Raw genomic sequence first — 72,089 nt, forward strand, 5'->3', positions numbered from 1 at the left:
AGCTCCAAACACACCAACCTTCTTGTTTTTAACGAGGTTAAATGCTGATATATCCTCACTTTGCCTCTTGATTTGGTGACATTTACCAGATTATTGAACCTATAACCAACACTTAAACATCACAGTTTGCATCGGTTTCTCTCACTCTCAGACTGTCTCTCTTCCTCTTTTTTTTGTCCCATCCCTCTCAGAATCAGAGTAGACTGACTGCAGTTGATTGAGACCTGGCTCCACAATGACATTGCGTCCATGACCTTGGTATAAGTCTAACATGTGTAAGGAAGCAGTAAATGGGCATCTTCATGCTTGTCTCTGTTGTTTGATTTTAGGTTAAGACTTTAAACACCTCTCTTACTTAAATGAAAACTACCGGTACATGTAAAAAAAAAAATGTAATCAAAGATTTCATCCTATTCTGTCTGTCTCTCACTCATCTGTGATCTTTTATTGTCTCATGGCTGGACGGCCGAAGGTCGGAGAGGTGGAGACTATGTTTTCTCCCCTGTCCGTCCATCCGTGTGCCCGTGTCTTAGAGCAGCTAATCTCCGGCACCGCCAATCGGTGTATACTTGTGAGGCAAAGGAAGAACCTCTGCCCCAAATGTTCACATCGGCCTGTTATAGCGCCACCAGAACACATTTTTTATATTACTCCTACAGATTTTGTCCAAACTTCACGCAAATTGGTACAGATTATTGCCATGTAATCAGGACTAAGACGTACCTGTCAGATTTCTCATATTCCATCCTGATTAACTATGATTGGCTTCCCCCCTGATTCCTTGGATCATGACGCAACATATAGACCCTGACCATTTGTGCCAAAAGACATTTTCTGCCATTTTGTGTTTTCTTCAAAACACACTTTGTGCAATACAATAGATTTGTACAATAGATTTGTCCAAAATTCTCACAAATCGGTACACATTAGCTCTGGGGTCATCTGACCAAGATGTGTAAGTCTGATTTTTTAGATCACATTCCAATTGGCTATGACTGCCTTCCAAACTTTGCGGGCCCTGGCGGAAACCTGTGCTGAGTGTGCTCTGAGGAGAACGCTTTTCTAGTTTAATTATGATGTATTATCCACATTCTGCACATCCTACATTTTGTTTTAACTCAATCTTGAGTTTGATTTGGTACCGAGTTTGGACCGAAGACTAAAAACAATATTAAGTAGAAAACAATCAGATTTTAAAACATGATCAAATCCACAGTTTAAATAATGGTAAATTTCAGTCACATGTTAATTCACTGCTTTAATTGCCATTTAAAAAAGGTGATGAAGCTTTACACCCAATAAGTGAAAAACACTTAGATCACAAAAGGTACTGTATAAATCATACAAGAACTGACTTCCAAAGTCAAGTGTTTAGACACCAAAATGAACATTCATCTAATTGATATACATAGTTACTGCATCACATACAAAGAACCAGCCTAATATATAGCACATTCAGCACAACTGTGAACAGCATCTTTCAGTTTTCAGGGGCATCATAGTGGCTCAGTAAATTAAGGCTTATAAAATGCAGTCGCATGGGTTCACATTTGGCTGATGACGTGCTTTCTTGTTACCCTCCCCTGATGTTTAATAAAGCTGAAATATGCCAGAAAAAAGCAACTCAAAAAAAATATTTACATCATTAATTAAAAAACAAAACAGTGACTGAATGAACAAATGTTTACTTAAAATAAAGAATCTGATACATTTCCAGGCACCATAGTCATTGTTTAAATACTATTGCCAAAAATCTAGATTGAAAAACAGAACTAAACGGAACAAAAACTGTAGTTATTGTCTTTTAGGGCAATTTTTTTAAATCTTGGACTTGTTGAGACTCAGGTTGTATCAGTTCTAGTTGGCATAGCTAATCCAGCCTTTCCCAAAACAACAATAGATACATTCATGTAAAGGGTATACAGTATAATTAATCATTGTGATGAGGTAAGGGCATATCCTGGCTCATGCTTTACCTATCTTAAAAGCTGCTCCCCCCAACAAGCCCCTCCTTTATAAAAAGCAAATGTTGTATAAAAAAGACGCATTTTGGTTAGAAGACTGTTAAAAAAATGTTGCAGGCAGCTGAAGTTTTTCAATAAAACGTATACAAAAAGATGTAAAAGTTGACTTACAATAAGTACCATAGTTAATCATGTACACTAATAAGCTATTGAGCATTACGAGACATGGTTTTGCTCAAACAATTGTAACAAGAGGAATGAATGCGGTATTTACAGCAACCAATCAGGACATGCGTTGACTTTTGTAAAAATAGAAATACCATTTTGCAAACACGTGAAGCATGCACCTTCAATTTTTTAAAAGATGTAGGATTAACCATTTTGACTTAGGAGGATGCAGAATAAGCCAGAGGTTAACTTTAAAATCTCTTAAAATCTGAACTTTGCGAACAGGTTGCAAAAGACAAGAGTTGAGGTGAAATAAGTGTTTTCTTACACTCTAGCATCATATCTAAAAAACTATGGTATACTGTACTAAACCGTTTGGAATACTAATGCTAAAACCATTCCATGATGATTCCGGATGGTGGAGCAACTCCTGACCATTTCAAACATCAGTGCTATGTCCTAGAGACCAGGGCATCTAAATCTGAGGTTTAGAAGATCAGAAGTAAAGCATCAAAGCTTACAAAACGGTACGACTGAAGTTATATCAATCAATAAATAACATTCAATAAATAACATTTTTTTGTCGTTGATTTTTTAAATTTGACTGTTAACAACACCAAGAATATATTTATATATATATACTACCCAGATGGTGACTAAAAGTGCAGAGTAACGATAAGCATGCTGTATATTTTAAAGACATTTGCATTGTACTGCAGCCAAAGTTCTACAGACAAAGCATGTGAATGTTTCAGTACAGTATGTATGCATTCTGTACGGTAAAAGTATAACTTGTGTACTATACAGTCGGTAGAAGTTTAAGCAAGCATATGTTAAGTCAGTGACAAAATACAAAATGGTGCTACACATAAAATACGGTACTTTCAAGACTGCTTCTTTGCTTAAATTTAACCTTGCAAGTACAAGTATAATATTATTTAGTTCCAACAGTAGAAGCAAGTGAATAGACATTAGTGTTACCATTACCAACCGTCTGTTAGTAACAGACTTTAAATTTCAGACCTCACATCTGTTTTAGTACACAAGGGTGCTTGGAAGAGACAACTGGCAAGTTGGCACATCATAGCTCTTGAGATAAATGCTTAAACCATTTTCTGAAAACAGTCTATTAAGTCTTAAAGGGAAAACTCAAGCAATGAAATAATGGTTACAAAATAGCAGTAAGTAGAATTAGGTTAAAATGTAGGTTACAAAACCAGTATAAAGCTTTACAGAAACGGTATAAAGCCTTAGCTTGAGTTTATGGAGGGAGCCAGCTTGAGTTATTTACATGCTACACAATTCTTCTATTTGTGAAACAGAATTGGTTTCGCCAAGCCAGCCAGGATCTTTGGTACATGTACTGAGATTATCTCTCCAATCATCTCTGGAAAGCTGACCTTTGTGGGGAGAGACTGGGCTTGTATGAAAAGGTCGAATGTAAACTGATGGAGTTTCCTTATGATCTGTAAAAGAAGAGAGACATGAATGTGACAATGGTAACTGCAAAAGTTTTATCTACTTCCAAGGGTGAGAAGTAGATGAAATGAGATGTGTCCTCAACAGGGCAATCTTATAACCCACCGGTTGAAGGGAGTCCATGAGCCGGGTGAGTTGGTAGAATCTCTGGGAGCAATTAGAATTCCTTCCGTAGTGAATGAGGCGATCAAGTTCGTTGATGTACGTGAGACGTAACTCGTCAAAGTACTTCTGACTCTTCAGTCCCTCGACTGGAACTGTTAAAAACAGAAATATTTGCTGACTAAAAGTGCATTCAATCAATCTTTCTGATTAATTGAATGACTTTGTTAATCCCCTGCAGGGTTTGGGTTTGGGTTTCTTCATAAACTGACAGATAAATCATTGCAAATATTTTGGAATGTGAAAATATGAGAAGGACCTTGCCAAATCAAATAGCTAATTAGCTAGCAGGAGAGTGACAAAGTTTAGTGTAACAGAGCCTGTCCTGTAGCCTACATTGACAATAGCAGCACAGAGCCTTAAAGGAGAATTCCGGACAAATTAAGTGTTATCTTTGATGTCTCGTTACTCACCTACCGATGTGAAAAGTAGCGTTCTTTTTTTTCATATATTCCCCTGTCGTCATTTTTTAAACCCCCTCCGTTGTCATAATGGGAGCGCGTGGCTAAGGGAAATTCGTCTATTATAACCGACGCAAAGTTGTTTTTTTCACTACTAGTATTCATAGTAGAGTCTCATGATAGTCAAACATGCGTTGAAACTATCTGCGAGGCTGCCGTCAATGGCGAACGATTTAACACTGGTTGCTTGTTTCTTCCAGAACCTGGCAACTCGTGTTGCCAGAATCTGGAAACAAGCAACCAGTGTTAAATCGTTCGCCATTGACGGCAGCCTCGCAGATAGTTTCAACGCATGTTTGACTATCATGAGACTCTACTATGAATACTAGTAGTGAAAAAAACAACTTTGCGTCGGTTATAATAGACGAATTTCCCTTAGCCACGCGCTCCCATTATGACAACGGAGGGGGTTTAAAAAATGACGACAGGGGAATATATGAAAAAAAAGAACGCTACTTTTCACATCGGTAGGTGAGTAACGAGACATCAAAGATAACACTTAATTTGTCCGGAATTCTCCTTTAATTAGTATCAATGGTAACAATATGGTTACTGTACATAGATCCTAACAATAGTGTGGGTACAACATGGATACTGTACAAATTCTGAAGTGTATCTTTTTTATTTTACCAGAATGGAGTGTGATACAACATTGTTTAACATACGATGAGATCGTTTCATTTGTGGGAAGGCCAGTACGAGACCAGGTCCAGAACATCTGACAGCCATTATGACTGGTGTAGGTAAGAGTACCAGAGACAAGGTCCTTCATGCAACATCAGAACGTTTGATGAAGTTGTACTGTACATCATCTGCAAATATGAAAGCTGCCTTAAACATTACATTTCTAAACAAAACATAGCAGATGCCAGACGAAAACAAGAATCAGAACAGCAGACCAGTATCTATGACAAAGCTTTTATTAATAAGCTCACTGAAGTCATTGACAGTTTTCTCTAGAGAAATGAAAGTGATGACACTAAACTCCTTGACTGAGAGTTATGACATACTGAAGACACCAGTCCATGCTTTTTTTCTCAATATATCTGCAGCTCTATGTAGTATTTGCCTCTCAGAGAGATCTTGACCTGAATGTGCAGCTTCTCTCATTGCATATCCCATGGGCACACTTTCAGAGCATACCACATCAGACTTTCCAGCTCTTTCTACAAATTGTAATGCTGTATGAGCTTTTCCTTCAGCTTCCAGGATCTGTATTTAGTGTGTTGGCCCATCTCATCTTCTTCCTCAGACTTCCGTGTCTTCAGTATGTTATCATAACTCTCAGTCAAGGAGTTTAGTGTCATCACTTTCATTTCTTTAGAGAAAACAGTCAATGACTTCAGTGCGCTTAATAAAAGCTTTTTCATAGATACTGGTCTGCTGTTCTGATTCTTGTTTCCGTCGTTTAGAGATCTAGTGTTTAAGGCAGCTTTTATGATATTTGGCATCATACGCAAAGATATCCGGGTACGAGAGCAGCCAATGATGTACAACTTCATCAACCTTTCTGATGTTGCATGAATGACCGTGTCTCTGGAAATCTTACCTGTACCAGTCATAATGGCTGTCAGATGTTCTGGTCTTGTACTGGCCTTCCCACAAATGAAACATTATCTTTGTATGTTAAACGATGTTGTATCAACCCTACTCAGTCTTCTTGATGAAACTGGTGCAGGTATGATCTCACTCTCAACATTTGTAACTTGTTGCTCATTGATGTTGGTCGTACTGTAGTAGCTGTACAAATGATACATGATACGATACCTTTATTTTGAAGCAAAGTATATCATCTGTATGGAGACAGGGTTTTATGAACATCATCATCTCTCTTTTTAAAAATGTTTATCACAGATGATACAAAGATTTGGATCCAATATTTGTACATTACTATTATAATAAAAAATAAAAAGTTACACTTCAGAATGTGTACAATATCCATGTTGTACGTACACTATTGTTAGGCTCTATGTACCATGTAACCATATTGTTACCAGTGATACTAATTAAAGGGATATTTCACTTAAAAAAGGAAATTGGGTCATTTTATCATCTACTCAGGCTTTTGTGAACACCCAAGACAGTTTTTAAGTTTCTCGATTCAGTAGATAATAGATATTTGATATTAATCTTATCAGACATGCCCCCTTCCTATACAAACTCAAACTCCATTTTAACCATGATAGATTCATCAAAAACACCCCTCCTTGGTTCTGGTGACCCATATCGCCCTCCTAATACGTGATGGGGCCGTCACTTTTTTCATTTATCTTATTTTTTTTTAATTGTATTAATATTTTACATTTTCCAAATTTTTAATAAATGAAAAAAGTTATTGAAAAAAACTGGTGTTCTTGATGAATCTATCATGGTTAAAATGGAGTTTGAAGTTACAATGGGTTTGTATAGGAAGGGGCGTGTCTGATCAAATAAATATAAAATATCTAAATACTGAATCAAGCAACTTAAAAACTGTCTCGGGGCTCACAAAAGCCTGAGTAGACGATTAAATGACCCAGATTCTTTTTTAAATATCCCTTTAAGGCTCTGTTCCATTCTGGTGAAACAGAGTCAGGGTGCTGCTATTGTCAAGCTAGTTAAGCTAAGTCACTCTGGCAAGGTCCTTCTCATGTTTTCACATTCCAAAATATTTGCAATGATTTACCTGTCAGTTTATGAAGAAACCCATGTAGGCAATAAGATGCAGATATTATAGTCTTTGATAGGGCAGGAGCCTATCTCCTGTTTCTGTAGCATGAGGCGGCTTGATGTACAAGTACATCCCCCAGCCATGATGTACAAGTACACCCCCTGGACATGACGCTAGTCTGTCACAGGGACTTACCCCCAATCCAACCCTTGATGCTGAGTGTCAAGCAGGGAGGCGTTGAGTCCCATTTTTAAAGTCTTTGGTATGACACGGCCAGGGAATTGAACCCTGACCTCCCAATCTCAGTGCGAACACTAACCACAAGGCCACTGAATGTGTACTTCTATTAAAGAAAATAGAAAAATACTCTATTTCATGACACTGCTGCATCAACAGCAACATTTCAACATATCCACATTCCTTACAATGTTACTAAACCTGGTCTCGATACATGAATGAAATCACAGTTGCAATAATTGATACGTTTGTATTGATAATACTCTTTGACACCTAGCACAGAGACACTTACTAATACTGAAGAGGAGCAAGGCCTTCATACAGAGGAACTCTTCCTGGGTGATCTGCAGGAGGACCAACTCCTGGGAGAAATGTCTCATCCGTATGCAGTGCTCATACATGCTGGAAATGTGCATGCGATGTCTGCAGAGGAAAGACGCGGAAAGGTCGAGGTGAGACACAATGTAATGAGAATGGGCAAATTAGAGAGGGTGAGGGAGCAATTGCTTATACAGTACATTGGACACCTATTTTGACATGAATGGATGTTAGAAAGTAGACAGGGGCAAGGGTCAGATCCAAGTGGTGACAATGGTGTCTTACTTTTTTCTCTAAGAACTTTAAACTAGCCAGGGCCTCAGATTCATGTGAATCAGCCAGGTCTGATTCACATTACAAAATTTCAGTCACTGATCCATTACACATTATAGGATTTTGACAATCATCCATATCTTCTCCGGTTCCAGGATATGGACTGCCCTGAAAAGTATTAATCATTTACCTGAATTCATTTTCATTTGGCTTTCATAAACTGCATAATACAGAAAAGTTGATACTACAGCATGCCAGAGAAAGCACAGGTCTGCTCTCTGCTAAAACGTCTTCCAGATGATCCTGTTTTAAACAGCCTCAAAGACTTCACCACAGACACCACTTCAAACTAATAATATTCAAGATCTGATCGACATATCATTTTCATTCACCTGCAACATTAGGACATTCAATTCTCAAAAACTAATCTTCCCCACAATAACACCAGTGACAATAGAACACCTGACCAGGAAAATCATTATGGTTCTGAGAAACCTGCTGCAAGTATTTGTAGTTTGTGAAATTTTCAAAAAGTATTTGCGTGTGTGTGTGTGTGTGTGTGTGTGTGTGTGTGTGTGTGTGTGTGTGTGTGTGTGTGTGTGTGTGTGTGTGTGTGTGTGTGTGTGTGTGTGTGTGTGTGTGTGTGTGTGTGTGTGTGTGTGTGTGTGAGAGAGAGAGAGAGAGAGAGTGTGTGAGTGAGTGAGTGAGTGAATAAGAATGGTGGAGAGAGGACAGCGAAAGAGAAATACAGGCAGAGACAAAGCGGCACAGTTGTTTTGCTGCATAATGTACATACATGACAGCCATGGCTCATAAGAATAGATAAAGCAGTGATTCTCAAACCTTTTAATTTCAAGGACCCCCAGTTTGGTATGCATTAGGCCACAGCCGCCCATAGCACTGAGAATGTAAAAATGGAACAATTTCCAGGAGGAGCAAGTGCATTTTCTGGAAAATGCACTCAATGTCCCTCACAATTTGTACACTCTCAAAGTCAGAGGCGTATGCTCATTGGGGCCAACGAGGCCATGGCCCGGTCTGTGTGAACCCTGCTTGCCCCTGTGTAGGGGCAAGATCCGCCAGAGGGAAAAAACAAAAAATCAACATAACAACATTAGCAGCCGCTCACCCTTTAAGTCGCCTTTGTTTTAAAATGGGGCTCATTTGCATTCGGCCGAATTGTTAATCATTCAGTGCCACTGGACGTCTAAAACGTCCGTTGTAATAAGCCCTGTGCCACTGGACGTTTTTCAGAACCCAAGATATGATGATTTGAAAATGTTCTGCTCCATTCACTTCTTGTTTAACTTCTTACTGAAAAAGGCTGTATCTCGGCTCCTAAGCACTTTATTTTTTACAATGAATTTTGGCTGTGGCACTGAATGGCACTTTTTTACAATGAATTTTGGCCAGTGGCACTGAATGAGTTAATGAGTGGCCATTAGAAAACCAATTTCGGCGTCAAACCGGTTCTCCATTGCACAGAGACGAGCACCTCTCCATTCAGAAATGTAATAGAAGAAGAACCGTCGTCCTGAAACACCCTGCCCCGCGTCTAAGCCGGCGGCCTCAGTCCGCGAAAAAAAATGGGGCAGTGTGTTTTGGGACGAGCGTTCCGTTTTCCACCCGGAATGGCTCGGTAATTCTCAATAGACTTATCAGCCGTTGTTGTGCGAAGATTCTGGCCCGGTCAACGTTAGAATTCAGCATACGCCACTGCTCAAAGTTACAAAAAATGGTATCTGTAATGGACCATTTTTTACTACAGTAACTATCAAAAATTAGCTGGGGCCCCCTGTAACACCCCAAGGACCCCTGGGGGTCCCCGGACCTCAGTTTAAGAGCCACTGATTTAGAACAGATAAGTGAATTTGGGATGTCACAGCTCCACATACTCATTGAAAACCAGATCCGGTGCGAAGTAAAGCATTCTGCCGTTGACATTCTTATAGGACCTCCATCCCAAGGCAAACACCATCACCCCCATCCATGCATGTTGAATGACTGTCATCTGGTCATCCACGTGGAGGTCTCTAAAACCTGACCACATCATTGAGAGACATAGAATGTTACTTAACATGAGCAATTACTGCACTTTTAATCCCAGTGGTCATGTTTTTAGAATAACAGAAACCATAAGAAATATACTGTATAAAAATATAAAAGATGGAAAGTTATTTTGTGACATAGGCAAGTCCTAATTCATAGGCTCTATGCATGACTGTAGTCCTGGATAATTCTACGTTACTTGATATCCTTTGACGGTTACATTTTAAACCGGCTACTGTGCCAAACAAGCGAAGATATGGGTAAGTGAACTGGAACCGGAAACCATACTTAATTTTCTTTGCACTTGAATGAAACTCAGCCTATCCTACATATAATTAAGGAAACCTCTGTGGACAGGATCTGTCTGTTCAGAATTGTGTGGGTCCCGCTGTGTGTGTGTGTGTGTGTGTGTGTGTGTGTGTTCGCTGTGGAGCGGGTGTGTGTGTTCACTGTGGGTCCACGACGCTGCAACGGGACATGCGCGCGTGTGTGTTCCATCCCTGATATACTGTCTGTGCACAGCGCATAACCCAAACTGCACATACTTTGGGTGCTCATATCCGCAGACGGGTATGCACTAGTCAGTTATAATTTTAAGTATATGGGCCTTATTCTCTAAGCTTGTTTACGTCCATATTTTGGACTTCTCGGCGCAGGACAAGCCTTGCCCAGCGCTTGCCCTCTGATTTCAGAGAGAAGCTACTGTCTTATCAGTGATATGTGCTTGAGTTAAGGAAGAAACACTCATACCCCCTGGATCAGATGGGCAAAGCTGATCAAACGCCTGTTTATTTCGACATGCCAGTACCTGTCACTAGGTGAAAAATCAGTCATTGTGAAGGCTACTGGTAACGAAAAGAGCAGGATTACTGTGATGTTGGCGTGCCTCGCCGATGCTACAAAACTCCCCCCGTACGTAATCTTAAGACGCAAGACAATAACTAAAGAGGCCATGCCACCTGGCATCATTGTGCGTGCCCAGGTAAAGGGCTGGATGGAGACAGAGCTTGTGGTGGACTGGCTCAAAGTTGTGTGGGGCCGACGGCGTGGGGGGCTCAGAAAGATTTTGTGATTGTCTTGTAATGTTTAAATGTAATTGTCAATTTTGTTTTCCGTTATGTATGTAATGTAATGTTGTAATAATGTGTGGGAAAAGGAAAAAAATCTATAAATATATTGTTGAAAAAAAAAGAATGCCTTATTCTTCATGCAAAATCAAATGCGCTGATCTACAAGTTGTCAAGTGGGTGCGTCCTGCCACGTTTCAGCTTGTGACTTTCAGACAAAAATGATACATTTGGGATCCGCACATATCAAGGCTGTACACTCCCTTTCGTGAATCGCACGTCAGATTGTGCTTAGAGAAAATACACACCCCCTTTAGTCACTTTATTTTCACACTATTTACAAACAGCTTAGTGAATGAGGCCCAATATCTTACCTGGTAAGCCTTTGGCCCACTTCACCACTTTGACCAGTTGTCTCTCTCCAAGTTCATTGAGACTGGTGAGCAGAACTGCAGCGGAGTCTGGTTGGCCATAGTCATGTCCTGCATTCACCACCTCAGGCTCAATGGACTCCAAGATGTTGAGGAACACCAGCTGGGATTGGAAGTGTAACCTAGAGTGAGGAGAGATACCCTGGACAGCCTCTGGAGAGTCCTGGCTTGGAGCATCTTCCTCAGCGTTTTTCAGTTGTCCTATCTTCTTTAATTTACGTGCTTTAAAGACGTGTAAAAGGAAGAACAAAGAAAAAGTAATTAATTTGGAAACAAATATAACCAAGTGGACTTGATTTAAATTAATGGGTCGTAAGGGTCTCTTCGCAAAACTGTGATGTAGCCTATGAAATTACCTCTTTACCACGTCATTGTTCATTGTCAACATTGGCCACATAATTCACATAAACCTCCCCAAATTGCTTAATTTTTTAGATATTGTTTGTTTACATTTTACAGCCGATCTACAAGCTCACAAAGCCTTGCATTGCGATGTGTCCTGAGCTTGTAGATCTACTATTTTCAATTAGGTATAACAGCCTGTGCTCTTTGGCGATTAGGCAACTCATTATTTAATAATGGACATAATGTAATAACGTAAATGTAATAAAATCATGAGCGCATAACGTAACAATGGATTTTTGCATAATGTAACAATGTGTTACATTAAGAACCTTACATAGCCGATAATAATGTAATAGCAGTTCATAATGTAATAACCGCTCATACTGTTGAGAAAATAGTTACATCGTAATAATCACTATCATATCAGTATCATGGTCAGTATCATGAGCAGCATCATATCAGTATAAAGTTCAGTATCATGTCAGCATTTATTTGTTTATTTGGAAATAAACCATTATCATTATCATTGATATCAATTATCAATAAACAAGTATCATGTCAGTATCATGTTAATTTCAGTATCAATTTAACTAGCGTCCATGGCTTAACGCAAAATAAATAAATAAATACATAATTCAAGGATTACTTGAATTAAAATAGCTGATATTCCGTGAATCATAATTCATGTAGTTGAATTTCTAAATCCTTTCAAGTAATCTGTCACTCATGTCTCATTCATTATGTATGTTCTTTTAAAGAAAATATTCATTATAGTTTGGTTATAGTGACCTGATAATACTTAATGAATACCCAGAAAAATATCTAATCGTATTCCATTAAGAGAAAGAACTCTTGAACAGATGAGACTTGTCTGGGACCGATAGAATGGTCCACTGTCATCATAGAACTTGCTGGTTAAAAACTGTTTTTTTTGAGTGACAAGGTAACTAGGTGTATGAATAGTTTTCTTCACCTATGCATTTTTTCTTTGCAATTAGAGCAGTTTCATTGAGTGCTTTAATCAAAATAAACACTATAACACTACAAGATTAAAAAAGTTTAATGACCACCTTTGGCAAATTCACCACAGATGATTCACTTAACATGCCCTCACAAGCTTAATTTGTTCTGCTCATTTAATTCTGACCTGAGTCTGACATGTGGCAGTCTACCAAATCTGACTGCAGTAATTATACCGTCAATGATATGCCAAATATCACAGTCTGTAATTAAGCCAGTTCTGCCAAATATTGCAGTCTGTACTAAGCCAGTCCTGTCTTATGGGAATGTGAGTGAAAGAGAAATGCAATACTGACAATGTACTGAGTGAATGAAAAAATACGGTACTTTGAGCTAAATCAGCTAAATCTTTATGTCTTTAAGTCTTACTTCAAACATAATAAATGAAAGTGTGTGTGTGTGCGTGCATGAGAGAGGGAAAGCTTTTCTCATTCCCTCTCGATTCCAAAAGAACGAGGAGAAAAGCTAGTTGAAGATTTAACAGCAGTATCATTTCCAATAAATAGCATTTACATTTATGATCCTACAACAAACATTTCAAATGGATTTTGTCATTACAAATTCCTCTCTAGGGTGATGAGAAATATTATCTTAAGTATCTGATCTTTGTATAGCACTTTGCAAATAGGTCAGGTTGAGCTAACCTCGACATTCCCACCCCCTTGAGTTGATGCCAGTGTAAATAGAGGAAGCCATCCAAACCATGGTTTCAAGTTTTCTGGTACACTCACAAATGTAGCTCAGTGAAGAAATTATTTATTAAAAATATGGTTAAAATGTTCAAATACTTTGGGAAATGAACTGTGGTAGAATTTCCGCAATGGTGAGTGTATGCTATTTCTCATTACTTAAGACATGCATCTTAGGATCTACTTTGACTAACACCAGAATTGATTTAGTTCTATGTCTCCTATGTTGGGCAAGTTATTATTTTAAATGGTTAACTCTCACTACAAGCATGATGTACTAGACAAAACAAATCTGTTAGCCAACATTTTCTGTCAACTGTGGACTAGCCAGGAGACTCCAGGAAGCAACCGCTGTCCCCAGTGTTGCAAGTTGTGAATTAAAGGTCGCACTGACACTGTATATTGTGCAACTCAGACTGTCTAATGTTTAGAATGACAACATATAAAGCAATCATAATGCAACTGCTGTCAGAATGTCTGGTTCACAACTGAAGAACTATAAAAGTGCGACCATCTGAGCACAGATCTCTGCCAGGCCTGGGCGCCTACCCAGGGCTGTGTCAGTTGTGGCCTGCAGCCGTCATGACACGAGAAAGCTGCAGGGAAAATAGAGTTTGTACGACAGATGGTTTTGCGCTTGTGTTGCACCCTATGGGCAGAAGTGAATGCAGTTTTGGAGATGTGCTCTATAGAGGTCCCTCAACATGCAATTCCAATTTGGGTATGATTGGATGATGCGCTCATGATCAGGCCATCAGGGGTCTAGGGTTCTATTACCAGAAACCATAGACAGTGTATGGGGAAGATTTTACCAACTATGTTTAAGGACCACATGGACAACATTATAACAGCAATTACATGCAATGACTGTAAACAATAATGCACAGCTAATGATGCAAACACAGTAGAACACTGACTACTAAAGTTCTCTCTCTCTCTCTCTCTTTCTTTTTTGTTCCCCGGGCTCATAACAGCATTGTTGTGAGCTGTCACTTGTATTTACAGTACATGCCCTGAAGAAGTGTTGAAACGCATAGGCACTAAGCCCATTTATCAAAGGCTTTTATTTTTGGGTTTATGGCCTTGACTATTGATCCTCTCTCCCTCTCTCTCTCTCGGACCAAAGTTATGACAATAAAGAGCAAGCAGTTGTGCTAGAGAAAACAAGCACTTCCCTTCCCTCGCAAACCGTATGTGCTGGAGTCTAGGCCACTAGGCTAAGCAGCTAGGCTAGCAGTAGGGTTGCCAACTCCCAGAGATTAAAATAAGGGACCCCTATCCTCCGCACGATCGAAATTGTTTTGGGGGGGTCAAACCCGCAAAACCCCCCGAAATGCATAGAAAACTATGTATTAACACAATACAAACACAATGGTCTTACACCTGCATTAGGCTACTACATCACAGGCTGACAAAAGCGGGACGATTCCGTATTTTATGGGACGGTTGGTAACCCTAGCTAGCAGTTTACAAGTGAAGTTCACAGACGTACTAGCTAATTCTGGCTTTAAAAAATGTATATCGAATATCTTAGCTACAATGAGATTGTGCTAACAATTACGTTTTGTTTCTTTATGTATTTGTTTGGGAAAATTTTACGTCTAGCACACAGTCGTCTGGACTGGCTGAGTAAACAGGCACTAGTCTCTGTCAGGAAGTTACTCTTCCTGAACTACTTTCTTGTAGAAGTTGTTTTTGTAGTTAATTATTATTCAGAACTGTTTTAATTGAGACGTGTCGATGATTTTCATGTTGCCATATTTGTAACCGTTTTAGAAAAGCAATAAGCCACGCGAGGTCGCAGTTTACCTCAATTTTATAATGGCTGACAGGGTTGGAGGCACTTGGCTAGCGCCTCGTGCCTCGTGTCTCGTGTCTCAGCCATAATAAAATCCATGGTAAACTGCGACGTCTTGTGGCTTATTGCTTTAATATAATTATAATAATATATCATAATATTGTTAAATAACTTTGTGACTTTTCAAAGGGAGATTGTCATCTTGTCTCTGTGAAATTAACAACACTGTTGCAGTTCTATTTGGGGATGTAATTAACTTTTCAAGAGTAAAAATTGAATTTGGTGATCCAATTGAAAACCTGCAAGCAATTGTTAACTTTTCTCTTCAATCTTAAACTCATTGACTGCTGTTGACGAGTGCACTCGTCAATTGGATCCTATGACTTCTGGAGAACAGTAGACCTGGAAATAATGTGATCACAACAAACCCAGCCCCGTCCGGTCTAACGCATGGAAAGCATCGGCTATTTTTGGCGAAAATATTTTGTGTAGATGGAAAAAAAGCGGTGCAAGTACAGTTGTAACTCAGGTCCGTTTACTAAGAATAGAGAGGGGTTCGCAGCCAAGTACAGTACATATAATTTTGGGGGTCCTTGACATGAAAAAGTGATATAGCAACATACGTTGCTATATCAGAAAACGGTTAGGATTTAGATGGATTTGTAGAATGGGCCTCAGGTCTTAATGGGTTAAGTGGTTAATAAGGGGTGGATACACTCAAATTCCAGATTGAGCAATAACATTACCTTCTGCTGCTCTGTAGCAACTCATAATGTAATAATGGCCCATAAACGGTTCATAATGTAATAAACTAAATGCAGGGGTGAAAGTGGGCCGGCACGGTCCGGAACGGCGTTCCGGTAAAAGATTAGGTGCCGGAACGCCGTTCCGTTAAGAAAAATTCGAAGGTAGTTGTGAAAATCCCATATTAAATAACCTGCCACAGACCCATGGCCATGCATGTTCAAGAAGAAAACGTAATCTACTAACGTCAGATTAACATACACAATTATTAAATTTTCTAATAAAGTGCTTTTGAATTGTTCCACTGTGTGTTTGTGTCAGCTTAATCCGTGCTATTTTTACGGTGTTTATTTATTTTACGGAGCCGAGAAGCGTCTCCTCTTCTCCAGCGAAACGAAACTGGGACTGGGATCAATTCACTTTGCAGCTTGGAGATCCGGTATAAAACGGATACGGAAACGGCCGTTGTCCGTGCCTATGTGTGTATGTGCAAATTACCGGATAAAGAAGGCGGGCTTTACGACGAATTAAATCCCACCAACGTTCAAAACATGTTTCTGGTTGGCTGACAGACTAGCATAGTTAGTTCTGATTGGTTCAACACGTCTTTTCTGGAGAAAAAAAGAAAAGAAACGCGAGGGGAAATAAACACTGTTTTGATGAAGAATGCAATTTTAAAAATAAATGAAGCACAATGCAACGAAAACTAACTGAGATGTTTAAGAGAAAAGAAGACAGAGTTGAAGAAGCTGACAATGTGGTTAAAAACAAAGTTTGTAGAACAACAACGCCCAGGTACAGTGGTGGGAAAAGTACTCAATTACTTAAAGGGATACTTCACTTTAGGGCCGGGGAAACATTTAAAAAATATATTAAAAATAAATGAAAAAAGTTATGGAAAATTCATGGCCCCCTCACGCATTAGAGTGTCCTACTAATGCGTGAGGGGGCCATGAATTTTCCATAACTTTTTTCATTTATTTTTAATATATTTTTTAAATGTTTCCCCGGCCCGAAAGTGAAGTATCCCTTTAAGTAAAAGTATCAATACTGCAATGTATGTATGTAAAGCACTCTGTTAAAAGTTTGGAATTGAAAATTTACTTGAGTGAAAGTACAAAAGTATTGGTATCAAAATGTACTTAAAGTACCAAAAGTAAAACTACTAAAATGTTTGAAAATAGCAAATCTACAAGCTTGTGGAGCTTGTAGATCGGCTATTTTCAAATAGCCTAGGTATAAAATAGGGCTAAAGGGATTAATGTATGATTTATAATGTAATAATGTATATCTGCAAAGTAACTAAAGTTTTCAAATAATTGTAGTGGAGTAAAAGTACAATATTTCCCAAATCCGCCATATAACCACATTTTTTACATTAGTATAAACCCATTTTGTTTGAATATTTTATTAGGCAGAAATTGATTTTTGTGATAATAAATTGGTAAAATCAGGCAAAAATATGAATTAAATAACATAACCCTAACCTAACTCCTAATCCTAACCCTAAAACCAAAATAAAGAAACCAAAAACTGGAAAAAAAAACGAACCCAATCCGCCCAGAACCGTGAAAGAAACGGACCCAATCCGCCCAGAACCGCAAAAAAATTCGCGCGGCCGAACGCACTCCCCCGTCCTACCAGTTCCGGCAAGAACTCTGAGCCACTTTCACCCCTGACTAAATGTAATAAAAGCTCATAATGTAATAATCAGCTCATAATGTAATAAAATCATGAGCTCATAATGTAATAAAATCATGAGCGCATAATGTAATAACTGATTTTTGCATAATGTAATAATGTAACAATGTGTTACATTGAGAACCTTACATAGCCGCTCATGATGTAATAACAGTTCATAACGTAATAACGGCTCAAATTGTTGTTTCCTGGCAAGTATGATGGTCAGTATCGGTTCATAATGTAATAAACTAAATATGATAAAAGCTCATAATGTAATAATCAGCTCATAATGTAATAAAATTTAGGAAAACTTAGGAATGATCCTAGGTCCCTGTAAAATGAAATGGACGGATGTGAGAAGGGCCCAAAAAACGTTACTTCCGTCCGCTCCAATGATAGGATTTGGAGAAAAAGGTCCATATCTCCTTACTTTTTTACAGTGGTGAAAACAAGCCATTTTCGACGGGCGATCACTCTGCAATGGCGGATCGCGTTAGACGGGACCCTCGACCATCGTGCAGACACCCTTTGTTTACATCCGGGTCCTCGTGGAGGCTTCTACAGCTCTAAAACGATCAGCGTAAACGGTAAGAAACGCTGGCACTGGCATAGCAGTAGAACGAATTTGACCCCATTTTTGTGCCGAAACTTGGTTCAGTGGGATCAAAGGAGATCCTGACATGATACTGACAATGATACTGATAAGGTACTGACATTATATTGACATGATACTGACAATGATACTGAGATGACACTGACATTATATTGACATGATACTGACATGACATTACATTATGAACTTTTATTACATTATGAGCGGCTATGTAAGGTTCTAAATGTAACACATTATTACATTATGCAAAAATCTGTTATTACGTTATGCGCTCATGATTTTATTACATTACATGATCTAACATTATGAGCTTTTATTACATTTAGTTTATTACATTATGAGCCGTTATTACATTATGAGTTGCTACATGCTCTCTTGAAGAAAACTTGCAGCTGCCACAGGTGAGCGCACCATAATGACAGCCAGATGCCTCATCTGCACAGATCAGGCAAGATCTTTGTGGTGGAAAGAAGAACTCCATGGGAAACATGTGCGCTCTGCTGCTCTCAAATCTTATCTAAATCTAATCTAATGTGATCACAACAAACCCGGCCCCGTCCGGTTTAATGTTAAAGGATTTAGAAAAATATAAATTTCTCTGCTTTCTGTTGCTTTTTGGCAAAAACAAGCCTGCCCACAACTATGGAATGAATTATCGCGGCGGCACAATTTTCTTATCTTCGATTCTACGAGACTCGGCTACGTCTTTTAAATCGGTGGTGGGGGGGGGGGCATTTTGTCAACGGGGGGGGGGAGAGTTTCACTGTTTCAGCCCAGCCCTGCACATGAACTCTGCAGCCGCACTGAGGCCCCTGCTGGAAAGCATCCCAGCCCAAACATTAACGTAACTAATAATTGGGCCGCGCGACCCGGAAATGACCGTTATAATCCTAAAACGGGAGCAAATATTTTTTTTTCTTTTTTTTTGTGGCCCAGTGGCCCACTGGCCCTGCGGCCCACCGGGCAAATGCCGGTACGCCAAATGGCCAGTCCGCCGCTGATAGACGCCGATACCATGGGGGCCTCTGGGCCTAAGCCCCCACCCGAAATGATCAGCCCCCACATGAATCTCAAATGTCGGGGCCCAAATTAATCACCATGACTATATCTGAAGGTGCAAATGCGTGCCCGCGAGAGCTGACAACGCGTCGTTAACACCTAGAACGATAGCCCAGACAGAGTGCTAAAGGAGATTCAACAGTCGGATGAATTTCATCATCAACCCCCCCCCCCATCCTTGAGGATAAAGGCGGTTACACACCGGCGAATATGCGAATATACGCAAAATTCGGACTTGTTCTGAATAATTAAAAGACGCTTTTTCGCTTCGCTTTTTCGCTCCATGTAAGCTTGCATTGACTTTATACGGTTTTTTAAAAAAACGTATTATTCGCATGAAAACAAACGCCCCGGTGTGTAAGGACCTTTACTTGGCTGAGAGATCCCATTTTTCTGCCATTAGTTTTTGCTATTATTTTAATGCCATTATTTTAAATGATACCTTCTCCTTATACTAGCTGTCTTCGGTACTCGTCCAGGCTACGGAAACACTGGAGAGACAATCTCAAAGTGTGATTTTTATGTAATAGTATGTTCTTGTTATGTATGATGTTTTTATTTATTTATTTATTTTTACTTTTTTTTAATATTTGTATGTCTTCTTATCTGTATGTAATATGGACCCCCTGAGTGTCTGGAATAAAGTTTGAAATTGAATTGACTTAAAAGGATCCCTGGCTAATAAGCCGTATATGCCTTAATAAATTATAATTGCCCTCTATAACTAAAATTCAAAATGAAATGAAAATGAAAAACACCTTAAACAGTTTAATTATTTTAGAAATAGTTTGAGCTGCATTCATGTCATGAAAGGTGCTATATAAATGAAGTCATTCAAGACAAGTTGTCTGATTATTTTAAGAAATAGCGTACTTATGTGTGGGTGAGTCTATGTAAAGGGCTTTTATATAAAACTAAGAGGAAAATAATTAATTAATTGAAACAAAAATAAAAACAACTAGAAAAAGTGCTCCTCGGAGCACAGGTCTCCGCCAGGTCAGGTAGGCTATTGTGGCCTCCTGGTGGCGCTATAATTGGCCAATGTGAAAAGGGTGCCATTTCTTCTTAGGCCTTGCACGACAATCGGACACTGACTGCATTCATGATTTGAGGCATTTTGTTAAAAAAAATGTTTTGCTAAATTAGACCTGCTGGTGGCGCTATAACAGGCCAATGTTAAAAGGGTGGCATTTGTTCCTCAACATAGTGTGAATGTGCGTGCAAAGTTTGACCGCAATCGGGCGGTGCGTTCATGATTTTGGAATTTTATTCAAAACAAGACAATAATGCAAACTTTAGATGTCAATCTTAGCCAATCAGGATGGAATATGAAAACACATCCGTCTTGATCACATGACTATAGAGATCATGTGTACCGATTTGCGTGAAATTTGGATAAAATTGGAAGTTGTAGTATAAAATAATGTGTTTTACAGAAGTCGGCCTCCTGGTGGCGCTATAAAAGGCAGATGTGAAAAATGCAGGGCAAAGATGTTTCCTTGACCTCTAAGGAGTGCACATACAAAGTTTTACACAGATCGGTGCAGTTATAGGTAAAAACACGAATGGGCCTGTTATAGCGCCACCATGAGGCTGATTTGAAAATGTCAAATGGTATTTCTTCCTCGGCCTAATGGGAAATTGCATGCTATGTTCATGATTTGAGGCATTTTGTTCAAAATGGAGCACTCCTGCAAACTTTGGTAGACATTTTTAGCCAATCAGGATGGAATATGAAAAATCGGAAAGACAGGTTTCGTTTAATGACTATAGAGATACTGTGTACTGCGTGTTTTTTGGACAAAATCTGTGGGAGTACTGTCAAAAAATATGTTTTGCACAAATCGGCCTCCTGGTGGCGCTATAAAAGGCCCATGAGAAAAATGTGGGGCAGAGGTTCTGAATTGGCATCCAGGAAGTGTGTGTGCACAGTTTCGCTGCGATCAAGCCAACTGGGCCTTTTACTATAGAGATACTGTGTACTGCGTGTTTTTTGGACAAAATCTGTGGGAGTACTGTCAAAAAATATGTTTTGCACAAATCGGCCTCCTGGTGGCGCTATAAAAGGCCCATGAGAAAAATGTGGGGCAGAGGTTCTGAATTGGCATCCAGGAAGTGTGTGTGCACAGTTTCGCTGCGATCAAGCCAACGGTGCCAGAGATTAGCTGGTCACAGACGGACGGACGGACACACACATGGACACACGGACGGACAGACGGACGGGGTGGAAAACATACTCTCTCGCCATGCCTTTCGGCCTGGCGGAGACAACAAATTAACAATGCAACTAAACAATAAGAAATATAATTACGTTACAAAATCCACAGCACCTGGGCTCGGACAACCTGTCGACTCATTGGTGGGGCGTGCTCCCATTGGCATCCATTCCATTGGTGGGGGCACGCTCCCATAGGCATGCAAATGTATAGGTATCAGGGATCAAATCAACAGGAAGTGATGCCCACAATGCCCTAGGAAACTTGTGGATAGGGCTTTATCTTCACCTGGCAAGTAGAGTATAAATTAGCAGAGAGAGTAGCTAGAACAAACTCATTATTGTACTGCTACCGGGGCAGGAATTTCACGGCGGCCACGTCGTTGCCCCTCTAATTGGCCGTGTGCCCCTCGAAAAATGACATGCCTTCACGGCCACAGTGGCCGTGGTGCCCCAGCTGCTTCCAGCAACTGATTTCACAGTTTTTCCTCTGCACGATTTTCCTGTCAATACGTTTTTTTTTTTAATGAACCGTCGGAATCCCGCAACACAGTGTAATAAGACACAAAAGCATCACCGGGCCAAACAGGAGATAAATCTAACGCAGCCTGTTGAACTAATCAATGGTAGGTTTGATTTCTAGCCTGAGAGCGAGAGAGAGAGAGAGAGGATTCGGTACATTCCTACAGACCGATGTGCCCCGATGATTTTTTTCAACAGCAAAATATAGATCAATACATCTGATAAAATACAGCGAAATCCCCAAATGATGAGTCTTAATATAAAGCAAGCAATAGAATAACAAATTATAAGTTTAGGCTATCAATATCATACAAAAGAGTGACCTCACCGCTCTGATGGACAAGAAATAAATAATCCTTTTGCAAACCACGTCCATGTTCTGTTTGTTTGTCAACAATGATCTAAATGGGAAGTTTATTTCAGCAGCTAGAATGTGACAGTTTTAGTCCGTTTTTTGGGGCGCAGACTGCGCAGCACAGTCCTCGTTTAAGTGAATTGCTCACCTGTTGTACTGCTCTGCGGAGTGTGCGCAACAGGGCATATCTCCGCCAGGACAGGGTGACCTACCCAGGCCCATAAAATTCATATGCAGGCATAGTAGCCAATTAGAATGAAATCTACTAAAACCGACTCATATACTGATACAGAACCATATAGTGGCTATATATTATCGCTGTCGGGTGGAAATCTTGTATGTTCCTTTTTTTAAATTAATATTTAAAAACAATTTAAAATCGTGAAAATAGCCAATCTACAAGCTGTAAGTATTAATAATTAAGAAATACTATATTTTAAAGAGTGAAAAATCAACTTAAGTCATTATTAGTGCAAGTTCAATCACATTTCATTTGAATGAAAATAACTTGTGGGGAAAATACATAAAATCTCTAATCTGTGAATCTAATGTAAATGTGATTAATGTGACCCCTACTTCAGTCAGTGAAGTCCAGGGCTGAATGTGACATATTGAGACCTATATAACTAAATATTGGTCATTTGCCAACACATTATTTTGTGAAATACATGGGTTATATTTCACAGATAGATACTATTCTTATACTATATTAAAATAAAATCATCCTTAACCTTCAAGTTAAATTCATTATTTCCGTGGACTTAAAAATCTTTTTTTTTGGATGGCCTTCCTGCCCAAAAAATTACAACACCAAAGGCCAAGTGGCCTTGCCCCTAAAATGACGAAATTCCAGGCCTGACTGCTACTACAGCAAGATGAAGCCACCTCCAGCCAAGAAGAGATTCACCCAGAATAACCTACATTTCGAGTTGAGCCCCCACGATACACAAATATCGGCGCCTCTGGTTAAATGTGTGGAAATTCTAACAAAGAGATTTCAATGAGTCTTTCTGGTCTTTTCAGAGTCTCCAAACTAGTTATGAGTAATAAGAACCTGAAATATTATCATATAAAAAGGTCATAATTTGTTTGATACTGTACATGTCAATATTGCATTATTATGAGACACTTTTTTTTCATTTTAGTGGAAATCTAAAGGGACAAATATAATAATAATAATAATAATAATAATAATAATAATAATAATAATAATAATAACATACATATTTTTCCTTTCAATATATTATGATCTTACTGTTATGAGGAAAATAATATTCAAAGGATACCAACAAAACTCATAAAAATGTTCTTTAAATGCCACAAATTATCACTTTGCCTGTAAGATGGAGCAAGAGTTTTACATGTCTGTGATAAGAACTTGAGTGAAGGATGCCCCCTTTTTTTTTTTAACACAACCAGAACAGGTGTGCCTTTTTACTGACAATGAGAGCATTACATTGTATTTTCCCCCCCGTGGGCTTGTCAGTGACTGGCGGCGAAATTACCAGCATTTCTGCCGCTTTAATTCACATGTCTCATGTCATCTTTGTGCTTCTCTGTACAATTTTCACCGCTAACAGAAAGAGAAAATGGAGGAGAGTGAAAATTGAACTAAAGACAGGAATTAGTTCACCACATGTCAATCCCGCAGCCTAATATGACGGGCAGGGATTGGTGAGAGTAAGGAGAAGTGAATGGAGCAGGTCTAAATTGCATGGCAGCCCAGTCAGGGGCTTGATTATCAGTAACATCCCCTATTGTGATGATGCACCAATTGAAGCCACCAGGCTCAGAAGAGTAATATGGGGGAAATCAAGCACTTCAACACTTGGTGTTGAAGGATGGTTCATAGTTTCATCTTTGAGAGTTTACTTCTTCTGGGTGGTGTATGTGTTTTGGTCATACAGCACTGTACGTACTGTACTTAGTTTGTGAAAGTACATACTATTTATGTTATGCAGAATTTCCTCACCAGCCGGCTGACAATCCCAAGGACAATCCCAAGGAGGGAAATGTAGGTTTGTCTTGCAAGTGCAAACCAAAGGAAACAGTGCATAGTCCCGGTTTTCTGAAAGTAGCATTCCCCTTTTCAGTTCAGTTCCTATAGCTTTGTTTTATTGGTGCGGCAGCAGATTTAAAAAGGAAACACATATGACCGTCAAGTGTGTTGACCAAATCTACAGCCGCGCCAATCAAACAAAGCTATGGGAAATTTAACCGGAGCTGGAAATGGTTGTGCCACTTTCGGTAGACCGGGACTTTAAGCCTACTAGCAACGGCCACCTACCACAGTAGGCAGTTTCAATATAGGTGCAAAATCTAAATGGAAGTAAGGACTGTACATGGGAAGGAACCAAATTGTATATAGCGACTACAGCAGCTGTGAACTAGGTAGATTAAAAAAAACTAAATATATTGAACCATCATACCTCCAAGAGTCATTCCAGCCTCAAAACACTTCCTCAGCCGACATGAGGGACAATTCTTCCTTCTTAGTTTGTCAATAGTACAGTCATTTCTGCTTGCACACAGGTATTTCTGTTTGCCTAGAAAGATGAAAAACAAATATTATTTGTCACAATGAAATATTTAATTTCATAATGGGAATCATGTTGGATCATATCAAAAAGACAACATTAGACAGTCCCAGGTAATTAGAGCATACAATTTGTTATCCAATTAATAGGAAATCATTATTTTGCACTTACAGTACGCAAACTGAAAGTTTTCACCCCTATAATCACATTTTGAATGAGTTTGACTTTACAGCAAGTAATTAATTTGATGTTTTCTATTTAATTACATGAGAACGAGAACAAACGGCTGTTCAGTTCCTGTGCTAGTTGTTGGATTAGTTTTTTGTGCATGCAGCACGAGTTACAGCTGCAGCGTGCACCCCATAATAACTCAAAATACACACATATCTTCCTCCCATTTGCAACAAATAAGGCTAAATACTGACAGTCACTGTATCAATAATTATGTCAACCATTTACAGAAAGAAAAGGATGTTGAATCAAAATATTATGTGAACAAATGGTGATACCTTAACCACTTGAACCCCCGCATCCATATTGTTGGGGGAACATTCGCCAAACATACAGTAGCAGATCTACAAGCTCACAATGCATCGCAACATATGAGCTTGTAGATTGGCTATTTTTGGCGAAGAAATTTCAGGTTACAGTTGTAACTCAGGTCCGTTTTTACTAAGAATAGAGAGGGTTTAAGTGGTTAATAAGGGGTGGATGCACTCACATTCGAGATTGAGCAATAACATTACCTTCTGCTGCTCTCTTGAAGAAAACTTTGCAGCTGCCACAGGTGAGCGCACCATAATGACAGCCAGAGGCCTCATCAGCACAGATCAGGCAAGATCTTTGTGGTGGAAAGAAGAACTCCATGGGAAACATGTGCTCTCTGCTGCTCTCAAATCTAAAGGCAAACACACATATATATGCAAAATATTATACAGAGGCTAGTGGACATTTTCCAAACAGATGAAAAACAATAGTTTGTTGCTGTCGGGTATAAAACTTGTACCGCCATATTGTATATTCCTTTTTACCCCTTTTTCCTCGCTGATTTAGTCGTTATGCCAATTAATTCCTCCCCGCACACATTTATGTGTGCTATCTCTGCTGGTGTATCCTACTGGCTCACCTGCCAGTGAGGAGCCCCCACCGGGAGGACACCGCGCCGCCGCCCTACTCCTCCCGCCCAACACTCCATGCTGACTCCATGCCACCCCCAGCCCGTAGGAGTATGTGCAGTGACAAATATCACCTTCCCCTGAACATGGGGCAATTATGTTTGTATAGACACCTGTAGCAACTTAATGTAATAACGGCTCATAATGTAATAACTGTTCATAATGTAATAACCTAAATAACCTAAAAGCTCATAATGTAATAAGCTCATAATGTAATAAAATCCTGAGTGCATAATGTAATATTTTAGCTTAATATAATAATGTGTTACATTGAGATCCTTACGCAGCCGTACTGACATGTGACTGACCATGATACTGACCATGATACTGACACTGATTATTACGATGTAACACTTTTCTCAACAATATGACTTGAGCCATTTTATTACATTATGAGCGGCTCCATAAGGTTCTTAATCTAACACATTAATTACATATAGGTTATTACATTATGAACCGTTATTACATATGAGTTGCTACAACACTTGACGAAGCTGGATGCACCGTGGTGGAATCGAACCCCTAGACTCTGCAGTGGTTGGCAAATACTTGGCAAATACTTAAGCCCTGCGCCACCTGAGCCCCCGTTTTTTCCATAAATTAATGCCCTATGTTATACTTCGATGCATAGCAGTGTCACACAAAAGTAGCAAAGATGGCAGATCTAAAAGCCAAATATTGAACTAATTAAAAGTATTAACAAAAACTTGTAACTAAATAATAATCCTTTGGAACACAGGTTCTTTTTTTCCCCCCCATTTCCTGAAAAGTAGCGTTTTTCCAGGTTTCCACCTGGCAGCGACGATAAAAAAATAAATGTTAGGAGGTATACAACCTAGTGGACATTTTCCAAAGAGAAGCATAACTAACTAGTTATTCCATCTAGATAAGCTTTTTTATTTTTTACTATAATAGAAAACAAGTGACTTCATACACTGTAAGTTCTTGATATTTGATATTTTACATTTGCTCAGCATTATAATGATGCAAGTGATGATCATTTAAATAAGATCGATGATATGTACAAATTTTGAAATAAAAAGGATTACGTTTTGTGGGTTAATATGGAAATTCATGCCATCATGATATCCACCACTTAATCTGGACCATGATTTACTAATTTAATAATTCCATAACAAACTTGATGTAAAACATATTATCATTACTACTGTTATCAACATAAAACATGTCAAATTAAAGCAGCTGCACACAAAATATTTGAATTGTGTATTTTCCTTAATTACCGAAAACTATTGTGGTATATTGGCCCTTATTGCTTATATTTTAACAGTATGCAAGACAAAATCAGATATAAATGTTAGAGGTTATTCAGGAGTAGCCATGTGTTGTAGATAGACACAGTCTAACTGTCTGCACTTCTGGGCTATTCAAGTGACCTGTTGTTCAAGAGGAAGCCTAGCCTGGCTATAGGTGTGAAGTACGATTTACATTGCCTTTGTCAACCTGAAAGACACAGGGTCTGGGACATTGTCTCCACTCCCTTCCTTCAGGCAAATGCAAATCAAATCAGCCAATGTTCAAAGATCTCCTTGATCAACAGGTGGGGGATCACTGACCCCCCCCACCCCACATGAACCGCCTGTATTCAAATGTGAAGCTATTGTGTTCAATAACTCAGGATGGTCACACTACACCAGCCGAAGGGCTGCGTGGAGGAGAGGGCTCCTGGATGCTATGCTGTTGCTATGATGCTGTTGTACTTGAATGCTGAATAAATGAATGAACATGGAACTTGGAAACCTGACGTCTCTCCCCTCTTCTCCTCCGCTTTATTACAACCAGCGGGCCTGGTAACACGCAGTTTACTGCCTCAATTACACGACACTATTCCTTCTCCACCCAAACACACCCTATCTACAGTACGTTCACCTACTATAATACATAATATCTGATTAAGTAATCTGTAGTTTTCCAGTTAGTGCTGTGTAAGGACAGTGTGTGTGTGTGTGTGTGTGTGTGTGTGTGTGTGTGTGTGTGTGTGTGTGTGTGTGTGTGTGTGTGTGTGTGTGTGTGTGTGTGTGTGTGTGTTAAAGACTGTGATGACTGCAGTGTGTGAGAACGATGTGGATATCAACACATGGAGACAAGGAGGACAAAACAGTCGCCCAAATGCAACCTTGGGCACAGAGGGACTGGAAGTGCATGAAGACATAACGATACCTCAAGGGCATACAAAGACTTAGCTGGAATACAAGTATCTACTGTATCTTCAATTTAATGTTTTTTGGGGGTAAAATGCAGAATACACAGCAACTAGCATGTCTGGTTATTGCTTGAAACATCGTTGACATCATTGACAAAAAACAGGGACCCTGAGTATATTTGTCTCTTCTCCTTGCATTGTGAGCTATCTGCTTGGATGAACTGCCTAAATGTCACACTGTAGCCGCTGGGAACTGATGAATATAGAAAAGGCGATGTAATTATAACATAAGTAAATATAAAATATAGAGGTTACAGTCAGCTATGTCACATAAACGGAACTCATTGAAGTCCTTCACACTGTGTGTGTGTGTGTGTGTGTGTGTGTGTGTGTGTGTGTGTGTGTGTGTGTGTGTGTGTGTGTGTGTGGTTGGTCTCTATCTGGTCGTTAGGTCTCCCAGTTCAAACCCTCTTTCAGACCTCACTGGGTCTATTACAGATACAGTATGTGCGAAGACCAACTGCTTGGAAGTCTTAATGTTCACTGCATTGATTTGAGTAGACTTACTGTATTTAAGTACACTACATAAATGAGTAATGCTTATAAACAGTTTTAAGACAGACTGTACTTTATTTGAGTATTTCCATTTAAAGGCACTTTATACTTGGCTCATTTAGAAGAAAATATACAATTTAACCAGAATTAATGACAAATGCAACAATTTAACAATTTGGTCCTTGATCTGGACCTTTTAAGTGGATTAACTCTGGAGTTTAATGTTTTGTTTTTTTTGTAATGTTTAGTAAGATGCAAGAGTCATGGCAGTACTTTTCAGGGGTTTTAAACTCTTTATTTTCAGAAGTTTTATCAGACAGTACATAAAATCAAATAGTACAAAAAAGCAACAGAAAAAATTGCAGTAAAAATAAAAATAAAACATACAAACAAAAACAAAAAAACAAGAACAAACTAGAAAAAGTGCTCCTCGGAGCACAGGACTCCGCCAGGTCAGGTACGTTATTGTGGCCTCCTGGTGGCGCTATAATAGGCCAATGTGAAAAGGGTGCCATTTCTTCTTAGGCCTTTCACGGCAATCGGACACTGCATTCATGATTTGAGGCATTTTGTTGTTTTGTCCTAAAATGTGTTTTGCTGAATTAGACCTGCTAGTGGCGCTATAACAGGCCAATGTCAAATGGGTGGCATTTCTTCCTCGGCCTAGTGGGAATGTGCGTGTGAAATTTCACAGAAATTGCAAGCTGCATTCATGATTTGAGGCATTTTGTTCAAAACGGATCAATCCTGCAAACTTTGGAAGCCAACCTTAGCCAATCAGGATGGTATATGGGAAATCGGGCAGATCCGGGTTGATCACATGACTATCGAGATACTGTGTACCAATTTGCATGAGGTTTGAATACAATCTGTAGGAGTAATGTAAAAAAAAAAAGGGTTTTGCACAAAGCGGCCTCCTGGTGGCGCTATAACAGGCCCATGTGAAAAATTTGAGGCAGAGGTTCTGAATTGGCATCCAGGGAGTGTGTGTCCACAGTTTCGCAGCGACCGGGCCAACGGTGCCGGAGATTAGCTGGTAACACACGGACAGGACACACACACACACACGCACGGACGGACGGAGGGTAAAACATACTCTCTCGCCATGCCTTTCGGCCTGGCGGAGACATTAAAAAAAAGAGGTCATGGGACATTTGGTACCAGTAATAAGACTGAAACATGTTGACAGGATTTAAGATCAAATACAAAGTACAATATACCATAGGGAGGACAACCAGCCATCATCAGAGATCTGGCACGCTATCTAAATAGTCCAGCCATTTCCCCCATCTTTTTTCACCCAACTCCTTTTGGAGCCTCAAAGAGTAGGTCATCTGCTCTAAGAGATGCAATTGTCTCACAATACTGACAAATAGTCCCATAGTAGGGCAGTTTTTCTGCAACCAGTTCCTTGTAATAGCTTTTTTGCTTGCTGCAAGTAGGATCTTAAACAAATAAGAGTCATTCTGACTCAGTCCATCCGGGGTTTGTCCAAGATACAAAGATTCAAATGTAGTATTGATACTGAAACCCAGAATTTTTTAGATAAGTGTTGCTATCTCCTTCCAGAAAGGTTGAATTGCAGGACAAGACCAAAAGACATGTGCATGGTCAACCATAGTATCTCCACATTCCCTCCAGCAGTCCAGCTGGTTCCCAGTTTGTTTAGACTTCTGTTTGGGAGTGATAAAGAAGCGGATTTGGTTTTTCCAGCAAAAGTCTCTCCAGGTCAGGGAGTTAGTAGTCGTTGATTGTGTTTCCCATGAATCCGACCACACTTCATCACTTATGTCAATGTCAAGTTATTTTTCCCATCGTTGTTTCACATATATCGTAGAGTCCTTATTCAATGACACAATTCCATTGTATAGTTTACTTATAAGACCTCTATTACTCCCTGAGTTATAAGCATCAACAAATACAGTTATTATAGTAGGTGTGATCCCCGGATTGGACCTTTTTATTTCTTTCCCGAAAAAATCCCTTAACTGCAGATAACTGAAAAAGTCCTGCCTAGCCAGCCTGTCTGACTCAAGTTTTCAAAACTGTCAATATCCCCTTTTTTAATCATTGTACATATGGAGGTGACACCAAGACGAACCCATTGTCTATATCTGCCGTCCAGTAATGCTGGTACGAAGGCAGGATCGTATGCTGGCCAGCTTAATAGCTTAGCCTCCTTCTGGAGTTGGAAACGTTTAACCACTTCTAACCATATTTCAAATGAAAGATTTACCCATTGCCTCACTGTCTGAAACATTCCTTTCTCTCCCTCAGTGCAACCTAGTAATGACTGTATTGGTTTATCCATTAAGGATAACTCTATGTTTTTCCATTTAGCAATATAGGACGGGTTACACCAATTAGGGCATTCACAACTAATGATTTTTACTAGTCGACTCATTTGATCAAGTAGTAGTCGACTAGTCGAAATTTACATAAAAAAAAAAAAAAAAAAAAAAATCCTATTACTATTATTATTATTATCCTCCTGCCCTTATTTTTATGGCGTTTTAAGGGAAGCGCTTCTGGCACAGCAGCACAGCACCACAGCAGCGTCTCCAAGGATCCCCATTGCCCAATAATAGGCTTTTATTTTATTTTTATTTTTTTCAACTATTCGACTAGTACCAACAAAGTCGACTAGTGGTTATACTAGTCGACTAGTCGACTAGTTGGTGAAAGCCCTAACACCAATATACAAGGGGTCTCAGCTGTGCTGACAAATAATAATCCCTTAAGGAAGGGAGGGACATGCCTCCTCTCGCCCGGGGTAGCTGTAAGGTAGAAAATTTCACCCGTGGCCTTTTCCTGTCCCAGATGAAACGTGAAATATGTTTATTCCATTCTCTGAATTGTTTCAAGGGTATTTCTACTGGTAGTGACAAGAAAAGGTATAGCAATCTGGGTAAGATTACCATTTTGACTGCTCTTATTCTACCTCCTAGGTCAAGAGGAAGCATGCTCCATCTACTGAGATCATCATACATTTTTCTAGTTGCACCCCCATAGTTGACATCAAACAGTTGTGACAGGTCCTTGGGCAGATTTACACCCAAATATTTGATATGGGGTGAATACCAATTAAAGTTGTATTTTGTGATGCATTCTTGTGTAGGGGTATAATTTAGTGTCAAGACCTGAGTTTTATTTACGTTGAGCACATACCCTGAGTAAAACCCATATGTTTCCAACATTTCCATCAGTACAGGAAGCCCAGAACCTGGGTCCATGATTGTGACCAATACATCGTCCGCATGACTTTGTCATTCTTGTTATTGCGTTGCCATGGATTAAAGCAAAATAAAATCTCACGACAAAGAATTTTGTTAGGCCTAATATGCGATTTGTGAAACAGCCGGAAAGGAGCACCCCCACAGGGAAAGGAGCACCCCCACATACTAGTTTCATTAACAATTAGCACAATATGTAGAATTATGGTGTTTTGCCATACAGCCAACTAGCTAAAGAAATTGCAGATCGATGCTCAAGTCAGCCATATCAGTCCTGACAAAAAAAGTATAGTCATTTTGTAAACGCCAGACGCCAAAGGGTTAACCTTTGCTTTTATGAAATATCTGAGATTAGGATTTTTGGAAAGATTAAAAATGCATTCTATTGCTAGTTTGACGAATAACCGAAAATAGGCTATCTACAAGCTTACACCATGTCGCAGTGCGGCATGTTGTAAGCTTGTAGATCGCCTATTTACGGTGCATGACACACTTCCATAGAAGACATGCTGACTTCTGCGGAATCCAAATGACTGAAATCAGTCGTGGTGACTGAGAACTTTAATCCATGCGTTGCTTACATCATTTAGAAAATATCTAATCGATTTCCATGCATCAGATTTTACATTAAACTGGAATGTTAGTATCTGATGATTATTAATTATTAGCGTACTTCACAGAGAGAAAGAGAAAAAAAAAAAGTAGAATTGTACTGTATATAGGATGTGAGACCCTGTCACCCTCTTACAGCACTGAGCTGTCCACACACACACACACACACACACACACACACACACACACAGTATGAGGAACCGGAACAAAATATTTACTCTCATGTACACACAATGTAATAATAAAGAAACCTTGAACATTACAAAATGTCTTTGGCCAACAAATATATAAACTTGGGTCAGTGCAATGAATGGAGGAGTCTGATTTCACCTTCCCAGTGGAAAGTCTGGTGACGTGAGGTTACCTTCCCAGAGTAAAACTTCTTTGGCGCAGTTGCGCACTACAGACGAATACCAAAACGCTCGCCCCAAAACACAGGCACACAGGCGCCCCGGGGCAAATCTGGCGGTATTCACCTGGTATTCCTAAACGTAACCTCAGTAAACTATGCCTAAACCTAACCTTATTCCTAAACATGACCTGAGTAAAACTATGCCTAACCCTAAACTTATTTCTAACATTATCCTCAGTAAAACAAATATAAGAAAACAAGAACCGCTGGTCCGCGAAAGAAATGGGGTGAGTGTTTTGGGGTGTGTCTTCCGGTTACCCCACAGACAACATTGATGGGGCTGCAGTGAACTCCATGGAGTAATTAAACACCACAAACAACACGGAATACGTTGACACAAACACACTGGAGCGATGTATAAGCACTTTATAAGAAAACTAACACTTATGTTGATTTAACGTTGAAGACATTCATACATTTGCATTCCTATGGGTGACGGTCGCTTCACTGAATGGACTCGGGCGTGGCTGTGTGTCCTTGACTACACGGCACACCCAGCCGTCTCAGGCGGCACAGTAAAGGGCAGCGGAACGGCGGTTGGGAAACGCTGCTCTAGACAATGCTTGTGATTCCATCGGACGCATTTAAGACGCATCCCAGAAGAGGCGAGCGTGCATTCTCCGCTATAAATACACACCTGGCCTATCTTTTTTCTGCGTGCCACTGACAGAGAACAGCCAAATAAACTGTTGAGAAAAATTGTTATATTGTTGACTTCATCCACCAGTTATTATAGTATCCAAGTTTAAAAAACTCAGGCCCACCCAGAGTTTTCCAGGCCCAGATATCAGACACGTTCTGTATCCACCACTGGTTGTGAGCATGTGGTCAGTACACACACTGGTTGATCCACCAGGCCACCATGGAAGCTAGGAATTATTTGTATGTAAAATTGTTACCATAGTAAAAATTCACGTTCAGCAATGCATGCTTATGTAATGTCGATACTTTAGCCTCCAGTATTAATATATAGTTGTGGCTGAAAATATTGGCACCCTTGCACATAAAAAAACAACTCGATTGTCTGTAAAATAAGTTCAAATTGACAAAAAGTACTTGGTCTCTATAATTCTTTATTTAACGGTTAATAGTACAGAAATTCTGTTTTTGAATGAGAACTTAACATACCATTTTAAATGGATTAAACACAAGTTGCCTTGGCAAAGTTATTGACACCTAAGATGTAATATTTTTTGTATCTTTTCTGTTGTGCAATATGATGCAAGTTCATTCAGCCAATGCCTCTATGAAGGCGAGTTTTCAGATTTCCAATTTACCAGAATAATTTTCTTCGTGGCTGTACTGGTGAGCGACACAATATACTTTTTGTTAAAATTTACATTGAGCAGACTAACGTCTCCCAGTACCCAAATTATTGGATCATGTGGAATGTCAAACTCTAAGACATCTGAGACAGTGGTCATGATGAACTTCCAATAATCTTCCAAGTATGGTCAGCTCCATAACATGTGTAACAGACTACCTTCTGTTATCTTACACCTTTGGCACAAGGAGGCAGAAATATTCCCATCAATCTTGTGCAACCTGAGCGGTGTAAAGGAAGTTCTGTGAAAAATGTTAAATTGCATCGGTCTATGTTTTGTAGAAATCTGAACTTTCTGAGATCTCTCTAAAATGTTTTGCCAATCCACATCATCATAAGTGCATCCCAAGTCTGTCTCCCATTTATGTTTAAAAGCCATTGTATTATAAAGTCGGCAGATTTGTGTTTATAATACTATATATGGAGGATGTTAGTTGTCTAATTTGGAGATATTTAAAAAGGTCATGTCTCGGTAGTCTCTGAAGATGGATGCTACAATCTTCTCTCTGTCCTCCTAAGACTTTTGTACATGCTCAGTGTGGTACATGCAGTGACACAAAACAGCAGAATGAGGACTTTGCTGATGTTGATACTAAAATATATTTTAATATTTCAATTAACCCAGGTTTTGGAGTCATGTGGCACGTGACTTAAGTGATTCTGGAAGAAATTGAGTGTTATTTGACAAAAATGCGAGGGTGCCAATACTTTTTGTCCACAACCAGTACATACAGGCTCTGAAGTAATCATCCCCTCCTGTCATAAAGGTCATAGTTGAGTATGCTCAGTGTGGTACAGTAAAAAGAAAAGAAAATGAATGTCATAGAACCTTTGTACCTACTATACTTCATTGCATAGTTGCAATGTTACACAGCTCTGTTAACACATTTCTCTAGGGCTACAATACATCTTTAATTGTACAATCATTTATTATCTTTCATTTGGTTTTACCTTTTTACCATGTAAATGTATGTTTCCCATGCCAATAAAGCTTTGAATTGAAATGTTTAAAAAGAGAATGCCCCGCTATCCACAAGTTTCCTATGGAGTTGTGGGCATCACTTTCTGTTGATTTGATCAAGTATCAGGGATCAAATCAACAGGAAGTGATGCCCACAACGCCCTAGGAAACTTGTGGATAGACGCTGCCCATTCCGACGTGGAGTAGAGAAGAGGGGGGAGAGAGAGGGGTTTCGGTGTTGCCAGCACTAATGAATGGCAGCTGTAAATGCAGTAGTGTCTTGTGTAAGTGTGTTTAATAATCAACTGAATGTTTTCTGCAGCCTAACATATCAAGTAATTCCCTGTAGAAGGTAGACCCTCTCCCTCAAGCTAAACTTAAGTTACTTCTAAAATTTTGGCTATGTGCAATAACTGCAAGCCAATATTCAGAGGCAGTCAGTATTTGTCTTAATTTCTTTAATTCATATTTCTTTAGTCGCCAATAATTTAACTGTAAGCCAGTGTTTTGAGACATATTGTCTTTAATTGCTACAACATAAATGGTAAAAATAAATTCTACATGCATAAATACAATAATAATAATAATAAATAATAATATAATGCCTTCCCACATGATTGGATCAGTGATTAGTATCGGACCATCTCTATTTATAACCAGTAACACATTGACTCAATTACTAGGTTCCACAATGTTTTAGATTGGTATAACAACTAATTGTATCCATTTCATAAAGGATTACTTCATTATTAAAACTTTATATATTATTGCTTGGTAATTTTAGGCTGTTTTTTAATGTCCGCAGAAAATGTACTATCAAGCCGCAGAATCAAGGATTGTTCTCCGCAGAATCAGGATTGTACAGCTTCAACCAGGGATCTGACAACTACACGTTTAGAAAAACACTGAACAAGGATTGCATAAAGGGAGTAGCCAGGAGAAAACAGCTCTCTACAAAAAACCCTCTCTACGCTTCAAATGGCTTTGCTTTAGAAAATTGAACCTGAATGAACCACAGGACTTTTGGGCTGTAAACGTGGTCCTCTAGAGAGAAGTGACCAAAGTGTGGCTGTAATACCATCAAAACCAAACAATGCATGTCACCACAAGAACCTCATCCCCAACCATGCATGTTGGTGGAGGGGAAATTATTTGGGGCTGTTTTGCAGCCACAGAATCTGGAAGCCTGACAGCCTGAGCCCAGCATGAATTTGTTTTGATACCATACCAGCACATTCTTGAGGGAACTTAAAAAGGAATGTTTTGTGGCTGTTGACTACATGACCGGAATCATTATTACATGATTATAATTGTTGTTATTATTGCTATATGATAACAGTATTATTATTATAATTTGTATTAATATTATAATTATTATACAATTATTAATATTATTATTAATATTATACTATTGTTATGATTATTGCACTATTTTAAGAGCCAGGAAATCTCAGTTTCAGAGCTTAGAACACTCAATCTATGTATAGGTCTAAGTCTGGAGGGGTTTAAGACAATGTTGGTACAGTATATGTTTTGCACTTAATAGAGAGCTGGTAAACCTCTGGATCAGAGCCTGAAACACTCTGCTTTGCACATGTGTTAATATAATGTTGTACTTATTTAGTTTAATGTCATATTATGTATTTTATCATGCTTTTATATAGTCTGTAGAGTATCTTCTATGGACCTCAGGAAGATTAGCTGGCGCCCTAGGCGTCAGCTAATGGGGATCCATTTAATAAACAATAAACAATATACCGATGGGAGCCAATGTCAAAATATGACAGTCTGTACTCTCCAAGGCAATGGACCCTTTTCAGAGTGGACATTATTATTATTATGTCATAGATGGTAAACGCAGCTGAAGGTAATAACATTAATCCTGGGTCTGTTTCTTTTACAGTAGGTGTGTACCAGAGCATGGGCAACTTCATGCGGACATACAGAAAAAAGTACTTGAGTAAAAGTACTAAAGTATTGGTATCAAAATGTACTTAAAGTACCAAAAGTAAAAGTACTACATTTTTGAAAATAGCAGATCTACAAGCTCACGTGTAGAACGAGCTTGTAGATCGGCTATTTTCAAATAGCCTAGGTATAAAATAGGGCTTAAGTGGTTAATGTATGTTTCATAATGTAATGATTTATATCTGCAAAGTAACTAGTACCTAAAGTTTTAAATAATTGTAGTGGAGTAATAGTACAATATTTGCCTCTGAGATGTAGTGGAGTAGAAAAGTATAGACAATTGGAAATACTCCAGTAAAGTAAAAGTACCTCAAAATTGTACTTAAGTACAGTACTTGAGTAAATGAACTTAGTTACTGTACACCACCGCACGTCAGTGAAAAAAAACGCTAAACATCCCTATTTACAAGCGACTTTACAGGGAAACATGCCCAGCGTCGCTTATAATAAGCAGACCTGGCAACACTGGCAGGCTACGCTGTCAGCTATAATGCATTAGCACAACAATGAGCACGTCGGCTGACAGTTTGTGCTGAACTAAAATGCCAACTTTTGCCAACCGACTACCAGTCTATTGCAGTCTCAAGTAGTCTGTTTAGTGGAGAGTCACCTTAAGGTTTTGCTTGTGGATCTGTTGGTGAAGATACAGTGTGGGCAATAAAATGCTACAGATTAGGTCCTTAACAGGATGCCATTTAAGCATATTATCAAAGGTGAATGACTTAAAGCAGGAGGGGACTACACATATGGAAAGGAAGAGGTTGAATATGACGCTGAACACAACCATGCAGCTACGCCACACACGTTCTGATTACCCAGCCTGGGATGCAATTTGACCTGGCCACTTTGTGGGTGTTGGCCCACTTGAGCGACTTGCACACGTCAGCTTAGGCGATGACCAGAGCGCTGTACATGTCAGTGGTGGTGGGGGGATCCCTCCGGGAATTTGGGAGTTTGGTGTTAATCAAAATGTTCTCGAAATACAGAGCAATCTTCGTTCCTACTCTCACCTACAGTCATGATGTGCTGGTCATGACCAAAAGATAAGATCTCAGATACAAGCTCCTTCACTTGGAAATTGGCCAGCTAAGGGTGGTTCGGGCAGATACAAGCGGCCAAAATGAGTTTTCTCAGATGGGTGGCTGGCGTCTCCCTTAGAGATGATGAGAGGTGTGAGAAGTGAGAAGTTCAGTCATCCGCGAGAGACTTGGGAGTAGAGCCGCAGCTCCTTCACTTGGAAATTGGCCAGCTAAGGGTGGTTCGGGCATCTAGTACGGATGCCTCCTGAGCATCTCTCTCGGGAGGTCCTCGGTGCACGTCCCACTGGGAGGAGACTCCCTGGCAGACCAAGGACCAGATGGGGGGGATTATATCTCTATGCTGGCCTTGGACCTCCTCAAAATCTCCCAAGATGAAGTGGCAAATGTTGCCCGGGAAGTCAGTAGCTCTCTAGTGGAAACGACTCCGGATAAGTGGTTGAAGATGGATGGATGGAGATGCTGATTTATTTTTGTACTGAAAATACTGGTTTTAAATTAACTCAATGAATCAATAATTGTCAACTTTAAGAATTCTAATGAATATAACCTCTCAATATGTTTATTCCATGGCAACACAATGGAAAGCAGTAGTAGATTCAATAATAATTTGAGCTCCTTGTTGTACGTTTTATTTATTGGAAACCTACTGGACCTTTAAATATGAGAGCGAGTGAGTTTGTGTTCCTTTAATTATTTTGAGCAGTATATTATACACGGCAGCCACACACACACACACACACACACACACACACACACACACACACACACACACACACACACACACACACACACACACACACACACACACACACACACACACACACACACACACACACACACACACACACACACACACACACACACACACACACACACACGTCAAGTTGCTGCCACGGGTGTTTTCCAAAGTAGCACATTTAATGAAGATGTCCCCCGTCTTATTTAGCAGGGATGTACACAAATCAATAGGCTACATTATTTGGGAAAGCACAAATAATAATATGATGGAAACATATTTCTTCTACCTGAAGTTGCTCGATATTATTCAGGGGAGGGGGGGGGCATGATTGCAGTGGTGGAAAGTAACTAAATACATTTACTCAAGTACTGTACTTAAGGAGTAGTTCACCCCAAAAATTACTTATTTTCTATCAATTGCACACCCCATGAAGCCTTGAATTCATGGATTTTGTTTAGTTTTTGTCACATTCCTAAGCCAATAATTTGATTACCGGCGGAAAGATGCTAATGTATCCGGTAGGAGACACAAAGTAGACTCTTTGTGTCTCCTACCGGAAATACACCCGGTCATCAAATTATTGGCTTAGGAATGTGACAAAAAACAACCAAAAAAATGCATGAATTCAAGGCTTCATGGGGTGTGTAATTCATAGAAAATACATCTCAGAGGTAAATACTTACTCCACTAAAATTATTTTAAAACTTTAGTTACAAGTTAGTTTGCAGATTTAGATTATTACAAAATATATCTTTTAACACATAAGCCCTATTTTATACTTTGTCTATTCGAGAATAGCAGATCTACAAGCTCACATTTTTTTAAAGTTTGAAATATTTGAGTACTTCTACTTTGGTACTTAAAGGGATACTAGGCAGGATCAGAGATCTGAGTGAGTACACACACTGCCCCCCTCCCCTCTCTGACAGGTATCAAAGTGATTGCTGTCTTTGATGCATTCATTGATTAGAGAGAGCACTAACGAGTTTGACACTTATGGCCCAATCAATCAACTCAGTGCACAACTCCTTTGAGCTCCGGCCGAGCCCCCTCTCCCCCCACAGACTTTTCAGTCCCTGCAAGGGATGAATGTCAATATAAATAGTGGAACAAAACCAAAATACAGCCAGAGGGATGTCTTTCTCCAGGGAAACACAGCAGCATAATTATATAGTGGCTGATACAGGTAAAAAATGCAAAATAAATATGTATATATATATTATTTTTTAAATTTACGCTAGTCTTGACCTAGTCTGCCTTTAAGAATATTGTGATGCCAATAATTTTGTACTTTTACTCAAGTAAAAAAAGTATATACTGGCCTTTTACTTAGGCCTATAACAGAGTATTTTTACATTATGTGAATGAATGAATGGTTTATTTTGAATGGTCTTTTTTTTCTCAAACAAAACACTTGTGTGGACTTACAAAAAGAAAAAAATCACTAATGTACACATTCAAAGTCAGCACACACAAAATCCAAACTCATCATTGTGGGTGGCCACAAGATAAAAATCCCCATTTCGTTTGCAACACATGTGATATAGTATGCTACTTCAGTACACTTTAACAACAAATATTACTGGGACCACTACAGAAATTTGCAGATGAACAATGATTCATGAATTCGCATTTAGACACTCCCATTGACTATTCCTCTAACAAATTGCCCACAATTTCACACATTGCCCATACAAGCTCGAGCCATGGTTTTGTGAAGACATGTGATAAATAGCTCTCTATTCCCATAGCGATCATTGCTACTGTACAGAGTGTTTCCTCAATAACAGGGCAGGAGTCTCTATCTCTCCACGTCTTTAGTAAACAGAAAATACATTTTCAGGTTGGGATAAAAAAAAAAAAGTCCAATCAGGAGAGAGAGAAAACTGCGGATAAGCAACTTAAATGGGAAGTGATTTAACATAAATGAGAAGACAAAGTAATTGGAACACAAGACACAATTATGGTGTGCATGATCATGTCTAATCATGCACATACCTGCCACTGCATTGGCCACTATGTGGACCTACCAATGTGTTACCACTGTCGCACCTATTGTCAACCTCATGTGCATACTGTATTTTGTATGCTATGCACATATATGTGCACAGCACTGCATATAGATATCTTATCTATTTTTATATTCTCTTTGACATGCTTATTTTATGTTTGATTTCTTACTCCCTGCTCCCCCTCTCCCTGCCCCCACCCTGTCCCTTTTGTTCTTCTCCTAACAACTAATCTGTTGTGTTTAACAAAAAAATATCACTTACAGAACCTATCTTCACAGTCCATGATTTAGTTTAAACAAATTGCTCATGTAAAGGCTGATACAGCAACAACACCTTTGTTGTCTTGTTGCAAATTAGAGTACACAGTACACACAAGATGATTCTATATTTTTTGTGAGATTTAATACACTTTATTTTCCCTTTTTTTTTACCTCGCTCTGACTGGTCCTGATACAAATAAATCCAAGTCACTTTCCCGTTTCCATCTTTGGACAGTGACACACATGCACTACCAACATGCACATAACGAGATTAGTCATAGTAAGATTTTACACACACACACACACACACACACACACACACACACACACACACACACACATACAACATTGATAGAGAGAGAGGGGGGGATCAAAGCCAAATAGGCTAATATCTAGTCTTAAACAAGCATAATGGTGTATATAATTATAAATAGCCTACATAATAGCATATAGCCTACGTGAACAGTGAAGATTATCATGTATAGATTATATATCAAATAAGGAGACAGACAGATAGTAGCCTGGGAACCGATTCGATCCCCCGGCTCCTCGTTCATGTCGAAGTGACCGCCAACACTGCTCCCAATGAGCAAATTAACATTTTTAAATTTCATGAATACATTTAAAAATAATAAAAAACAAAGAAATTCCTTAAATTAGAAGACAAATGTTTAAGAGGTAGTGAAAATAGCCGATCTACAAGCTCACAACGAGGCGCAAATGCGACGAGTTGTGAGCTTGTAGATCTGCTATTTTCACTAGCACAGTCAAGGAAACAAAAGTTTTAGAGTACTGTCATATAAGCTTACCTGGCATCGTTATACGAGACATCCAGCCAGTCACCAACTTCATTCTTCACATAGTTGGAGTTGGAATAAGGCGACCTGCCGATCAACCCGCCGGCCGCGCTGGGGAACCACTGATCAGGTCTGGATCGATCATGGTGAAGCAGGACGCTCCTCTCATAGGGGTTACATAGGAACGCAGTGCTCGGCCCCGTGCTGTATGTATTATTCATGCACTGCTTGGGTCCCCCAAGCTGAGCAATGCCATTGTCACTATAACCGTAGTTAGTGCCCCACGCTGTCCCGCCACTGCCAAGCTCACTTGTGATGGTTTCGGATTTAATCTTGACGCTGTACTGCTCCTGTAAGTAGTCAGCGTACTTGCCCTCCATCATGCCTTCGCTTTGAGCTTTGTAGACATGATGAGACACTCTCTCTGGGAACGTTGGGCGCAAGTGTGCATGCGTGTTCTCTGGCGCTAGTGGGCCGTAAGGGCAAGACGTCTCCAAGTGATCCGTGTCCGTTCGGGGGTCGCCGCATTTGCTCCGGGGCGTGGGTGTTTTGGGCCGAGCGGTTTGGTATTCTTTGCAAGTTGTCTCCTCACCCTCATGGAGTCCAAACCCCTCTTCGTTTGGAGTGGAGTTTCTGTCGCGCAGGGTAACGCTGGTAGAATCCTCCAAACTTTTGAACATGCCCACCAGTTGCTTGCTGTGCATTAAGGGTCGGTCATCACAGTCGTACTGGACACCTGTACCAGCTCCAGGGCAGCCAAAATAGTCGTCTTCTCGCATTTGGTCATGTGCGACACAATGAGCGTGGTTCGGGTCCAGGTCACTAATAATGTCATTCGAGTCCATCATGGCCAGTCCAAGCGACACCGACACCGCTTTGCAGAGCTCTCTCGCGGTTTCTGAAATGGTGGCGCAGGCTGAATTGGAGGAGCGACTGTTCGCTAGGCGGCTGGCAGCGTTTAAGTCGTCTTCCCCACCGCGCTGCTGAGGCGCGTCTGCTGGCTGCTTCTCCATGTTACAGGATGGTTCCTGCACCGTGTGGCTGATGGATCCGTAACCGTATCCATTCGCGTCCGCATTGTCGGAATTATTCACCCCGGTTCTGTTTCCTGTTGAGTTTTTCGTAAAATGGACACTATTTGTCTCAGTTTCAAGTAATGTGGAAAAACTTGTGCCGTTTGCATCCCTCACTTTCTCCAGGCGTATTTCGGCACAACATAGCTGGCGATTAGTTGGGCGCATTTCCCCAGGATGATTAGGCTAATTCTGCAAATAAGTAGGCTATTTTGATAAGAGAAAAGTCCAAGTGCTCTCTCTCAGCAACCGTAGCACTGCTCCTTAGCTCAACTCTGACGGTATGAAACAAGCTTTTGGTTTGGTCTGCGGAGAGCATAGTAGTCAACAAACTCCCAGTGGTTGGAAAGTAACTGGCTACATACTCAAGTACTGTACATACTCAAGTACTGTACGTACTCGAGTACAATTTTGAGGTATTAGTACTTTACTTTAGTATTTCCAATTTTCAAATACTTTTACTTCTACTCCACTACATCTCAGAGGCAAATATTGTACTTTTACTCCACTACAATTATTTGAAAACTTTAGTAACTAGTTACTTTGTAGATTTGTATTATTATTACAAAACATACATGACCACAGCCCTATAATTAGGCCATTTGAAAATAGCCGATCTACAAGCATGCATGCATTGTGAGCTTGTAGATCTTCTATTTTCTAAAGAGTTTTATACATTTGAAAACTTGAAAACTTGACATTCTGCATAATGAGTGGGCTTACTGGGCTACTTTAAGTACATTTTGATACCAGTACTTTTACTCAAGTGAATTTAGAATTCCGGACATTTACTTGTAACAGTATTTCTACATCGCAGTAAAATATTTGAGTACTTTTTCACCACTGCAAACTCCTCCTAATCCAACTGGATTCCCCACCAGATGAGACGTCCAAGTCAATGGATTTGAGAAAACACAATTTAACTTTGTCAACAATAATGAATAGCCTATTTCTATCCGTTGCCACACCGTCCCACACGCTATATATTTTGGAAATATTATGTTAGGCTATAAAACATTCTATCTACACCCGAGGAGAACCATCAACTTTATTTGTTACTACTTAGTTTGTTTAGCTCTTTTCTTTTACTGAAAGTCAAACTTGTTGCTGGTGTGATTTCTTTGGGTGCAGGCCCATATGGCTAGCTGTTTTCAGGAGTGCAAAAGGCACTGTCCAAATGTGTTGTCTAATTGGTTGGCTAATCAAACAAAGTGCATTGTCACCTCTGGCTATGTCCAATACATTTAGAATTTTGCATTCTATTTGCATGTGACAATTCCATTCTTTTGTAATAATTGTGAGTTGAGTTTACATTCAATGTCGATTTTGTTCATAAACTCGTTTGTGACTTAGAATGAATGAAAAAAAAACGTTAGGCGTATGCTTAACACACTAGGCATATAAAAATGCTAATGTAATTGACAACATAAATATGATTTAAAACACCTTTTCAGCAGGGTTCATGCTACCTTTTCAAATATTTCTGATCTTTAATTTTCTTTAATTTAAAATGTAGCCTAATAATCATTAAAGTTTGCTGTAGTGTATGTTGCTCAAATGGCATCCATGAACAGATTGGGATTTAGGATATTGAGCTAAATCAATTAAGTTATTCACTCCACCAATCAGTGCACATAAAATTCTCAGCGTTAATGTATCCATTTGTAACTTCATTTAGTAAATACATTTTATTTATATAGCACTTCTCACAGAGAGGTTCACATACATAGAGATTAAAACAAAACAAGGTAATTAAAACAGGTAGAACATAAAAAGCCTGTACAATTCATCTCAAGCAGTACAACAAATAACAAATGTGGAAATAAAATCATGTAACATAGGTTATTATGATTATGGTTATTATGATTATTATAGGTTATTATGATTATGCATGCACTTCATGGTATCACAACACCTCCAAGGCCTTAAAAACAAGGCTCCAAACATCCCAAAACAAACTTGTAAGGCTACTTCTTGGCCTCAATCACAAAACCCATCTAACCCCTGCTCATTTTGATAGGATTGGATGGCTTAGGGTTGAGGACAGAGTACAGCAACTTGCTATGGGCCTGGTCTTCAAGATACACCACAACATTGGGATCCCCCTGTATTTGTCAAAATACTTCCAAAATGTTAATGAAGTCCATGATCATAACACCAGAGGCAGCTCCACAAATCATGTTCAACCCAGATTTGGCTCAACTAAGGGAATGAACTCGTTCTCATGCTATTCATCAAAAATGTGGAATGCCCTACCAAAAGGAGTAAAGGAGTGTAAAACCCTACTCTACTTTCAAAACTGCCCTAAAGATACACCTTCAGGAGGCTGCAATTCGAAAATGGCCCCTGTCTAAGTCTTAACCTACCCCCCCTACCCTTTTTTCATTGTCTTCTTTTGTATATATCTTTTTAACTCTTCATACTAGTAACCTGTAAGCTGATTGTATGACATTCTGTATAGTAGTGTGTATATCTGTCTGTCTCTTATATGTCATCATGATTTGTGTGCATGGGGATCTCATCTTAAACAAGCTCAGTGCTTAATGAGTCTTCCAGTTTAGTAGACCTTGTATTGTGAATTTGTACTTCCATGTACTGTTATTCTCATGTCTTACTAAATAAAGTGCATCAATCAATCACTCAATCAAAAGCTTGTTCAAATAGTAGCGTTTTAAGGTTGTTCTTAAAAATGTCCACAGAGGCTGCAGTTCTCAAGACCTGTGGAAGAGCGTTCCAAAGCCTGGGAGCTACAGCCTGAAAGGCTCTGTCACCTTAGTTTTTTAAATTAGTGTTGAGAACTGTTATTAGACCCTGTTCAGCAGACCTTATAGGGCCCTCCCTGGCACATAACGTGGGACCAGGTCAATTAGGTATTCTGGGGCCTGGCCATGCAGAGCTCTGTAAGTGAGCACCAGGACCTTGAAATGGACCCTAAAATGTACAGGAAGCACCTTCTGCTGGACCTGGTCAACAGTCTGGCAGCAGCATTTTGAATTAGCTGGAGGCGGTCCATGGTTGATTTATTGAGGCATTTATTGACCAGAGTTTCACTATGTTCCTAAGCGGTGGAAGAAACATGTCCGGGAAACTGATTTGATGTGTCAAGATGCATGGACTGATCAAAGTTAACACCAAGGTTTCTGAGGTTGGGGCGCACATTGTCTCTGAGGGAACCAATAACATCAACCACCTTAGGAACAATGATGTCAGGGCCCAGGGGCAACAATAAGCACCTCAGTCTTTGCTTCATTTAGCTGGAGGAAATTGTTTGACATCCAGGCCTTAATGGCAGACATACACTCTAGTGAAACGTTAAAATTAAAATCAGCAGGGCTCTGTGTTAAAAGAATAATACAATTGGATATAGTCAGCATAAAAATGGTAAGACATACCTTTAAAGTATTAATAACGTGTCCTCGTGGTAGCATATAAAGTTAAGAAGGTAGCATATAAAGATAAGAACCGAGCCCTTCTTATCTCCAATTCAATTAACCACTTAACCCTAGAACACTAACCATGGGTGAATTTCACCCAGACAATTGTAAGAGAGACTATGTTTTGCACCCTGTCCGTCCGTCCGTGTGTCCGTCTGTGTGTCCTGTCCATCCGTTAGCAGCTAATCTCCGGCACCGTTGGCCCGGTCGCTGCGAAACTGTGCACACACACACACTCCCTCAATGCCAATTCAGAACCTCTGCCCCAAATTTTTCACATGGGCCCGTTATAGTGCCACCAGGAGGCCGATTTGAGAAAAACCCATTTTTTGAGCGGTGCAACCGCTCCTATAAGAGGGTTTAGGACCCATCCGTGGTGAAAGTTTTTCTTTCCGTCGTGAAAATGTGTCTTTCGCTGTGACGCCATGCTGTGGAAAACACGCCCATAGGCTAAGCTCTGCAGGACGTGCTTTGATTGGCTTGCGAGACACATGATGAAATTAACTTCAAACTTCGCAGACGCGCTGTGATTGGCTAGCGAGACGCATGATGAAATTAATAATAATGTATAAAATCACACCCTGTGTGAAGTGGGCGGTGTTTTGCTAGCTAATCACAATACTGAATGGAGTCAACCAATCATGTACAAAAAATAAATACATTTATTGAAACACTCTTTATGATGGACGAAACCATAACTTAAAAAAAAACAATTCATGTTTTTTTTTTAGTTATGGTTTCTTATATAGGGCTATGCACATGTGTCATGTGACACTGGCCAATCACAGTCCTGAATTGACTGTGATTGGCCAATCACGGTGCAGGGTTAGGCGGGGTACTTTTTGGCCAATCACAGCGCAGGATAATTGTACAAATTTCCAAACCTCACTTATAGGGGCGGTTTCACCGCCCAAAAATGTAAGCACGTCACTTCGCAGGACGTGCTGTGATTGGCTACCGAGATGCATGATGAAATTAATAACTCATAAATAGCACCGCTCACTTCACACTGGGTGTGATCTTTAATATTACTCCTACAGATTTGATCCAAACGTCATGCAAATCGGTACACAGTATATCTATAGTCATGTGATCAACCCGGATCTGTCCGATTTTCCAGATTCCATCCTCATTGGCTAAGGTTGGCTTCCTAAGTTTGCAGGATTTGTCCGTTTTTAACAAAATACCTCAAATCATGAACGCTTGCGATTTCCGTGAAATTTCACACGCACATTACCCCTAGGCCGAGGAAGAAATGCCACCCTTTTCACATTGGCCTGTTATAGCGCCATCAGCAGGTCCAATTTAGCAACAAATTTTTGGAACAAAATGCCTCAAATCAACGCAGTGTCCGATTGCCGTGAAAGGCCTAATAAGAAATTCCACCCTTTTCACATTGGCCTATTATAGCGCCACCAGGAGGCCACAACAACATACCTGACCTGGCGGAGACCTGTGCTCCGAGGAGCACTTTTTCTAGTTATTACTATTATTACTTAGAGGTTAGTGATAGAGGGGAAAAAAAATCCCATACACCCACAATGGTCAGCTGATGCAATTAGACTGTGCCTTCACTGGACAAAGCTTGCATGTCCTAGGAATGGGTGGACCAAAGGAAAGGTTCCCAGCTCCATTTTTTAAAGGAATATTTTTTAACAAAAATTGATCATTGCACGTATTCCTACGGACTGGGGCGGCACCTATCAGCGGGGAGTGTTGGGCGGGAGGAGTACGTCCTCCCGGTGGGGGCTCCTCACTGGCAGGTGAGTCAGTAGGATACAACAGCTGTGATAAATGTGTGTGGGAGGAATCAATTGGCATAACGACTAAATTGTGGAGTAAAAGGGGTAAAAAAAAGAGCGAAAAAAATGAAATCCCAATTGCACTTTTTGTGCATACTACAATTTCACTGGGGCATGGGCAGGGACGTGCTGGGCCCTTAATTCAGCCTGGAAATCTCAGATAGAGAGGCCCGTAAGATGCGCTGCAATTCTTTTGCCTCCGGCCGCGCGGTGAGGTCCCAAATACTAACCGATGTGAGCAGTATATTTTTTATTTATAATAAAAATAAATAATTGTATTATTTATAATATAAATATACAATGAAAAATCACACTCAGTGTGAAGTGGGCGGTGTGGTCATCACAGTGGTCATCATAGTGATGGAAGCTCACTTCCCAAAAAAATCATTTTTGGAAGTGCATAATCCTATTTATAGGTTATTAATGTCATCATGTGTCTCGCTAGCCAATCACAGTGCTGAATAGAGTCAGCCAATAGAGTCAGCCAATCACAGTACAGCTAGGGGTGTACTAATGGGCCAATCACAGTGCAGGAAACTAATACTAATGAGGTGTCCCAACCCCACTAAAACGTACAATAATGATAAAATACTGGAGGTAATGTGAGCCGATGCTACTCAAGGATTGGCAATTTCAGATGAGAGACAAGCCAGTGGGCCAATTAGATGAGTTATATTGCCCTTGAGTTCCAGTGGCCAGCACGTCCCTGGGTATGGGCTATAGGAGAACAGAATGACAGCATGCTGGAGCTGACACATACTTTGAGGATTTAAAGCATCTATCCTATATTGAAATTACCTAGAGGGTGGGTGGACCAATGGTGGATAGTGGACCGATGGTCACAGCAGTAACATCCAGACTTAAGAGGTGCATGCTGCTCCCATCCGAACCAAACTTGGCACAAACACGGTTCTGGGTTCTGCCATGAGAATAATCACACCAGAGGGCACCAGAGGTTAGAATCCGACTCCCATAATCAAATTAAATCAAATTTATTTATTTAAAAAAACAACTTCCTAGCAAAGTGCTGTACAGAACATCTCATCAGCATCAAACAGTAGTAATCAACCCACAGAGGCACAATCACAGTTCATTAACAACATATCGGACAGAAACAACAAGAATGAAAGCCAAGACAACATATTAAGGGAATTTAAAAGCTTGTGAGTAGAACAGAGTCTTGAGCCTGGATTTAAAAGATCCAACGGAGGGGGTAGATCTAATGGAAAAGGGAAAGCTGTTCAACAGAGGCGCGGTCACCTCTGAGCTTCAATCTAGTTGTCGGGACTGATAATATCCCCAAGTCCTTTGACCTGAGGTGCCTGGTATTGGGGTGGTAGTTTAAAAGGCCAGTGATGTAAGAGGGGGCCAGTCCATAAACGAACTGAGCTTTATAAACGAATAGGAGAGTCTAACAATTAATTCTAAACCGCACTGGCAGCATGTGGAGGGATTCCATTCCAAGAGCCTGGCTGGCTGCCACAGTTTGGACCATAATGCCTTCCACATGTCTCTCCTCTCTCTACAGTACACGCTCTCATTCACACATACACACACACACACACACACACACACACACATATATCATATATATAGTAGAGCCGTTAGAACCTGTAGCTATACACTGCGAGGGGCAACTGGGTTGCTTTTTAGTTAGACACGTGCACCATGAATTCAATGTCCAGAGAGTTCGTATCATGTCGGATATGTCAACCCATTTATTAAACGTATCGTGTTATACATCAACTCAAACAAAACGCATTGAACGCTGACCAGCGTGGCGACATGTTCACGGTCAAAAAGTGTGGCTTTTTCCCATTGCACAACTGGCCACAATCACCCACCACCAGGTATAAATGGGTAACCACCCCTGTGGTGGTTGCCATGGCTACTGACAATGCCACACCTCTCCATCTCAATTTGGCCTTGAACCATACGTCATATTTTTCCTTTTCCTCAGGAGGCATTATTGGCAACAGAGCATCCTGAGCCTCTGCTGCTTCCTTGCATATGCAGATACATTTCATAAAGGCACATTGCACCTCCTGTTTGCATCCACTTTGCATTAACTCCAATTACTTTTTTTTCAAGTTGGATGCCTTGTTTAATTCCGATTTTCTCTCTTTTTGCAATGTGTCAATTTTATCCATTAGGGCTTTTGGTGTTAATATGCTTTTGCGTTTTGTGACAACCTGTGCTTCGGCTTCAACATTGTGCGTGATTTGACCCGTGTCCACCTCGGACTGTTTTTCAACCACTGCGGGCTGCGACTGCTTTTCAGCAGTCGGCTCGGACTGTTCAACCTGTGTGGATCAGGGCTGCCAACATTGGACTGTCAGAATCCAGGAGATTGGGGGGGGGAACTCCCCCAGCACCCTCACACTACCCATACACCAATATATAACATTGCATTATACACTTTCACTGGAAAGGGTTTACAACAAAGCTTACAGTGCTTGTTATAACTGTTCCACAGAAGTAACAGACTGACTGCATTACAATGATCAAAAACAGAGTCAATACGATAATACTTTATTGTCAGGTCACACTGAAATTTGTCTTGCGACCCAGCAGCCATGTATGCAACAATAAACAGTACACACATTTGACATGACACAAGAAAACAAAACAAAATACATACATAAAGACATACAAAGACAAGAGCAAATATCCCCAAGTCCTTTGACCTGAGGTGCCTGGTATTGGGGTGGTAGTTTAAAAGGCCAGTGATGTAAGAGGGGGCCAGTCCATAAACGAACTGAGCTTTATAAACGAATAGGAGAGTCTAACAATTAATTCTAAACCGCACTGGCAGCATGTGGAGGGAGGCCAGGTGGGGGGTGATACGGTCTCTCTTCCTGGTTCCAGTCAAGAGCCTGGCTGGCTGCCACAGTTTGGACCATAATGCCTTCCACATGTCTCTCCTCTCTCTACAGTACACTCTCTCATTCAGAAGTAACAGACTGACTGCATTACAATGATCAAAAACAGAGTCAATACGATAATACTTTATTGTCAGTTCACACTGAAATTTGTCTTGCGACCCAGCAGCCATGTATGCAACAATAAACAGTACACACATTTGACATGACACAAGAAAACAAAACAAAATACATACATAAAGACATACAAAGACAAGAGCAATGTCCACCTCTCAGCCTACCCCTGGCCTATAACTCCTGATTAAGCCTCAATGTCGTCTGATGGACAAAGGACCTCTTCAGTTTGACCTTATTGTATGTAGGAACACTGTATCTCCTTCCTGAAGGCAGCAACCTATATTCTCCATACAAAGCATGGCTAGTGTTTGAAGTGATATTCCTTGCCAACCTTATCATTCTGTCATTATACGTAGATGTATAGAGCCTCTGAAGTGGTTGTCCAACAATCTTTGAACAAAATGTTCAGTTGCTGCAGCAGTTGTGACTTTAAGGCTACAGACAGACATCCATACCAGGTGGTACTACAGTACTGAAGAACACTCATAATAACAGAAGTGAAAAACAAAAGAAGAATCTGTCTACTAGCACCAAAATATCTCAGACGGCGAAGGAAATAGACTCTTTGCTTTGTCTTCTTACCCACCGATTCAATCTGGTCTTTCCATGACAGAAGGTGGTCAATTACTACTCCTAGGTATGTATACGAACATACCTGGTTGATCTGTTCACTATGAATAGTAATGGGGGATCTGTGTATCTCTAGTGGGGCACCAAAAACAATCTCCTCTGTCTTTTTTGTGTTCATGATAAGAGCGTTGTTATCACTCCACTCCACCACCTTATTTACTCTGTGTTGGTGCAGTCCAGGATCACTGGAACTATCCAAAAGAGAAATCAAAACTGTATCATCAGAGTACTTTAGAATGTATTGGTCTGGTTTGTCAGTGCGACATTCAGACAGACATTCCTCAGTACGACAGCTGTATAAAGGGTGAAAAGTACAGCTGAGCTTACACAACCCTGGGGAGCACCAACATTAGTAGTTAATGCTGCGGAGAGGGTTCTGTTCACTTTCACCCTCTGTACTCTTGTTAGTAAGGAAGGAAGCATACCAGTGAATTAAGTATGGATTCAGTTCCAACTGTACCATCTTTGACACCAGAATATCAGACTGTATTGTATTGAAAGCTGAAGAGAAGTCTAAGAACAGCACCCTTGCATGATTCTTATTAGACTTATCTAGGTGTTTTGTAATGAAGTGGACCAGTGTGACAACCGCGTCCTCTGTACCGCAACCTTTCTTATAAGCAAACTGACAGGGGTCGAATTTGTCTTTAGTTATACTTACAAGATGTTGCAACAGTATTCTTTCCAGTGATTTCATGATCACTGAAGTGAGAGCTATGGGTCTATAATCCTTATGTTCTTTTGGACATTGGATTTTGGGTAGTGGTTTTACGTGTGAGGTTTTCCAACACAGAGGAATTGTGTGTGTGTCTACAGAGGATTGAAATATTGGTTGCCACACAGGAGCCAACTCAGATGCAGTTTTTGAGGAGAAAAGCACTGTACTCGTCTGGCCCATTAGCTTTCCTTGTGTTAGTACACCGAAACACTTTTCTGACATCCTCTTCAGTGATGACAATTTTGTCTGAGGGGGCAGGTGTTACAGCCTTAAGTATTTCAGTGCACTTTGAATCGCCTAATGATTCGAATCTAGCAAAGAAAGTATTTAGGTCATTAGAAAAGCCAAGTTCATTATCTGTCACAATAGGTTTGGTTTGATTTCATAGTATCCCACGCCTTTTTGTGATTTTTGGCTTTAAACGCATCCTCTAGATGCTGTCTATGTGTCAATTTTGCCTGCCTCATTTTTGTTTTTAGCTTTTTTTCCGTCAATTTAAGTGCACCGAAGTCTTTGTTTATGAAGGCTATTTTCATTTATTACATCTTTTATGTCCTTGGTCACATATGATTTATGTAACAAAACAAACATTACAATATTTGGACTGTGAGAATCAAGTTATGGTGGGTATAATTTCATCCATTAAAACGCTAAAAGTAGGTCTACATAAATTGATTTGATGTCTGAAGCAATGTAAGACCCATCTTTAATAATAACCATTCATTACTTAAAAGTTAATATCTCTGAATGATTGCATGCATGCAATCGCATCCCAAGCGGGGGTCTTTTTAACAGTAGATGTAATTTCCTGTGATCTGGTGATTTTGGGGGATATCTCCTGGATTCTCCCGAATCCAGGAGAATGTCAGGAGACCTGGAGACTCCTGCAGGATCCAGGAGTGCTGGCAGCCCTGGTGTGGATTCAAGTTCAACCCTTTGACTCTGATTATGCGTCACCATTGGAATGAGTTTCCGCCACGGCGGACTCGTTTTGACTCTTAAACACCTTTATCAAAATCCATATCAGCAATACAAGGCCCACAGAATAAATATAAAACATTTGGTTAAATCACAGACAACAAAACCCACAGTTAATCACAGTTAAAACCAGAACCTTAATAGATAGAACACACCCACGAACGGGTTGCAAACATGAACCACCAATGCATTGGATTTGTGACCCTGTGTGCACAAAATTGTTTTTTATATATGGCCATATAAGGTACTCCTGGTAGCGCGCTACATACCTTTGTCCGTGGGATGCCGGGTCCAATTGTTTTTGTTCTTTACTTCAAAAAGAGTTCTAAAATACTTCAAACAGCGCTCCTTGTCCGAGCGCTGTTCAATCAACTCCTTGCGTGCAGGGCAGCCAGCTCCTTGTCCGTCCAAACGGTGCGGGACGCCGCGATCAACTCCAAACGTGCAGGGCAGCTCCTTGTCGTCCAAACGCTGCGAGGCCGCCCGGCGATTGTCCAATGTCCGAACGCCGTGCTCAAGCACCATCGTGTCCTGGTCCAAATTGTCCTTGTTCCAATTCAAAGCGAAACGGTAATCAAACATGTTCCATAAATCCACAGGATATAATGCTGTCCCACTGATCAGATCAGCTGTTGAATCCTGAGCTTCTCCAATTGTCCATTTCAAATATAGAGATTACGTTTTTGACTTAATGTAGAGCCGTTACCTGTAGCTATACACTGCAAGGGGCAACTGGGTTGATTTTTAGTTAGACGCGTGCACCATGAATTCAATGTCCAGAGAGTTTGTATCGTGTCGGATATGTCAATCCATTTATTACACATATCGTGTTATACATCAGCTCAAACAAAACGCATTGAACGCCGACCAGCGTCAGTGTGGCGACACGTTCACGGTCAAAAACTGTGTCGCTTTTCCCCATGCGCACCTGGCCACAATCACCCACCACCAGGTATAAATGGGTAACCACCCCCAGTGCCATCTGACACCCCCTGTGGTGGTTGCCATGGCTACTGACAATGCCACACCTCTCCTGTGGTGGTTGTCATGGTGACTGACAGTGCCACACCTCTGCACCGTGAGTTAGATAATTAGGGCCACCCACTGTGATTTAAGATGACATCAGTGTCATTATCACCAAGCCCACATCATTCATTCACATATAATAAACAAAATAAATATAAGGCTCCAACACTGAAATAAATAAATGATCAAATAAAAAGTGAATCTGTAAGAAAAGCTTATTGAATGGTGGCAGAAGCAGGAGTACCTGTGTATGATGTCTCAAGTCAGATCTACCAGAAGCGAGAATCAGGAATAGGCATCTGCAGTTAATCTCAAGTAAGGAGTGGTTTGCCCCCTTCATGAATTATTTGTAAATCTTACACAGACAAGGTTTAGGATTTTATTAAAGTCTTATTCTCCCAGTAAAGTTAAACTTCATGCCATGTTCACCCATTATCTCTGCTGTTTCTGACATAAATCAATGTCTCACAATCTATCTTAGAATATGTTTTAAAAAAAACATTTATCTTCAAACGCACACATGACCATGAACATTCAAGGATGTCTGCAGATATAGCAAGGCCATCTGACTTGTGAATGTTTATCTTTTACAATCTGTTTCATGTCAATTTCAGTTCATCTTGTGAATGTTAATGTTTATCATCTGTTTAATGTCAAGTTTTTCAGTCAGAAAAATCTGAAAGCAAACTTCACTCCTCCTCACTTTGAATAATAATAATGATGAGACCAGTTTTCTTCTTTCTGTCTTTCTTTCTTTTTCATTGTATGCTTTTTGTGACTCTGTCAATAAGTTACAGTGAAGAGAGATACAGGAAAAGCTGGAGAGGGAATTGGGGTATGACATGCAAGTGCCTCGGGTCAGAATCAGTTTAAATCAGGTTCAGCTGTGAGAATGACTATAGTCTTATTTATATGGTATACTCAGTGAGTCACGGGGGCACCCCTGAGGCCAGTTTTTCATAGGACCAAGTATTCGAGATTCCCATTCTTCAGGGTGGCCCTCAGTCAGTGTCCAATTGTCCACTTTCTTTTTGAGTTTCTTTACCCATAGAGCACTTCCTGTGGGTAGCGACATTTTGGCATACTGACAGCATCCATTTCTTTCTTTACAAAATCGTTTAATTGAGGTTTTTAACAGGAACTTCCAAGGACCCATATTCAGCTGTCATTTATCATTATTTCAGGTCACAACCTGAAATCACAGAGAATATTCATTCACACAATTTGGTACTTCTGAACACAGCACATGGGCTGCCTGAAGGCAAACCTGTAGCATTTCTCCACACTCTTCACAGTTGGCCATAAATGCTATTGCATCTTGCTAGCTTTCTGTCACACTCTCATAATCAACTGTTAATGGATCTCCAAAAACTTTTTTGAGCCTCAAGATAGACAAATGTCCTAGTAAATTATTAAATTTATATAGTGTATATGTTACAGTCAGATTGAAAAAACAGTCGGATTGAAAAAGGAGTGCTTGTTTTCTTCGAGTTCACCTCCCGCGCTCCCCCGGCGTCAAAAAAGAAACGTCTCGGACGTCTCGGAGGTACCGAGACTAGGGGGGGGGCGATGATTTACGATTCTGTCCCTATTGAGACATGACTCAGACGGCGCTGACTCGGCTGAAGGTGACTTTGCAACGCTCTGCACGGCGACTCGCTCACCTAAGCGTGCTCGGCGGTGCCTCTCGTGGCTCAAGTCACCTTCAGACGGCGCGCCTCCGTCCGTGAAACCGAGCGCACCTTTTTCAATCTGACTGGTTTTCCAATCCCAAAACTGCTGGTTTTTGAAAGGTTTTCACAACATCATATTTTGGGCGCCTGTTAGCAGTCAGTTTCATATTCAGGGTGCTGACATTCCTTTTATAGCCATTATGAACTATTCAGCTTGCTTGTATAATACCAAAGGGCAATGACCTAATAGCTAGTCCGTTGTCTTGAGAGTAAGTATGCCAAGAGCAGTCTCTCGATACTTCAAGCAACAGTGCACTCTGTGTGGCACCGTCTGGGACACCGCCAGGGCAAAGGATTCAGGCCACAGGCCTTGAGTTTGACACATGTGCCTTTGGGTTCCCAATAACATTTCCACAGCCATAGGCTGGAGTCTGTTTAGGAGAAAATAATTTCCCCTCAAGTAAACATTAAGGAGACTTCTTAGTAGTATTTATATTGTAATTTGTCACTTTTTTGTCTCCAATTATTTTATCATGTTTTTCTTTTCTCCCAATGTTGTTATTATTTCATTTCCCAATTTCCCCATGTATTGTAGTCCGTTGACACTGCTGACTCCTACAGTTGGTCTTAGGGAGAGCACAGACAACCACGTGTCTTCTTCAATACGCATGACATCACGGCCACTTCTTTTCGCTTGAGAGTGAAGAGCTCTAAGGGGAGGACGTAACACATGCAGAGGAACATGCTATTCCCACCCAAGAACATTGGGTTGTGTTCATTGGAACACCCGGCCAAGCCTATAGGGCATAGCAGTGGTGGCCATTTTGTGGTGCCGCAGATCGAAAGCCCATCTTTCCCATAGATATTTTTGAAAATATTTATATTGATTATTTTAAGCCTGGAACCAAGCCATCCAGGATCCTGGTGAATCATGACCATAAAACATTTCATTCTGTGTAAAAAAATATTTTAATATTTAATTATATTATATACTATATTATTTAATATACCCTTTTTTGCGGTTTTCAAATACTTTCTGACACAGAATCAAATGTTTTATGGTCATGATTCACCAGGATTCTGCTTGGCTTAGTTCCAGGCTTAAAATAATTAATCATAGAGCAAATCTCTATGGGAAAAAATAATCAATCTGTGGCACCACAAAATGCCACTGCTATGCATGCCCTATAGTCTCCGCGGTGGTGGGCAGGAACTTTACCCCTGCGCTAGAAGGACGTCCCTTGTAATTTGTCAGAAGAGTAAAAGTAAAAGCCTTTTTGGTGCCATTTAAATCTCATCAGGTTGTTGAGGAGAGTGCATGAACACATAACCTGTTTCTATTTAGATTTTTTTATTATTAAAATGAGCATGAAATATGAAACATGCATATTGCATAATTCTCAATTGTTTTCAAAGCAAAACGACAGTACTGTACCATTAAAGCATTCAATGTTTTATCATCACAACTTAAGCCTTCTCCAGGTGAAGGGATGATTACTGAAATTACACTTTCTCTACATACATTTGTTGAGAAACAAAAAAGACAACTTTATTCAACCATGAACGAATGCCACTGCTATGCATGCCCTATAGTCTCCGCGGTGGTGGGCAGGAACTTTACCCCTGCGCTAGAAGGACGTCCCTTGTAATTTGTCAGAAGAGTAAAAGTAAAAGCCTTTTTGGTGCCATTTAAATCTCATCAGGTTGTTGAGGAGAGTGCATGAACACATAACCTGTTTCTATTTAGATTTTTTTATTATTAAAATGAGCATGAAATATGAAACATGCATATTGCATAATTCTCAATTGTTTTCAAAGCAAAACGACAGTACTGTACCATTAAAGCATTCAATGTTTTATCATCACAACTTAAGCCTTCTCCAGGTGAAGGGATGATTACTGAAATTACACTTTCTCTACATACATTTGTTGAGAAACAAAAAAGACAACTTTATTCAACCATGAACGTTTTTGATCCAAGTCTACAGTATATTATAATCCACTTTTTCTCTGACCTGCACACTCCTCAACATGCGTTGAGGAGTGAGGGAAAAGCAAGGCTTGCCTTCTAGGAAGAGACATGCAAGGCTTCTAGGAAGAGATATGCAAGGCTGAGACTAGACCCCTTTCTTGTATTACAAGTTCAAGGTTACAAACAAACCAGATTAATGGTTTCCAGTTTAGTCTCCATGACCCTGCTGGGAGGTGTCCAAAGATTTCAAGGGGCATTCTCAGTGAATCTGAGAAAACCAGGCTATATGCTATGACGTACAGTTATCTGTATGACACACAGAAAAATTATGGTTCTTTGACAATATGGTTCCACAAAGAACCATCTGAATGATTCTTCGTGTTCCTCATATGGTTCTAGAGAACATTACTTTTTCTTTTTTGTAAAAGTTCTTTGAGGAACCAGAAATAATTCCTCAAATATTCATATTCTGGGCATGTCTTAATAGGCAAACATGCTGAAAATGGCAGATCTACAAGCTCGTAAAGCTGCATGTCTGCATGTCTTAATAGGCAAACATGCTGAAAATGGCAGATCTACAAGCTTGTAAATCTGCTATTTTCAACAAAGAGTTTTGGTGTGAAGGGAAAAAAGGAGGGGTATAGACAAGTATAGATCCGTGGGGGACATCGGGAAATGACGTATACATGGTTTAAGTGGTTAAGTGTTCTTTATAGAACCATTAATATAAATGGTTCTTTAAAGAACCTTGGTCTGTATCTGTAATGTTCTTTCTGGAACCACAAATGGGTCTTCTATGCAATGGCATCAGTTTCAGTTTCAGTTGGCACCTTTACTGTATTTTTCTGTATAAAGCAGTAATATTGTTTGAATATTGCTTTTACTCTGAGAATGATTGGAAAACACATGCCATGGGTAATAGAAGAAGGCCTATTGAAATACCAAAAATAAGCTTGGTAAAGAGACATATACAACACAGAAATTCTATCACTTTCCCCATGCAGGTGTTAAATGTTCCAGTCGTTGTTCTTATCTTAGATGTTACTGTCTGTGTTTGGCACTCACTCATGGCCTTCAAAGGGCCTGCTTCTGCTGGAAAGAAATCAATTCCTTCAAGTACGTTGGACAGAAACACTTTCTCTGCCAGTATGTCAGTAACCTTACTCTCCACACAATATTAACAGTGCTGCAATGTATAGTTGGATTGAATAAAATTGTACACCATTGTGCTTTTATACACTACTGTAGATCCTACCTAAATAGTTGCATGCATTGCTTTTCTTTATGTGCCATGTTAAGATAAAGATTAAAGGGATATTTCACTTTAAAAAAAATGTTGGGTCATTTTATCGTCTACTCCGGCTTTTGTGAGCCCCCCCAGACCGTTTTTAAGTTGCTTGATTCGGTATTTAGATATTTGATATTCATTTTATCAGACACGCCCCCTTCCTATACAAAACCATTATTTTTGGGAAAATGTCAGTTTTGGTGTCTCTTTGAGTTATTTGAGTAGTAATCTACCTGGGTAGAAAAAACATGTGTGCATGTGTTGTGCGTTATCTGAATTCCTGAGACAAATCAAATCAGTTGCTCTGTAGAGTGGAATCTGAACCAGTTGACCACATGGTTCCAGACATTCCTTCTTTGCAGTATAAGCTCACTAGGACAGACTAGGGGCTATTCACTCCTCTTCTCCCTTAATAAAAATAATAAAATAAAATAATAATACATCAAACTTATATTGCACTTTCCCTTCATTGTAGGAATTGAAAATGTAACCCTGACAAATTGAGGTGGTGATTTGAAGTCAATATCAAGGCAATAGACAGTGTGCCTCTACTGTCTCTAGTCCCTTACTCTAAAAATAGACACTTCTTTATTAATACCATCTGAATATTTTGTATCTTGTTTGGATCATATTTAATTATTCAGACTCACTAGTTTTGTTGTTGTTTGTTAGCTCATTTGGATGACTTCTCTATGAGATATAGCTCTTTCATGTGAGGCTGTTATAGGCATTGTGTAACATTTATGTTCTCCTCTATATAGGAGAGGTCTATGTAGTGATTAATTGATTGATTGATTGATTGATTTATTGATTGATTGATTGATTGATTGATTGATTGATTGATTGATTGATTGATTGATTGATTGATTGATTGATTGATTGATTGATTGATTAGATATTACACCTAACAACCAGGCTACAACCAGGCATCCAAAAATCACTAACCACGATGAAGTAATTGGCATTGAATTGTTTGTTTTAATGTTCCAATAAATAGTATTGTTATGTCTGAGCAACAGCAGAGTTTGTAGATTGCAATTTTTGGCACGTGCGACCGCCATACAGAGCATAAATTAAGAAAGAAACTAAATACTTTCGAGGTGCTTTTACTTTACTTGTTAATGTCAATTTTTCAATACTTTATACTTCTCCACATCTCAGAGGCAGGTATTGTACTTTTTGCCCCACTACAATTATTTTACTACTTTTAGATAATTTTTAGAAAAAAAACACTTTGGTATAAAAAAAATAGCTGATCTACAAGCTTGCAATGTAAATTGTGTCAAATGAATGCAGAACTTTTACTTATAACAGAGTATTACATTATGTATGTATTGCTACTTTTACTTAAAGAACCACTTGACCCATTTTCAACCGATCTTCATATAATTGGTTTAATTATAATACGGTACCATTTTTGTCTATTTGGTCTGTGTCTCAGAGGAAGGTTGTGGACAGTTCAGAAACCCGCCTACCAGTGACATCATACAGTAGGTCATTTCAAACAAGATTTCAAATATTTGATCTTATTTTTTTATGAATGCGAGAACAATGGCTTCTATTATAGTGTGCTAACTTTCCAGGAATAGAAAGCCTGCAGTTTCTAGCTTGGATTCCCCATCGATAATAGTAATAATAAAGAAATCTACTTTTTCCACCACTGTATGGCACTGCATGTGAGCACCTGTAGAGCAGTCAAAACACCCACAGAAAATGTCCACACTTTTCTTTTCTCCCTCTTATCTACTCTCTTATGACTGTCATCAGACTGTACTGTCTTTCATAAAATACTGTATTTTACTATAGCTACACTTCCCACTGTTTTTGCTTTGTCTGGGATTTGTCTTTCCTAAACAGATGTCCTTCTAGAAAAATAGATACAAATAAAAAATACTCCTTTTGCTCTTTTTATGTGATTGTGACTTGTATGAGACGCCTCTGTGACTGCAGCAGCATCATAGACACACAGCCTATCTAAAACCAACAACATCTGCAGTCACGTCTCATTATCTTTGAGTAAGCTGGGCGTCTATTGAGTAATGTCCATTTCTTCTAACCTTGAGATTTCATCCTCTGCCACTGTCACTCATTATATTATGGGAGAGAGGATCTCACACTTATGACACAAGCAGAACCCGGGCGCTGATTACATGGCACATTGGTTGCTGTTTTTTTTTTCTCAGAAACCGTAAAGGCTAGAGTAAAAAAACTTGGAGGGGAGGTTCATAGTTTATTGCAAAATTAGCAATAAGCAGAATTTTGATAGTCTGTTCGTCCGTAATTGGCTTCCAAAGTTAGTGGGAGGGGCCTGTTTTACAAAAAACACCAAAAATCACGAACAAAACGTCCAATCAATCCCAAATTTGAATCACATGTCAATGGTGGTTCACTCAACAAATCCCCAAAAGCATTTCCACTTTGATCCATAGGGGGCGCCACAAATGCACAAAACGTAACCGTTTGACGCAAAAACATTTTTGCGGGGGGAATCGGGGGATCAATCCTTTCAAAATGAAACACAAGTGATCTCAGGAGTGACGTGACTATATAATTGTGCCATTACATTTGTGGGAGGGGCATATTTCTTTACTGGGAGGGGCCTATTTCCTAAAATCAAAACGGCACGTATCGCTAACGCGGGATCCAATCGGCACCGAATTCGAATCGCACGTCGCGCGGCCTCCGACGGTATTCCTCCAGGCGTATCACCGGGAATAGACTGCTTGTATTTTGCTAAGAGATTGGTTACATAGTTTAATTGTCTCCGCCAGGCCAAAAGGCATGGCGAGAGAGTATGTTTTCGCCCCTGTCCGTCCGTCCGTGTGTGTGTCCGTCCGTCCGTCCGTCCTGTCTGTGTGTTAGCAGCTAATCTCCGGCACCGTTGGCCCGGTCGCTCCGAAACTTTGCACACACACTCCCTGGATGCCAATTCAGAACCTCTGCCCCAATTTTTTCACATGGGCCTGTTATAGCGCCACCAGGAGGCCGATTTGTGCAAAACCCATTTTTTTACATTACTCCTACAGATTTTATCCAAACGTCATGCAAATCGGTACACAGTATCTCCATAGTCATGTGATCAACACGAATCTGTCCGATTTCCCATATTCCATCCTTATTGCCTATGGTTGGCTTCCAAAGTTTGCAGGATTGGTCCGTTTTGAACAAAAAGCCTCAAACTATGCACGCAGCTTGCGATTTCCGTGAATTTTCACACGCATATACCCACTAGGCCGAGGAAGAAATGCCACCCTTTTCACATTGGCCTGTTATAGCGCCACCAGCAGGTCTAATTTAGCAAAACACATTTTTGGAACAAAATGCCTCAAATCATGAATGCAGTGTCTGATTGCCGTGAAAGACCTAAGAATAAATGGCACCCTTTTCACATTGGCCTATTATAGCGCCACCAGGAGGCCAGAATAACGTACCTGACCTGGCGGAGACCTGTGCTCCGAGGAGCACTTTTTCTAGTTGATATTGATTTATTAGTGCATTAAATTTCCCCATCCACTTTAATGGGAAAATGAAAAAACTCAAATTCAAGTATTTTTTTCTCAGAAACCGTAAAGGCTAGAGTAAAAAAAAACTTAGAGGGGAGGTTCATAGTTTATTGCCAAATTATCAATAAAATAATTACACCAGTCAGCCACATGGTGGCGCTATAACAGCCCACTTTACCTTTTGGCCTATAACCTTTGAACCGTAGGTCGTAGAATGAAAAAATTACCCATGGATATTCCTTGGGTCATGACGCAACTCCCCGTATAGGCCACGCCCATTTGCGTCTGGATTGATTTTCCGCCATTTAGAAATGTCTTCAAAACACACTTTTAGCTCCTCCTCCCACATACTTTATCCAAATTTCACAGAAATCGGTACACATGATCTCTGGACCCTAGCAATAAACATATCCAAACGGCATTTTGATTGTCCTTACCGTCCGTCCATAATTGGCTTCCAAAGTTAGTGGGAGGGGCCTGTTTTACAAAGAATGCCAAAAATCACAAACGAAACGTCCAATCAATCCCAAATTTGAATCACATGTCGAGGGTGGTTTACTCAACGAATCCCCATAAGCATTTCCACTTTGATCTATAGGGGGCACCACAAATGTGCAAAATGTAACCGTTTGATGCAAAAACATGATTTTTGGGGGGATCAGTTTTCTCAAAAAGAAAAGCAAGTGATCTCAGGAGTGACATGACAACGTAATCAGCCCGCTACATTTGTGGGAGGGGCCTGTTTCTTTAGTGGGAGGGGCCTATTTCCTCAAATCAAAATGGCACGCATCGCTAACACGGGATCCGATCGGCACCGAATTCGAAACGCACGTCGCGTGGCTTCCGACGGTACTCCTCCTGGCGTATTCCTCGTGTCCCGGCGGCCGCCTGCGACCCGTGACCGGCGTCGGCGCAACCACACTTTGCAATTTCCCAGAATTGCGACGCGTCTAGTTGCATGATTGAAATACGCTCATGCTCACGCTAATGTTGAACGATGATTCAGCGATCGGGTTGACAATACCACAAAGAAGACTCTTGCTCTTGGGGCTGACAGCTGCAAAGAAGCTGCTGGTCCTAAGATGGAAACCTCCCCATAAACAAGTTTCACAATGGATCCTATTCCTCGCACTAATGGACATTGGAATGAACATGTATTTGTTTTGGTTCTTTGCTGTATTATTATATTTTTTTGTATTTATTCTATATACTAATTTTTTTCTCTCTCTCACACTGATCGAGCTCTGGTTAAGGCAGCTCTCCACCGCATTAATTTAGTACCGACTCGCCATCGGGAGGCGTTGGAAAGCGTTGGGAGGCGTTGGAAAGCGTCTGCTGCCGACAAGTTGTTGTCGGATCCGGACCTCTATCGACCCGACGATGAGAAACCGAGCATGTTCAATCTTTGTGCCGACTGGTAGAGTCGTGAGGTAGTGAAGAGGGGGGAGCGAGGGGGTAAAGGTTTGGTCCGAGCTGGCTTCGGTGTTGCCAGATTCTGTGAGTGAACCAGCGACCAGTTTCACCACTTGAGCCCTATTGTATCAGCTATTTTCAAAAAGAATCTTGAAAGCAATTAAGCCCAAATAAGCAACTACGCTTCTGAAACAAGCCCAAACAAAAGTAACCAGCAACTATGAATATTTACAAGTGACTTTACCGGAAAACAAGCCCAAAGTAAATTATAATAAGCAGACCTGGCAACACTGGCAGGACTGGCAGGACTGCCTGCCAGCTCTAACGCATTAGCACAACAATATGCACATCAGCCGACTGCTTATGCTGAACTTAATGCCAACTTTTGCCAACAGACTACCAGTCTGTTGCAGTCTGAAGTAGTCTGAAGTAGTCTGTTTGTTGGAGAGTCACCTAGACATCATACACAACCTCCCTCCCTCTCTCATTCTCCCTCCCTATCCCTCTGGGATAAACATGACTAATGAATAAACATGAATAATGCGGATACACTTGATGAAAAAAGTTTTATGGTTGAAACATTGTCATGAAGTTAACAAAATGCTCAATGAGATGCCATCCCTTACTGCAGAACAACAGTGGGGAAAATGCTCTTATTTTTATTTATTTTTTGCGTTCCAATCTACTAGCCTAAAAGAAAAAATATTGACAGGCTCTCTCAAAATGTCCCACTAACAGGGAACATCATTCTAAGTTCTCATACATTTTATTTGGCAGAAGAATGCTCACTTTGCCTCCCTTTCGCAAATACAAAGATTACTCAAGAATTATAAGCACAGTGCTCAGGAGGATAGCAGAGTGCATTGTCCAGACATGTGATCTTCATATTAATTTAAAGGAGAATTTTTGACTAAAGTTTTCTTACCTTTTCTATGACGTTATGATATCTTAGGATGAATGGTACAGTAGAAAATTTTCATAACTCCACCCCTGAGCCGCCACAGCTTAAAAGGTGCGCGGATAGGCCTTAGGTTAGATCACATATTTTAATAGATTTTTATTTTAATTTTTTTGGTGAGATCTGACGTTCATAGTGAAAAAACACTGTCCCCAAAAAAAAAAAAAAAAAAAAAAAACAGAAGTCTCGCTAGACGAGACTGAAATCTCGAGATTTCAATCTTGTCTAGCGAGACTTCTGTTTTTTCTTTTTTTTTTTTTTTGGTTGCATAGTGTTCTGTCACTATGAACGTCAGATCTCACCAAAAAAAAATTCAAAAAAAGCTATTAAAATATGTGATCTAACCTAAGGCCTATCCGCGCACCTTTTAAGCTGTGGCGGCTCAGGGGTGGAGTTATGAAAATTTTCTACTGTACCATTCATCCTAAGATATCATAACGTCATAGAAAAGGTAAGAAAACTTTAGTCCAAAATTCCCCTTTAAGTTTCTTCATATAATTGGTCCTCACTAATGCTCATTATAAGATACCATTTCTGTCTACTTGGTCCGTTTCTCAGAGGATGGTTGGACCGTTAGAAACCTGCCTACCAGTGACATCATTAGCAGGTTTGGAAATTAAAACAAGAACAAAACACCATTGGCAGCACCATAGAAGACAGGTAAGCACCATAGGAAGCACCATAGAAGACAGGTAAGCACCATAGGGAGCACCATAGAAGACAGGTAAGCACCATAGGAAGCACCATAGAAGACAGGTAAGCACCATAGGGAGCACCATAGATGACAGGGAGGCACCATATAACCATAGGAAGCACCATATATGACAGGGAGGCACCATAGAACGATAGGAAGCACCATACAGTATAATTATAGTATGTATGTATGTATGTATGTATGTATGTATGTATGTATGTATGTATGTATGTATGTATGTATGTATGTATGTATGTATGTATGTATGTATGTATGTATGTATGTATGTATGTATGTATGTATGTATGTATGTATGTATGTATGTATGTACAGCTTGTACATACATACATACATACATACATACATACATACATACATACATACATACATACATACATACATACATACATACATACATACATACATACATACATACATACATACATACATACATACATACATACATACATACATACATACATACATACATACATACATACATACATACATACATACATTTGTTATGGAGGTGGATGATCGTCCCATTACTTTCCTGCAGTGAGGTCTTCAAAATAAATCTAAAGTTACCACCTCTAGATTTAGCCAATCATGTACAAAGTTTGCTTCTATAATCATGGAACAGCCATATACAAAATGTCTTAAATGTAGATTTTTCTTGTTTGTTTACAAGTTTAACTCACTAAGTTTTTCTTCTTTGTGTTTGTTTATGTAAATGCAAATTTGGATGTGAATATAATTAAGAGGATTTGGATTGTTTGCCATGTGGCTAATCCTCCCTCACAACCACTTAAATCATGGAAAGTTCAAGCTTTTAGTGCTAGTTCGGCAGTCCGCCCTAAAATTGCACCCATTATTGCTCCTCATAGTCATGCAATTCAATGTTTTTATGTCAGCGGCAGAGCTGGTGAATCATTCAAATTATGTCTGCAAATTCAATACGTTTATTTCACTGTGTATGCACTGAAGTGCTTACTTCAAGTCACATGTTCTCAGTGGTGGATCAAAGTATTGATACTAATATTACTCAACTAGTGAATATTGCTCAAATTTGTACTTGAGTTAAAAGTATTTGATTGATTGATTGATTGAAATTTTTATTAGGCAAAAGAATGTAAAACAACACAGTTACATTTATAATGCTTTTGTCTAAAAGGTCCGGCCAAAAAAGTCCTTACGGACTTGTTTCCGTTGGGGTCCTTGAATTAATTTCATAGACATATATAGTAGCAACCAAACAGTTCAAAAATCAACATGAAAATACAGATAATACAGAAAAAATACCACTATGTACAAAAAAAAAGCATGAAAAAATAAAAAATAATATATGTACAAAAAAGGGGGGGGGAAGCATGGAAAAATAAAAATTATATACAAAAAAAGCATGAGGAAATACAAAATATGTACAAAAAAGAGGAAGGGGGGGGGGGTCGTCTGTCTACAGGGAAACTGGTACTAGCTCCTCTTTCGGCCTCCAGAAAGATGAGTTTTTAGGGCTGTTTTGAATGAGCCCAGCGAACTGCATTTTTTGAGGGATGGGGTTAGACTATTCCATTCCTTGGTGGTATTCTTATTGGTATTCAAAAGTACATGCTTTAAAAATACTTAAGTATTCAAAAGTACAAATTACAGTACGTAAAATATAAATAATTGTGAAAATAGCAGATGTACAAGCTCACAACACTTTGCAGCGCGACACGTTGTGAGCTTGTAGATCTGCTATTTTCCCTATATTTAAGTGGCTAATTCTCCCTTTCCCCCCTTCCCAGAAATGTAGTCAAAAGTCAAAAGTGCAATATCTGTCTTTGAAATTAGTGAAAGTGGAAGTCATAATGAAATACAGATACAAAAGTAATTTACTTAAGTACAGTACTCAAGTAAGTAGTACTTGTTCTAGTACTATGGGACACACACGCAGAAAGTCAATCCAAACATTTTGCAATTGCTATTTTGTTCTCTTTACCAAAAGGGTCTGTCATGTCTTTACTCATATTCTTCCGAAATACCTTATCAAACAAATATTTTGAACTTACTACAACTTAAAATTACTTTACGCAATATAACTGAATATATGAATAATGTGTTGCGTTGATCAGAAGTAATTATGTGAGATCAGAGAAGAGCTGGTTATTCACTTTTATCAGACTGGGTACAGGTAATCCTCCTTTAACCATATGATTATAACTCAATTAATTATCTTTTGAAAGGGTGCCTGGCTCCCCAGAGCTAGAGTCAGAGTGACATAGAGAGAGCAGCATCTACAATGAACTGGGTCATACCATACCAGGATCAGGGAGGGCAGGGTTGGGGTTATTATTAATAGACATCCTGGAACAGGCTTTGCTCACGTACACACTGCAGGAAAATGTGCTTTCAAAATGTGTTTAATAATGATGTTTTGCATATATCTAGCCAAGTTGTTGCCCTTTGTCCTGGAGATCATGCTTAAAGGTCCAATCTGCAATTCAAATAATGCTATTATTCTGCCCCAGTGTTGCATTTTGTATGTTTATTTGAAACAGCATAGGTCCACTCTACTGAGTGATACTTGTGGAGCTTTGTCTCAGTAGTGCAAGCCATGACCAGTTGTCTGCAAAACCTGCAGGGGCGTCAATAGGGTATGGCAAGGTATGGCAGGTGCCATATCTTGGCTCCAGGAAAAAAGACATCATGAATAGTAGCCTAATGCAGGTGTAAGACCATTGTGTTTGTATTGTGTTATAGGTATAATGCATAGTTTTCTAGGCAGGATAGGTGTCCCTTATTTTAATCTCTGGGAGTTGGCAACCCTAACCTTGCCATACCTGAGCTTTTGCTGAACTGATGCCACTGAAAACCTTCCTATCTGCTGAAAATTCTGTTTTATTGGCCATTCAGTGCAGAATTTAACTGATAACTTTTTCTCAAGGTTTGTCTCTCAAATCACTTATCAGTCAACATTAAGACGAGATGGAAATGTCCTTTCACATACATAGCAGTCCAGGAGTATTGTTGTGCCTCTAATTTAACTCCATGCCCCCTTGTCATCTACAGTATGATGCTTCCTTTGGTGCTTCCCTGTCTTCTATGGTGCTGCGGTTGCATGCCTTGATGAATCCCGTGCAAAGTTTCCTGCAGCTGCAGCGTTGGCTGAGGCTCCCCTACATACAACTGCATGAGTTGACCTCCCTGCAAGCTTTCAGCATAGGTGGCAGAGAAAGTAGCCGTGGCACTAACATGTAAATATGTGGGACAGTCAGATACTTTACAATAGCTATAGTAAGGCTCAGCTAGTATACCAGTGGTTCTCAACCTGTGGGCCGTTGATATTGCAAGTGGGTCCCCAAACAATTTGCAAATACTAAAATTTTAATGATAGTACAAGGTCTAAAACCTTTCACGTCATACTGAATTGGTTAAATCCAAATTCTGGCCTTTTCCAGTGTCACAAATGGCGAAAGACGACACTGCCGATATTAATAGACTCCTTCCTTCAACATGTTTGGTTTGGTATGTTGTCACATACCAAAGCAAACGGGATAGACGTCAGTGAAGATGGAGCAATAGACTGTCCAGACACACTCACTGACAGACAAACAAACAGACAGACAGACAGACAGACAGACAGACAGACAGACAGACAGACAGACAGACAGACAGACAGACAGACAGACAGACAGACAGACAGACAGACAGACAGACAGACAGACAGACAGACAGACAGACAGACAGACAGACAGACAGACAGACAGACAGACAGACAGACAGACAGACAGACAACTTGAACTTTACAGAATAGATCTGGTTGATTTTTATTTGACGATTTAAATTGTAGAATGCAGAGCGACAGAGGACACAGAGGTGCGATGGCTCCCCATTGGGGAATCACACCAAAACGTTGTTGCTATTACAATTGAGTTTGAGCCACCAGCAACAAAGTAGGTTTTTAGCATAGACAGGCCTCTTCCAGTAACAGCTTCCAGAGTACACAGCTGGTTAAGGGAAGCAGTTTTACAGCAATGTTTCAGTCAGGCTGTAGCACTCCTGGGAGTAATAATGAAGTTTTACTTTGGGCTATAAAGCTTTGTCAGTATCCCTCAGATGATCTACAGGGGAGGGCTATTATGTTTTAAAGTAAAACATCACTTGAATATAATTGAAATTTATTTTAGGAAGTATCTTGCTTGAGGAAAATACTTATGCCATAGACAAACTATTCGTCCTTAAACCTAATCTATTCCTTTAATCTTTTTTTTCTCTAGACGTGCACACATTAGCAAATCTATCAACGTGTGTATGTCTTGCCCATGTGACCTTGAGACCATTTTACAAGACAAGTTTAATCCATCTTTTGACCATAATAGTGATTCCTTGAATTTAGCTCCATTTCCACAAAATGTGGTTGTTTGCTGTAACAAACAAACAAACATGTTGTTTAGATGTTATAGGTTTGATATTAGCTTTGTATCCTATATTGAAGTTCTCTTTGGTTCGTACTCTATGTGACCATCTACCCCGTTGTGGACGAGGGTTCATGCCATTTACTCTGGTCTTGCACTTGTTGCTGTGGATACGAGTGTCCGCTAAATTCCTAAATTGCAAATTGTAATGCCCAACACACAGCCAGCTGCAGAGGCAAGGTACCGTACTGCTGTCAGGTGAATTCATCATGCAGAGTTAGATCACAAGATGCATGTTAATCTGAGCAACACCTTTACTAACACATAGTGTGCAACTTGAAACAACAGATGAGTTGTAATTAAAGACGTATGTTCTGTATGGTTTTCCCATAACCATCTGTCTGCTTGATAGCAAAATTGGGTTGTTTCTTGTATGTGAAAGTTGTGTTCCCCTAATTTTGAATTTTTTGCAACGACCCACTGAGTATATTATAATATAACAATAACAATCATAATAATCTGTCCACAAAAACACACATTTTATTCTGAGTGTAGTGCTTTATTTAAAACAGATGTGACCTATTACATGGTATTTTCATTTACTACGTTTATATAACAATAAAACTATCATTTTGAAAAACTTTTCAAAATGATAGTTGATACCCCACAGTTTATGACATTTCATATCAAAACAAGGAAATATCCTCTGTAAGTGTTACAGCAAAAATAAATCTAACACAAAGAGTACGCCATGACCCTAATGTCTAATATGTGTAGGACATTCTCAAGCCCAAAGATGTTACTGATGTTGCTGAATTTTCTATTTCATAAAATCTTGCTTGTAACTGATGTTATAAATAATGCTGTTGAGAGACATTGTTTTAACATATAAATTACATACTTCATAGTATCCTTTTCACAAGCCATCATCTCCAATCCTGGTGTGCTGTATTGTCTAAAATATGACCCAATTATCTTAGATTGTTTGTGTCTGAAATATAGATCTCAAAATTATTAAAACTCTAAAACAAAATCAACAGTGTAAGGCTCTATCATTTAACTGCATTGAGCCTGGATGAAGGAATATTGTGTGGAAGTCAGTCTTGTCACACGGGCTGTTAAATATGATGATGCTTTTTCCACAGTGAAAGCTGTGAGGCACTACGCTGTAAAAGCATTACTCTAAGAGAGTAAAGTAAGAGTTCAATTGATCCCCAGGTTTTTGCAGAGTACTGTGATGCCACAAAATAATGTGTCCACAACTCTGGGGATGGCCCTCCATTTTTGTATGTATGTATATTATATAATTATTGGCAAAATAATTGAAGAGGCATACTGCACATAGCTATAGGCCTGTTGATGTAGAACATTGCCCCATATCAAACATAAAGGTTGTGATGATAACACATGAGCAACACATGAGATATCTATAACATACTA

General features: G+C 39.8%; 1 protein-coding gene across 1 annotated transcript; it reads right to left on the reverse strand.

The window, feature by feature from the left end:
* Positions 1–1,260: 1,260 nt before the first annotated feature.
* ar (androgen receptor) lies at positions 1,261–43,470 on the reverse strand. Its single transcript, XM_080436595.1, has 8 exons — positions 42,104–43,470; positions 25,586–25,737; positions 24,732–24,848; positions 11,203–11,481; positions 9,608–9,752; positions 7,414–7,544; positions 3,717–3,868; positions 1,261–3,598 (listed from the first exon to the last, which is right to left on the reverse strand). The coding sequence occupies exons 1-8, from the start codon at positions 43,330–43,332 to the stop codon at positions 3,440–3,442; spliced, it is 2,364 nt and encodes a 787-aa protein (XP_080292721.1). The 5' UTR covers positions 43,333–43,470; the 3' UTR covers positions 1,261–3,439.
* Positions 43,471–72,089: the final 28,619 nt, after the last annotated feature.

The sequence above is a fragment of the Gymnoscopelus braueri genome (genome assembly GCF_963280865.1).
Source record: "Gymnoscopelus braueri genome assembly, chromosome: 8".
Classification (NCBI taxonomy): Eukaryota; Metazoa; Chordata; class Actinopteri; order Myctophiformes; family Myctophidae; genus Gymnoscopelus; species Gymnoscopelus braueri.

Excerpts from the sequence above, each read along its gene's own strand:
- ar (XM_080436595.1), bottom strand. The coding sequence starts at position 43,332 with ATGCGCCCAACTAATCGCCAGCTATGTTGTGCCGAAATACGCCTGGAG. Across the intron at positions 11,482-24,731 it reads GGCTGGAATGACTCTTGGAG|CACGTAAATTAAAGAAGATA; the intron begins GTATGATGGTTC and ends ACGTCTTTAAAG. Across the intron at positions 7,545-9,607 it reads CCGGATCTGGTTTTCAATGA|ACATCGCATGCACATTTCCA; the intron begins GTATGTGGAGCT and ends TTTCCTCTGCAG.